Consider the following 72,089-nt stretch of genomic DNA (forward strand, 5'->3'; position numbering starts at 1 on the left):
CCGCCGGTAGTTGTTGTGCACAACTTCTATGGATGAGGCAAACTTTAAAGGATTACGGTGTCATATGTGACAAAGTGCCTCATTGGTATGACAATGAAAGTGCCATCGAGATTTCTCTCAACCCGGTTCAACACTTCAAGACGAAGCATATTGAGATTCGTTATCACTTCATCCGGGATCATATTAGGCGAGGGGAGATCGACCTCAACTATGTCAACACTCATGATAACCTTGTAGATATGTTCACGAAGCCCTTGGATGAAGCAAGATTTCGCGAGTTAAGGCATGAGCTAAATATCATTGATTCAAGCAATGTTGCTTGAACCCTTGCACACCCCGCCATACTCAACTTGTTATCTTGTCTAGGTGTAGGCATGGACATAGGGGGAGTGTTGTTCTCTCAATGAACTCTCCCTCCCCCCATTATGCATAAATTGATCAACTCTTTCACATCAACCATTGTTGATGGTACTTGTGCTTCAAAGACGAGTTTTGGTCATGGGCCCAAGGATAATTTTTCGTGGTGCCATACCAATTGACTCAAACATAGGTGGCTCCGGCCACCACCCTCTCTTTGGAGAGGTTCTGTTGCGTGTTTAGTCCTTGTTGTCTCTTGCCTTCCTTTCTTTGTGTCGAGCTTGCGTGTGTTGTCTCGTGAATTAGCTCTTTGGTGTGTCCGTTCGCTTGAAGGTTTTATTGCAAAGGATGTTTTTATCTTTTCTGAAACTTGCATTTTTCTTGGGTCTGCGGTACTACCGTGGTGTGCCACGGTACTACCGCTGGAGTTGCGCACGGTACTACCGCATTTTTGCATGGCAGTATTTTTTTACTGCCGCTGGACGAGCGGTACTACCGCCCAGTGTGCGGTACTTCCACCCGGGCGGGACTACCGCGGTACTACCGCGCAGATGCGAGCGCGTGGGGGTTAAGAGCGAGCAGGGGGAGTTCCAACTCCCCCATACCCATTCAACTCTTTTTCCCCACGAAGTTCTCTCTCTCTCTTTCCTTCCCAAGACCGGCACTGGAGAACATCGTTGGATCTCCGTCTCCGGCCGCTCTCCTCGCATTCCGTCTGGTGGGATCGTTCCCCACCACGCCCTCTTGCCATGGAACAAGGTTTCTCCCCAAATCCCTCTCTTTTTGGTTCATTCTTTCGTATCTAGGTTTTTGGGGAGATGCATGTTGTTCTTGAGATTTTAGGCCAAATCTTCGCAAGAGTAGGATGTAGGAGAGTACTAGTGTGGAGAGATGATATTTGGTATGTTGCCCCATGGTAGATTTGATCAACCGTAGTACCGCGTTGTCACTGCTGTGCTCAGATCCATTCGTGCTTCGGATCCGACCTCATGCGGTACTACCGCTCCTTAGGAGCGGTACTACCGTGCGAGGTGCGGCAGTAAAATTTTACTTTCGCTCCCACTGCGGTGCTACCGTGACATCCTGGCGCGGTACTACCGTGACTGGAGCAACACTAAAACTTAGTTCCGTGCATCCGTGCGGCACTACCGTTGGTGTCAAATCTTACATGTGGCAACTACCCAATGCTATTTCTACTTGTTTCACTTGTTTTGCTGTGGCCTTTGCATTGATCATTCTCGTTTCTCTTGCGTGTTCGTGTGTTTTGTGTCATAGGTGGTGGCTCTGGTTCCAATGTCCTCCGTTCCAATCCCAGCCGTGACACGGGTTCCAAGTGTCTGTGCAACCAAGGTGAAGCTCCAGAGGGCTCCAATGCCCCCCAACGCAGAACCAAGACCACCGCCACCAAGAACAAGGAGCCCTCCATGGGCATGGATGAGATACCACTTGCTGAGTTTGTCACCCGAAGGAAGATCAACCCCTATGTGAATCCCCGTGCAAACTTCAGAGGGAATGACATGTTCTGGACCAAGCAGCAGAATCTTATCTATCTGGATGTGATCAAGGCCAAGCAGAACATCTACGTGGATGTGCACTGGATTGACATGAATCATATGAGGGATGACAAGCACCGTGACTATTTTGGTGAGGCTTTGGACCTGGTGGAGCAGTTTGGGGTTGAGGACTTGATCATGTTCCACCTGGACTTTGACCCTGAGATTGTGGCTCAGTTATTTGCCTCGGTCCACTTCCACTCTAATGAGGAACGGAGTTTGACATGGATGACAAATGGACAACAGTTGACCGCCAAGTGGAAGGACTTCATGGATATGCTACATGTTCGTTATGAGGGGCTCGACAAGCCCGTTGGTGTTCGCCCTCATGCCAACTCCGAGTCTGCTAACAAAAACAAGCTCCAGCCATACTATGTTGAGAAGAAGCTTCCCAGTGGCAAGAAGACCTGGGCACTGAACCCATTCCTTGACATCATGTATCGGATCTTCCGCAACACCCTCTTCCCACGTATTGGTGACAAGGATAAGGTACATGCCTATCTCGTGGATATGATGCTCATTTGTGAGGAGGCGCGTCGTGTTCAGATGTAACCACTTGATGTCTCACATATCATGTGGTGTGAGCTTAGGTTTGCGGTGTTCAACCATAAGGTACCCATCTATGGTCCTTACCTGTTTCACCTGATCTCGAAGACTTGGGAGAAGCTCTATCCCAATGTTGAGTTTGAGGCCCCCGACTGGACCCGTCACGAGCCCGTCAAGCTCCGCGTCAAGCCTAAGTGGGCTAACACCACTACCCGTGCTGAGGCGGCAGCTGCTCAGATGGATGTTGGTGAGGATGAGCTTGAGGAGGAGGAAGCGGATGAGGATAGCTCTGCTAGGTATGCTCCTCCCTTTACTGAGCCCTCATGGGCTAAGAAGCTGAAGGCCAAGATGAAGACCTTGTTCTGTATGCAAGCCAAGGGGCAGTACAGGACCCATGTTGCTTCCAAGGAGAGTCGCCGGCGCGACAAGAGGATCTTGAGGACGTTTGGCGAGGACGTCTCCAGCGGGTCCGAGAAGCACATCACCCCAGAGGCAGCTTGGATGGCAAAGCAGAGCTATAAGTGGACTGATTCTGAGGAGGAGCGGGAGGAGACCATTCCCACTGCCGAGACCAACGAGGAGCGCGACTAGTGATCGTCTCTGCCTGAGCTACCACCTGTGTAGTAGGTGTCCTCTCTGCCTTTTGGTGTCTCGATGCCAAAGGGGGAGAGAGTGTAGGGATTTGCAAGTCGTGTGTCGTGTTTGCTTTTTGTTGGACCTCATTTTCTTTGGTTTGATTTGTCGTGAGTCGTGTTCCATATCATATGGTGTAAGACATATGCACTCTAGCGTATCCTATTGTCTTTCATGCTTAGTATCCCGTGAGCGTATACTATCTTGTGCCAGTTACTTTATGCTCATAGTTTTATCTTGCCTACTTGCTTAGTGTTAGGTTCATTATTGCAAGATATGCCTTGTCTATAAAATATAGGAGGAGTGTTGATCCTAGCATGTGTGTCATGCAGTCCAAAGCACTTCTCTAATATGCACACATCTAGGGGGAGCCCGTCTATATTTTATAGATGGTGGGATTGCCGTTGTTTCTCTTTATATCCCTTTGTGCAAATCCCGTATTGTCATCAATCCACCAAAAAGGGGGGATTGTAAGGGCATATTTATCCCTGAGTAGTTTTGGTGATTGATGACAATGCCTTTGCGGACTAATTGTGTGCATTGAGCATTTCAGGCATATCATTAAGTCATACTATTAAGAGGGGGTCCGCGTTGGAAAGGTTTGGGTGGAATCAACACGTACACATCTGTTTCCTTTGCACCACCTTTCCTTTGGCTCTTTGGAGCATCCTCCGTTTTTTCCTTGTCTTTGCAAAATGAAGGATTCCTAGTGTTGTTGATCTGGGGCATGCGGTAGTACTGCTCTCCCGAGTGATAGTACCGCAGAGCCTTGCGGTAGTACCGGCCGTAGGGGCGGTAGTACCGCAGGTACTCACAGTAGTACCGCTCCTCAGGAGCGGTACCGTGGCCTCTGGCCAGGCTCAGCCGCTTGAGCGGTTGTAGGGGCGGATGTAATTTTTTACATTCGCGCCCTATGCGGTAGTACCACCCCATGGGCGTGGTAGTACCGTGAGCCCTGGCCTAGCACAGCGACATGAGCGGAAGTAGGGGCGGATGTAATTTTTTACATCCGCGCCCTACGTGGTAGTATCGCTTGCAAGGTGCAGTACTACCGTGTCGGATTTTTGCACCGATCCCAACTCAGCGGATTGCCATGGATGTATTTTTATATTTCCGTGCCTTCCCAAAACTGGCCTATCCCTGCCTTGCGGTAGTACTGCGCCAGCGGTTCTACCGCCCTCTACTTCACCGCATCAAGGCTGCTTTGGATTCTGCTACATGGGCGGTAGTACCGCAGTGCGTTGTGGTAGTACCGTGTGCCCTAGCGGTAGTACCGCGTCTCCGGTGCGGTAGTACCGTGTGTCGCAGGCTGAGTTGGTGGATAACGGTTGGATTTGTTCTCTTACTATAAAAGGGGAGTCTTCTTCTCCGAGTTGACCACCTCTTCCACCCCCAAGCTCCATTGTTGCTCCAAGCTCCATTTTAGCCCGATATCTCTCCCTGGCCGATCAAACTTGTTGATCTCCTAGGGATCGGTTGAGAAGGCCTAGATCTACACATCCACCAAGAGATACTTGATTCCCCCCACTAATCCCTCGCGGATCTTGTTACTCTTGGGTGTTTGAGCACCCTAGACGGTTGAGGTCATCATGGAGCCATACTCCATTATGGTGAAGCTTCGTGGTGTTGTTGGGAGCCTCCAATTAAGTTGTGGAGATTGCCCCAATCTTGTTTGTAAAGGTTCGGCCGCCGCCTTCCAGGGCACCAATAGTGGAATCACGACATCTCGCGTTGTGTGAGGGCGTGAGGAGAATACGGTGGCCCTAGTGGCTTCTTGGGAAGCATTGTGCCTCCACACCGCTCCAACGGAGACGTACTTCCCCTCAAAGGGAAGGAACTTTGGTAACACATCCTCGTCTTCACCGACTCCACTCTTGGTTATCTCATCCATTTACTCGTGCAAGCTTATCTTGTGTTGCATCCCTTGCTTGCTTGTTTACTTATTGTTGTTGCATCATATAGGTTGCTCACCTAGTTGCATATCTAGACAACCTACTTTGATGCAAAGTTTAAATTGGTAAAGAAAAGCTAAAAATTGTTAGTTGCCTATTCACCCCCCCCCCCCCATCTAGTCAACTATATCGATCCTTTGAGATGGTGTGTCCAGGGACATGTTGCCCCGGTCTGATTCTTTCAACGGCTATGGTTTTGCTTCTAGCAAACTACTTTGGAGGTCTATAAAGCTGCTGATCAACGATGGAGCCGTATCGAGCTTGGGTGAAGAGGTGATCTGTCTTTTTATCCTTTGGTGGCCGCTTCGGTGGTGTCGAAGGAAAGGGACAGGTTCTGGTATTCTGCATAGGATTTTCCTATCTTTTCAGTTATGTATGGTCGGTGCTTACGTGCCTTGTAACTTAATCTTTATTCTATATAAATGAGACACATATTACCATGCAAAAAAATGGAAAGCATATGAGGGAAAGCAAGTAGGGAGGATGCATCTGTCAAGATTTATAGGGAGTAGATATTCAACTGAAATTGACTTTGTGCCCCGCTTTCTGTGGCAGATTGTCATGACGCTCACGCTAGATTTGCTCTTGAACGGGATTATTATGCCCCTGCTCCACCTCCCCTTTTCACCCCGGGAAAATATCTAGTACTCCCATCCTTGGAGTACTTCGGATGCCCCAAGTTCAAAAACAAATCTTAAATGTTTTCAATTTTTTTTAAAAAAAAATGAACATTCGCAAGGAATGTGACTACAACCCCTAGAAATTTCAGGTCCAAACTTATTTTTGAGGGTCCAAACTTGAAATGTACATTGACAAACAAAAATGTGAAATCCAGATATGAATAATCTCGATGTTGATTTTGTCTTTTTTTAACACTATTCATGCCAGATTTCACATTTTTGTTTCTTATTGTCATTTCAAGTTTGGACCTGAAATTTTTAGGGGTTGTAGTCACATTCATTGTGAACATTCATACTTTTCCGGAATTTTTTGAAACATTTATGAATAGCTTTTTTAAACTTGGAGCACCGGGAGTACCCCAAGGATAGGAGTACCTGATACTTTCCCTTTCACCCCCTTTTGCTCACCCTGAGCTTCAAGGTTTTAAATCACATTTTTCACAGCTTCACGTGAGGATCGAGCTAGCTACGTTAGGGCGTCTCCAACACTGACCCACAAATGGCTTTGGCCTCTGTCCGAGGACAGGGGATTAGTCTGCAAACACTGATGTCGAAGGCCGCCATCTAATGCTGCTCGCACACATTTCAGCCACTGATCAAACCAAAAGGACAAAACTCATGCAAACATGGCGGATTTTCATATAAACCTGACTGGATTCGATACATTTTGGACATATTTCATAAACCGGATGAAATTCATTATATTTTGGATAATTTTTTACTAAACCGTATTTTTTTGGACATTATATTTTGGAAGAGGCCTGCAAATCACCGGCGGAGGAAGCGTGCAAGTCGCCGGCGGAGGAGATGTAGCCCCTTTCCGTGGGCGGCTATGTCTCACTGGCCGCGGGCGAGCTCACGTCGGCACGATCCAGTGGCAGACGGAGCATCCAGTCGTCCCTGGACGAGGGCATGCCAGAGGCGCGCCATCAGGCCGCTATCGCGGGAGGCTTGGCATGGCTGGGTGTGGTCGCGGTCAAGGGCGCCAGCCTCCTGACTTGAAGACGGAGACGCCGCCTGTGGTGGCTATGGCGATGCTGGAGACATGGGGCATGGCGCAGAGGATGGCGAAGCTCACACACGTGACCCCATGCATGGTGAGAAACTTGCCCAGCACTGGCGGACAATTCTATTTGGTTGTTTGATTCAATTAGAGTTAATGAAAATCGTTAGTGAAAATTTGTTTTTACAAACTTTAGTTTTGTTTGTTTAGATTTCGTTAGGAAATTCAGTTTGTTAATGAAAACTAGTTGAATTACGCTCATTAGATTATGTTAGAATCTCATGCAATTATAGTCCATTAAATTTTGTGGCATTTTCTCATTTTGTTATAAAGTTCAATTCTGTTTAGAAAAATAAAATTGCCAAAGATCATAAAGTGTGTTCATTAGGTTTTTGTTGTTGTAAAGGTTAATTCGGTTATGCAAATTTCATTATTGATCAAGTAGGCGCTTCTAGTCATAAAGACCATGGCGCGGGTGATGAGGGTAACGGAGGTGCGGAAGGTGACCATAATGGTGAGCTCATAATTTCAGTTCTATCCGAGCACTCATTTTTCGTGACATGGCAGCATATTTTGCTCATTTTGTGTGACATGGTAGAGATTATTGTACCTCTGCGACCAACCACCCTTCCTCAAATAACAATAGGATCGCTTATATGGCATACATCAGACTATTTATTCCTTGTTAATTGCATCAGGTTTGTTTTGAGTCACGTCCTACTAATTAATCCTTCTATCTCCCATGTCTGATCCTCGGTTACAGTTGCTCCAAGGCGGGTGGACAGTGCAAATTCTTGCGCAGCTAGCCAACTGTCTGATCATCGGTTCTGTCAACAGCAAAAATATTATAAATGATGATTTTTTATACGAAACAGGAGAATTGCATTCCATGGACATCCGTCCTTGAACACCCTGCGTCATCTATATACATATCAACGTAAATTCCACATGCATGTATACAAGCACACGGTCGCTCTCGATCAAGTCACCAGACTCGATCGGATCTAAGCCTCCGGCAATTATTATTTTTTAACTAAGCCTCCGAGAAAGAAGGCAGTAAGGAGGAGACAAATCTGCTACCTAGTTCTTTCAGCGAGAAAGATATATAAATACATGCACTCCCATGGCTTCAGACACAGAAACACCACTACAACTGTAAGTGCAACGCTACAGTTGCCACGGCATACAATGAGACCGCTCGCAGTGGTAGCAGTGCTAGCCACGGCGGCCATGGTTATCGCATGTGCACGCGCTGTGCAGTGCGGCTCGCAGGCTGGCGGGGCGACATGCCCAAACTGCCTCTGTTGTAGCCACTTCGGCTGGTGCGGCTCCACACCGGAATACTGTGGCGATGGTTGCCAGAGCCATTGCTCTGGCTGCGGCAGCACGCCTGTCACACCCTACCCCTTCGGTGGTGTGTCCTCCATCGTCTCCCGCTCCCTTTTCAACCAAATTCTCCTCCACCGTAATGACCCAGCATGCCAGGCCAAGGGCTTCTACACATATGACGCCTTCATCGCTGCCGCCGCTGCCTTCCCTGGCTTTGGTACCACTGGTGGCATCGCCACCCGGAAGCGCGAGATAGCTGCCTTCCTAGCGCAGACCTCCCATGAGACCACTGGCGGATGGCCCACAGCCCCGAATGGGCCCTACACATGGGGCTACTGCTACAAGCACGAGCGCACCACCTCCAGCTACTGCACCCCAAGCGAGCAGTGGCCATGTGCCCCTCGAAGGCGCTACTATGGCCGCGGGCCCATCCAGCTAACTCACAACTACAACTACGGGCAGGCAGGACGGGCCATTGGGGCTGACCTGTTGGGCAACCCGAACTTGGTGGTCGTGAATCCAACCGTGTCTTTTGAGACGGCGATGTGGTTCTGGATGGCGGAGCAACCGCCCAAGCCATCGAGCCATGCAGTGATCACAGGACAATGGAACCCGTCGGCGACGGACCGTGCTGCGGGGCGGGTGCCTGGGTTCGGCGTGATCACCAACATCATCAATGGCGGGATCGAGTGCTTTCACGGGTATGATGAACGTGTTGAGGATCGAATCGGATTTTACAAACGCTACTGCAACATCTTTGGTATCGGCTACGGTGACAACCTGGACTGCTACAAACAGAGGCCCTTTGCCTAATAATCCGCTCCATATATGTACTTGTGTACTTTTTTAAAAATGTTATTTTTCATTATAAAAATCTCAAAAATCTATAACTACTAATAAAGAGAGGTGCATTTCTCCTTTTTTTTTGTCCGTTTATCTATATTATATTTTGTATCCAAGTTGTCCTTATTTTTTGTGCGCCCGTCGTTGCACCTACGCGTTGCTAGAAAATTGAGCTGCTCACCTGTGCTTGAAGCTTGCCCTAAAAAAGCCTGGCTGCCTAGCCATAAGTATTAGCTTTCGCTTGTGCTCGGTCCGTCCGTCCCCGCCGCCTTTTTTTGGGCCAAAAAATGTGACTGAGTGAGATAATTAATTTCGCCTTGCCTCTTACACAAATTCTCGCCAATTTAAATGCTTCCGTGAGTTGCCTCCAAAAGCAAGGAGCCTCCTCGAGAATCAATAAACAAGGATGTGAATAAATAAATTGGATGAACAAAAGATCGGGCACAGGTAAAAGAAGTAATTTAAATTAAAAGAAGGACTAAATGTGGCTATTACGAACCTGTAGGAAGGAAAGGAATAAATTCCGCTTTAGTAAGCACAGGAAAGAAAAGAATTATATGGCTGCATGGGTCGATGGCAGAGAGAGGAACCTGATTAAATGAATGGGCTCAAATAGAATTGAAATTAAAAGAATGAATAAATGGACGTGGTAATTAATCTAAATGCGCATGTGTCTGCATTATGATTTGAGGGTGCGGCGTGTGGCGTGCATAAACATATTGACGTAAAATTGGTTAGCAATATAACATGCACGGTGGAGGAGCACGGCAACTGACCAAACTCGCCGCTTTGAAATTGTTCTTCGTTTTCTTTTGAATCCCCAGTTATAAATTGTTCTTAGCGATATTTACATTATACTCTGTGCATGCTAGAATGTGACGATAGTACAAAGAGGAAAAGTGCCAAGCTCACCAGGGGTGTGGCATACTTTGTTTCTCCCATGACAACGCACATGCATGTTTGCTAGTATAATCTTAAAACAAGATTTGACAACACATGGAGTCATGGTGCGTCAGTTGCGAGTAGACACGATGAATTTCATGTTGTTGTGTTGTCCAAAACGACGTGCGTCTATGGTGGCCAATGCAAACGATTAGGCCAAGTCTCATCTTCCGATCGCGACGTCGCCACGCTCCACCATGGCGGGCAGCACGCTGAGCCACAATTTTATATATAGTATATTTTATAACATATATATTCATAATATTTCAAAGCATAAACAAAAGTAGAACAAATAAACATGAAGAAGAAACAGAAAAATCAAGGTTGTGGCCTCCCAGGAGCTGGGCCGACCGAGTCCCTCGCTTCTGCCCTACGTCTTACTCCAAGGGAGACATAGGCGCGCCCGTAGGTCTTCCCCCCCCCCCCCCCCCCCTCCACACCCACACACACAAAATAGTGTGGTAGGTGTGAGGAGTGTAACAATAGGTCACCATCCTTTCAAAAAGGAAGTATAGGTCGCCATCCAAATCTATATATATATATATATATATATATATATATATATATATATATATATATATATAGTCGTATCTTGACTGTTGAGAGATTAGGACAACAGCTAATTTACATGATGGTTAGGTGACGGTTGTGTGGATGCTTGTCTAGAAAGAATTGAGAATTCCATACATGACATTTCTTTCCTCAACACTCAGACTCCCATTGCTATGTGTTATGAGAGCAAGCTGGAATCAAGAAGGCTCGGCAAGATTGGATTTTGTGGTCAGAAGATCTTGGAGGCCATGACCACAGACGAATAACCAAAATAAGTGTATATCTACTTCATATCAACATCCTAATCATATATGGAAAAACGCTTGCGTAGTAGTATATCATGTCCTAAGTCATAAGTTGCACGTGAATCCCTCACGCGGATGAATGGCTATCTCATATATATAGAGGGATGGAGGCATATATGGTGGAGACTGCTCGTAGAGAACAAGAAGGGGCAAGAGGCAAGGCCGTGCCGCGGATCAGTGAGGTGGCGCAATCCTCACCTTTCTTTCCCTACGGGTGGGTTTTAAGGAGGAAAAGGATCGGATTTCCAAGAGGTTGATTATCACGGTTTCTCAAGCTTCCCAATAAGAGGTTGATTATCACGGTTTCTCAAGCTTCCCAATAAGAGGTTGATTATCTCGGTTTCTCAAGCTTCCTAAGACCTCTTTCAATGCAAAGGTGCTTAGATGAGGTGCTAAGTGCATTAAATACCTTAGCAACTCATCTCCTCAATGCATAGGTGCTTAACTTGTTGTTGCTAAGCACACTTTATTTAATGAGTTAGCACCTAAAGTATTTCATGCATTGGTCAAGTTGTTTCATTTAAGTGGTTTGCCTAGGTTCTCGCGTTTGGCGTTGGTTCTTTCTAGGGTCCCCAAAGTGCTTTCTCCCCTTATTAAATGTTGTGCCATGTCATTTTTTTGCTTATATGGCATGCTTAGCACCTGTCCACCATAGAACACTAGAAAGGGCCTAATAACTACTGTACCAGTGCGCCCTCCCTCCCCTTTCTTTCCAAAATACTAATCCCTCCGGATGGATTTCAAGGAGGGAGAGGATTCCTAGGAGGTTAATTACCACGGTTACTTAAGCTTTCTGTAATAACTAACTATTGTACTAGTGCGACCTCCCTCCCTCAAATAATGCTGGGTAGCTTACTACTAAGTTACTCGAAAAAATGACATGATATTAGTAGATTGGATAGTAGATTGGATACGTCGGAGTATTTATTTCCTATTAGTCACATCATGTTTGATGTGAATCATGTACGGATTGATGTGAATCCCGTACGCTTCCTACTAAGTTACTCGAAAAAATGGATCAATCGTGCATCCATGCATGCACCAAATAGATTTATACACACACATATATATAGTATTAAAGAGGAGAGCAAGGATCACTTGCATATGACAGATAGATACTAGGTACACAGACCCAACGATGTGCTCCAAATCAGGAATGGAGATGAGCAGAGCAACCTAGCTAGCTTCCATGCAATTATTTCCTTTGTATTTCCATATGTCCTACCAACTCCAAGCACGAGCGCACCACCTCCAGCTACTGCACCCCAAGCGAGCAGTGGCCATGTGCCCCTCGAAGGCGCTACTATGGCCGCGGGCCCATCCAGCTAACTCACAACTACAACTACGGGCAGGCAGGACGGGCCATTGGGGCTGACCTGTTGGGCAACCCGAACTTGGTGGTCGTGAATCCAACCGTGTCTTTTGAGACGGCGATGTGGTTCTGGATGGCGGAGCAACCGCCCAAGCCATCGAGCCATGCAGTGATCACAGGACAATGGAACCCGTCGGCGACGGACCGTGCTGCGGGGCGGGTGCCTGGGTTCGGCGTGATCACCAACATCATCAATGGCGGGATCGAGTGCTTTCACGGGTATGATGAACGTGTTGAGGATCGAATCGGATTTTACAAACGCTACTGCAACATCTTTGGTATCGGCTACGGTGACAACCTGGACTGCTACAAACAGAGGCCCTTTGCCTAATAATCCGCTCCATATATGTACTTGTGTACTTTTTTAAAAATGTTATTTTTCATTATAAAAATCTCAAAAATCTATAACTACTAATAAAGAGAGGTGCATTTCTCCTTTTTTTTTGTCCGTTTATCTATATTATATTTTGTATCCAAGTTGTCCTTATTTTTTGTGCGCCCGTCGTTGCACCTACGCGTTGCTAGAAAATTGAGCTGCTCACCTGTGCTTGAAGCTTGCCCTAAAAAAGCCTGGCTGCCTAGCCATAAGTATTAGCTTTCGCTTGTGCTCGGTCCGTCCGTCCCCGCCGCCTTTTTTTGGGCCAAAAAATGTGACTGAGTGAGATAATTAATTTCGCCTTGCCTCTTACACAAATTCTCGCCAATTTAAATGCTTCCGTGAGTTGCCTCCAAAAGCAAGGAGCCTCCTCGAGAATCAATAAACAAGGATGTGAATAAATAAATTGGATGAACAAAAGATCGGGCACAGGTAAAAGAAGTAATTTAAATTAAAAGAAGGACTAAATGTGGCTATTACGAACCTGTAGGAAGGAAAGGAATAAATTCCGCTTTAGTAAGCACAGGAAAGAAAAGAATTATATGGCTGCATGGGTCGATGGCAGAGAGAGGAACCTGATTAAATGAATGGGCTCAAATAGAATTGAAATTAAAAGAATGAATAAATGGACGTGGTAATTAATCTAAATGCGCATGTGTCTGCATTATGATTTGAGGGTGCGGCGTGTGGCGTGCATAAACATATTGACGTAAAATTGGTTAGCAATATAACATGCACGGTGGAGGAGCACGGCAACTGACCAAACTCGCCGCTTTGAAATTGTTCTTCGTTTTCTTTTGAATCCCCAGTTATAAATTGTTCTTAGCGATATTTACATTATACTCTGTGCATGCTAGAATGTGACGATAGTACAAAGAGGAAAAGTGCCAAGCTCACCAGGGGTGTGGCATACTTTGTTTCTCCCATGACAACGCACATGCATGTTTGCTAGTATAATCTTAAAACAAGATTTGACAACACATGGAGTCATGGTGCGTCAGTTGCGAGTAGACACGATGAATTTCATGTTGTTGTGTTGTCCAAAACGACGTGCGTCTATGGTGGCCAATGCAAACGATTAGGCCAAGTCTCATCTTCCGATCGCGACGTCGCCACGCTCCACCATGGCGGGCAGCACGCTGAGCCACAATTTTATATATAGTATATTTTATAACATATATATTCATAATATTTCAAAGCATAAACAAAAGTAGAACAAATAAACATGAAGAAGAAACAGAAAAATCAAGGTTGTGGCCTCCCAGGAGCTGGGCCGACCGAGTCCCTCGCTTCTGCCCTACGTCTTACTCCAAGGGAGACATAGGCGCGCCCGTAGGTCTTCCCCCCCCCCCCCCCCCCCCCCTCCACACCCACACCCACAAAATAGTGTGGTAGGTGTGAGGAGTGTAACAATAGGTCACCATCCTTTCAAAAAGGAAGTATAGGTCGCCATCCAAATCAATATATATATATATATATATATATATATATATATATATATATATATATATATATATATATATATATATATAGTCGTATCTTGACTGTTGAGAGATTAGGACAACAGCTAATTTACATGATGGTTAGGTGACGGTTGTGTGGATGCTTGTCTAGAAAGAATTGAGAATTCCATACATGACATTTCTTTCCTCAACACTCAGACTCCCATTGCTATGTGTTATGAGAGCAAGCTGGAATCAAGAAGGCTCGGCAAGATTGGATTTTGTGGTCAGAAGATCTTGGAGGCCATGACCACAGACGAATAACCAAAATAAGTGTATATCTACTTCATATCAACATCCTAATCATATATGGAAAAACGCTTGCGTAGTAGTATATCATGTCCTAAGTCATAAGTTGCACGTGAATCCCTCACGCGGATGAATGGCTATCTCATATATATAGAGGGATGGAGGCATATATGGTGGAGACTGCTCGTAGAGAACAAGAAGGGGCAAGAGGCAAGGCCGTGCCGCGGATCAGTGAGGTGGCGCAATCCTCACCTTTCTTTCCCTACGGGTGGGTTTTAAGGAGGAAAAGGATCGGATTTCCAAGAGGTTGATTATCACGGTTTCTCAAGCTTCCCAATAAGAGGTTGATTATCACGGTTTCTCAAGCTTCCCAATAAGAGGTTGATTATCTCGGTTTCTCAAGCTTCCTAAGACCTCTTTCAATGCAAAGGTGCTTAGATGAGGTGCTAAGTGCATTAAATACCTTAGCAACTCATCTCCTCAATGCATAGGTGCTTAACTTGTTGTTGCTAAGCACACTTTATTTAATGAGTTAGCACCTAAAGTATTTCATGCATTGGTCAAGTTGTTTCATTTAAGTGGTTTGCCTAGGTTCTCGCGTTTGGCGTTGGTTCTTTCTAGGGTCCCCAAAGTGCTTTCTCCCCTTATTAAATGTTGTGCCATGTCATTTTTTTGCTTATATGGCATGCTTAGCACCTGTCCACCATAGAACACTAGAAAGGGCCTAATAACTACTGTACCAGTGCGCCCTCCCTCCCCTTTCTTTCCAAAATACTAATCCCTCCGGATGGATTTCAAGGAGGGAGAGGATTCCTAGGAGGTTAATTACCACGGTTACTTAAGCTTTCTGTAATAACTAACTATTGTACTAGTGCGACCTCCCTCCCTCAAATAATGCTGGGTAGCTTACTACTAAGTTACTCGAAAAAATGACATCATATTAGTAGATTGGATAGTAGATTGGATACGTCGGAGTATTTATTTCCTATTAGTCACATCATGTTTGATGTGAATCATGTACGGATTGATGTGAATCCCGTACGCTTCCTACTAAGTTACTCGAAAAAATGGATCAATCGTGCATCCATGCATGCACCAAATAGATTTATACACACACATATATATAGTATTAAAGAGGAGAGCAAGGATCACTTGCATATGACAGATAGATACTAGGTACACAGACCCAACGATGTGCTCCAAATCAGGAATGGAGATGAGCAGAGCAACCTAGCTAGCTTCCATGCAATTATTTCCTTTGTATTTCCATATGTCCTACCAACTCCAAGCACGAGCGCACCACCTCCAGCTACTGCACCCCAAGCGAGCAGTGGCCATGTGCCCCTCGAAGGCGCTACTATGGCCGCGGGCCCATCCAGCTAACTCACAACTACAACTACGGGCAGGCAGGACGGGCCATTGGGGCTGACCTGTTGGGCAACCCGAACTTGGTGGTCGTGAATCCAACCGTGTCTTTTGAGACGGCGATGTGGTTCTGGATGGCGGAGCAACCGCCCAAGCCATCGAGCCATGCAGTGATCACAGGACAATGGAACCCGTCGGCGACGGACCGTGCTGCGGGGCGGGTGCCTGGGTTCGGCGTGATCACCAACATCATCAATGGCGGGATCGAGTGCTTTCACGGGTATGATGAACGTGTTGAGGATCGAATCGGATTTTACAAACGCTACTGCAACATCTTTGGTATCGGCTACGGTGACAACCTGGACTGCTACAAACAGAGGCCCTTTGCCTAATAATCCGCTCCATATATGTACTTGTGTACTTTTTTAAAAATGTTATTTTTCATTATAAAAATCTCAAAAATCTATAACTACTAATAAAGAGAGGTGCATTTCTCCTTTTTTTTTGTCCGTTTATCTATATTATATTTTGTATCCAAGTTGTCCTTATTTTTTGTGCGCCCGTCGTTGCACCTACGCGTTGCTAGAAAATTGAGCTGCTCACCTGTGCTTGAAGCTTGCCCTAAAAAAGCCTGGCTGCCTAGCCATAAGTATTAGCTTTCGCTTGTGCTCGGTCCGTCCGTCCCCGCCGCCTTTTTTTGGGCCAAAAAATGTGACTGAGTGAGATAATTAATTTCGCCTTGCCTCTTACACAAATTCTCGCCAATTTAAATGCTTCCGTGAGTTGCCTCCAAAAGCAAGGAGCCTCCTCGAGAATCAATAAACAAGGATGTGAATAAATAAATTGGATGAACAAAAGATCGGGCACAGGTAAAAGAAGTAATTTAAATTAAAAGAAGGACTAAATGTGGCTATTACGAACCTGTAGGAAGGAAAGGAATAAATTCCGCTTTAGTAAGCACAGGAAAGAAAAGAATTATATGGCTGCATGGGTCGATGGCAGAGAGAGGAACCTGATTAAATGAATGGGCTCAAATAGAATTGAAATTAAAAGAATGAATAAATGGACGTGGTAATTAATCTAAATGCGCATGTGTCTGCATTATGATTTGAGGGTGCGGCGTGTGGCGTGCATAAACATATTGACGTAAAATTGGTTAGCAATATAACATGCACGGTGGAGGAGCACGGCAACTGACCAAACTCGCCGCTTTGAAATTGTTCTTCGTTTTCTTTTGAATCCCCAGTTATAAATTGTTCTTAGCGATATTTACATTATACTCTGTGCATGCTAGAATGTGACGATAGTACAAAGAGGAAAAGTGCCAAGCTCACCAGGGGTGTGGCATACTTTGTTTCTCCCATGACAACGCACATGCATGTTTGCTAGTATAATCTTAAAACAAGATTTGACAACACATGGAGTCATGGTGCGTCAGTTGCGAGTAGACACGATGAATTTCATGTTGTTGTGTTGTCCAAAACGACGTGCGTCTATGGTGGCCAATGCAAACGATTAGGCCAAGTCTCATCTTCCGATCGCGACGTCGCCACGCTCCACCATGGCGGGCAGCACGCTGAGCCACAATTTTATATATAGTATATTTTATAACATATATATTCATAATATTTCAAAGCATAAACAAAAGTAGAACAAATAAACATGAAGAAGAAACAGAAAAATCAAGGTTGTGGCCTCCCAGGAGCTGGGCCGACCGAGTCCCTCGCTTCTGCCCTACGTCTTACTCCAAGGGAGACATAGGCGCGCCCGTAGGTCTTCCCCCCCCCCCCCCCCCCCTCCACACCCACACACACAAAATAGTGTGGTAGGTGTGAGGAGTGTAACAATAGGTCACCATCCTTTCAAAAAGGAAGTATAGGTCGCCATCCAAATCAATATATATATATATATATATATATATATATATATATATATATATATATATATATATATATATAGTCGTATCTTGACTGTTGAGAGATTAGGACAACAGCTAATTTACATGATGGTTAGGTGACGGTTGTGTGGATGCTTGTCTAGAAAGAATTGAGAATTCCATACATGACATTTCTTTCCTCAACACTCAGACTCCCATTGCTATGTGTTATGAGAGCAAGCTGGAATCAAGAAGGCTCGGCAAGATTGGATTTTGTGGTCAGAAGATCTTGGAGGCCATGACCACAGACGAATAACCAAAATAAGTGTATATCTACTTCATATCAACATCCTAATCATATATGGAAAAACGCTTGCGTAGTAGTATATCATGTCCTAAGTCATAAGTTGCACGTGAATCCCTCACGCGGATGAATGGCTATCTCATATATATAGAGGGATGGAGGCATATATGGTGGAGACTGCTCGTAGAGAACAAGAAGGGGCAAGAGGCAAGGCCGTGCCGCGGATCAGTGAGGTGGCGCAATCCTCACCTTTCTTTCCCTACGGGTGGGTTTTAAGGAGGAAAAGGATCGGATTTCCAAGAGGTTGATTATCACGGTTTCTCAAGCTTCCCAATAAGAGGTTGATTATCACGGTTTCTCAAGCTTCCCAATAAGAGGTTGATTATCTCGGTTTCTCAAGCTTCCTAAGACCTCTTTCAATGCAAAGGTGCTTAGATGAGGTGCTAAGTGCATTAAATACCTTAGCAACTCATCTCCTCAATGCATAGGTGCTTAACTTGTTGTTGCTAAGCACACTTTATTTAATGAGTTAGCACCTAAAGTATTTCATGCATTGGTCAAGTTGTTTCATTTAAGTGGTTTGCCTAGGTTCTCGCGTTTGGCGTTGGTTCTTTCTAGGGTCCCCAAAGTGCTTTCTCCCCTTATTAAATGTTGTGCCATGTCATTTTTTTGCTTATATGGCATGCTTAGCACCTGTCCACCATAGAACACTAGAAAGGGCCTAATAACTACTGTACCAGTGCGCCCTCCCTCCCCTTTCTTTCCAAAATACTAATCCCTCCGGATGGATTTCAAGGAGGGAGAGGATTCCTAGGAGGTTAATTACCACGGTTACTTAAGCTTTCTGTAATAACTAACTATTGTACTAGTGCGACCTCCCTCCCTCAAATAATGCTGGGTAGCTTACTACTAAGTTACTCGAAAAAATGACATCATATTAGTAGATTGGATAGTAGATTGGATACGTCGGAGTATTTATTTCCTATTAGTCACATCATGTTTGATGTGAATCATGTACGGATTGATGTGAATCCCGTACGCTTCCTACTAAGTTACTCGAAAAAATGGATCAATCGTGCATCCATGCATGCACCAAATAGATTTATACACACACATATATATAGTATTAAAGAGGAGAGCAAGGATCACTTGCATATGACAGATAGATACTAGGTACACAGACCCAACGATGTGCTCCAAATCAGGAATGGAGATGAGCAGAGCAACCTAGCTAGCTTCCATGCAATTATTTCCTTTGTATTTCCATATGTCCTACCAACTAATGTGCTTTGCCTCTTCCTCCGCCATCGATACCAAGATTTGCATTTCTCCTGCATCCATCCATCCTTTGCATACATAAACAAACAGAGCACGCATGAAATGCATCGGTCATCCAGAGAGAAAGCACAAAAAGGGAGATGATTTTATTTGTTCGTAACCTGAATCAGTCAAACCATCCAGAAATACATCAACGCACACTCCAAATCATACCAATACCCAAGCATATTGTAACAATGGCATTATATATATCACATATTGTTGAAGGTAGAAATACAACAACTTGTGTGCTTTGCCTCGTCCTATACCGCACAACATTACCAGGATTGATGATATCTAAGAGCTCCTACCTACCTACTCCAATGCATCCATCCTACCAACACAACACACCAATTCCCAAAAGAAGTAACTAATCTCAACGGCAACCAAGGGCCCCATCCATCATCATGGCCTCCTCAGGCTTCAGCACCACGCCGTCCGTCCTTCTTCAGTCACACCACAAGCCAAGAGCCAACCAGAAGCACATTCTTCAATACAAACATCACTTCTACAGCTCACAAACAAAACAAATTCTCCTCCATTGCTAGAACAGCCAAGCATAACGCTCAGGATTCCCTAGCTCCCGACCACTTACATAGCTAGTCATTCTTCTACATCTTCGCTTTCTTCCTTCAACTTACCAGAGACTCCTCCAGCAGCGCCAACAAAGCTTTTGGAGCATCATGGCACAAGCACCTGCACAATAGTCCGATAAACATCAGTGCATCTTCCAAGTACAAGTGCCACCCAATTGAATCATAAACAATAGCATGCTATTCTAGAACATCGAATGTTGCTATAGGATGTTTTCCCTTTGTTTTTATTTTATAGCATTTTTCTAAATTTCTTTTTTTCTAATCTGGAGCCTTCTGTACAAGGTATTATATATATGTTGACACATTTTGATTTACTGCGCTCAAAGAAACATAAGTTTACATGGAGCTTAACTAATAGATGGCCATTTGATATCGTCTTATAGGTACTTCATTGTGATCGATGACATATGGAACAATTTCGTATGGAAAGAAAGCAAACATGCTTTGATTGACAACGAATGCGGAAGTAGAATAATTACAACAACTCAAATTTTTTATGTTGCCAAAGAAGTTGGTGGTGTTTATGACCTAAAGCCTCTTTCTCTTGCACAGTCACGAAAGTTATTCTACCAAAGAATATTTGGTGCCGAAGACAAATGTCCTAATCAATTAGCTGAAGTATCTGATAACATTATTAAGAGATGTGGTGGAGTACCATTAGTTATTATTACAACAGCTAGTATGCTAGCCAGTAAAAATAGAAATGATTGGTCCAAGGGCTACCAAGCTATGGGTTCTGGGCTACAAGATAGACCTGGTGTGAAGGACATGAGAAGGATATTATCAGTCAGTTACTATGACCTACCTCCGCAACTAAGAACATTTTTATTGTATATAAGTTTGTATCCAGAGGATTATAATATTGTTTCTAGAGATTTGATATGGCAATGGATTGGTGAAGGTTTTATTCGGGAAGAACATGGAAATAGCTTGTATGAAGTAGGAGAAGACTATTTCAGCGAGCTCATTAACAAAGGTTTGATCCAACCAGCAGATGTCAGTGATGATAAAGAGAGCGCTTGTCGTGTACACGATATGGTGCTTGACCTCATCACTTCCATTTCAAGGGAAGAGAATTTTCTAACATGTATAGGTGGTCAGCAATCTGGATCTGCACCAAGTAAGATCCGTCGGCTATCAGTCCAAAGCCTAAATGAAGACGATATCATGCAGATGGCAACTATGAACTTGTCCCGTTTGAGGTCAATCACTGTGTTTGGGCGAGATATCAATTTGTTACCAGCCCTTTCAAGCTTTTCAGTCTTGCGTGCATTGAACTTAGTTTATTGTTGGGATGTGGATAATCATCATATTAAGGTTACCTACAGCATGTTACACTTGAGGTATTTATGTCTATGCAATACATCTATCACTCAGATACCGGACGATATTAGGAATCTGCGGTTCTTGCAAGTACTAGACATAAGTGCGACGGCAATAAAAATGTTACCAACATCATTTTTTCAGCTAACACAACTAGTGTACCTTCATATTGGTATGGGCACGGCCCTGCCAGAACGATTGGATAATTTAAAATCACTGCAAGAATTGCTAGGTATCAATATCGAGTCTCCATCCATGCTGCACGATTTGAGCAAGCTGACGGAATTGAGGAACCTTCGTGTTAGGGTTTGTGGATGGAACGATGACTATAAGGAACTTTTTCGGCGGTGTCTCTCCAACCTAATCAATCTCAAAAGCATTAAATTAAGTGGTGTACATCGAAACATAGATTACGGAAGTGATAGTTTGTCGCCTGAGCCTCAGCATCTTCAGTGCATCCATCTGGCTGATAGCATAAAGTGCGATGTGCCAAGATGGATATCTTCGCTCTCCAACCTTTCCACCCTTCTAATCCAGCATCTAGAAACACTCAGAGAGGAGCACCTTCGAGTGCTTGGCCCCATGTCATCACTCTGTGATCTTCATATATGGGTGGCGCAAACCGCACGAAGCAAAAGGTTGGTGATTGATGGCAGTTATCTGTTTCGGTGTCTCGCAAGGCTGAAAATCGGGAGTAGCATCATGGAGCTGAAGTTTGCACAAGGAGCCATGCAGAAGCTACACACCCTTGAGGTTATTTTATCAGTGCAGCAGACATGGGATCGATTTGGTGATTTGGACTTTGTCCTGGAGAACCTCTCTTCACTTAAACAGGTCTATGTTGGGAAGTGGTAGGCTGTGTGGTGGTCCAAGCCAGAGCTTGAAGAGGCAGAGGATGCAATTTGTCACGCCATCAACATCAATCCCAACAAGCTGACACTCGAGTTCATCATGGTAGCTATACCGACTCACCCTTCCAGTTAACCCGTATTTAGTTACTTATTTTCCTTGGGATTAGTTGATTCTGTAATTTTGTCTTTCTTTACCGTGCATACATATTGATTTCGTACCACATTCTCTTTTGACAGTTCAAGTTGTGATGATGAGTTGGAATATCATTCTCGAAAAATCTCCTCGTTAATTTGCAGGTGTGTATCATTACACTAGTATTAACTGTTAGTACTCTCTTGGCCATCGTATCATGATTACTAACACCTCTAATGTTTTGACATCTTCATCTACAACGATGTCTTTCTACGGAGCATTGGCGATTCTTCAGGAGCAACACTTATTACATCAAACAAATAATCTGTTGCGCAGAGGATTCCTGCAACCTTCTTATTTGATCCGTACCGTTACATTGATAGTTTCATGCCATGTATATCTATTATGTCCCTGGATCATATTTTCCGCGACAGTGTCCATGACAGGATGAATGAACTGAAACCACATCGTTTCTCTTCCGGAGGTTTGTTCTGAATATACAAAAGCCGAAGGTCTTTGACTTTTTAATAACTATGTTGCCTTCCTATAAATTCTTATAATGATCCTTGGGTGTAGTGGAAAGCATACACCCCACCATCCCCTCAAAAAAGCTATGGTCAGGCACCATGTCATGCTTCTTCATTGGAATGGAGTAGTAGCTCTTAGCAAACTTTGAAATAATCAACCTCTTCTCACGCACAAAAGAAATGTACACATGTATGAAACTAGTCTAAAACAAAACCATTTACACTTCTAATAATATTAAGATTATGAATTATATACAATGAAAACATGTTGTAGTACCAATGGAGTCAAGACGGTAGCTAATATGCTAAGGAGGAAACCTTCACCGGGATTGTGAATAAGGAGTTCAGCAAAATGAGTTAGATAGAAATTTGATATGTTAATACCCCAAGCATAGAAGTTTGGTATGATCCATTGCTTGGTTCGGACAACCATTGTGCATGGTTTCTCCATACCTAAATAACAAATAAAATAGAAAGTTATAAAAATATAATCGCACTGTTTCATTTTTATCTAGGCAACTATAAGGATGAAGATTATATAAGCATGATAGGCAATGCGTACATTGGAATGCTTTAGAAAAATGGACATACCAATGTTTCAATTTCATTAACCGAGAGAAACAAGGTCTGTTTAATTGAGGATTGAATATTTTTACCATTTATATTTGCACATTCATTAGCAATGTCAAGGGCTGAATTTCCATACCCAACAATAGTCACACACTTGTCCTTGATCATCTCCTTAGCTTTCTCGCTACCCATTTTGGAGTAGTCCATGGAGTGGATCACTTTCCCATCAAATGCTTCTGGGCCTCTACCAGGAGGGAATTTGGGTATGTTGGGATAATTGTTAAACCTTCCCGTACAAAGAATCACAAAGTCTACCATGTGTACCTAGAGAAAGGGAATACATGTTTATGAACAATCACATGAGAAAGTTAATTAGTGTAACACCCTGGCCCAATATGAGTTATAACTAGGCCACTTGTAGGGTGGACCCATATATATGTAGCATTCCCCTTACACTTTCATCTTTGCATCATGTAAAAGGGTTAGCACAATGGTGCTATATTAGGAATACAAGGCTGGACCAAAGAAAGGGTCGTCGTTTACTTGGCAAACTATTGTGGCTGGAATTCAGACTTTCAAGAGAGGTTGTGTATGGCGGGTTGGAACGGGCTTGCAAATAAATATTTGGGATGATCCTTGGATTCCTTCTAGTGCATCAAGAAAGGTTATAACACCTAGAGGAGGTAGGTTTTCGATCTGGTTTCCCTGATAGACCGGACCACTCTCTGGCATAATGGCCACTTTGAGTAATATATTCAGGTGGAGGGACTCCTCCCCGGTGATTCTCTCAAAAAAACACCTAGAGGAGGGACAGTGTTATAACACCTAGTGGAGGAAATTATAGACCCTCACACGGGACAGTGGGATCTAGACCTTATTAGGTTTGTCTTTAAACTGGTTGATGTTGCAAGAATAATTCAAATTCCTCTCCAGGCGGAGGCCATGGAAGATATTGTGGCGTGGCGGTATACAAGGTCAGGACCTTCTCAGTTCGGTGGGCGTACCACGCGGACTTTAACCATCAGTTTGGGAGCCAAATAACCAGGTCGGACAGACACGATAGCCTTTAGTTAAACTCCATATGGAAACAACTTTGACAACTACATACTCCAAGGAAAATAAAACACTTCGGGTAGAAGGTGCTCACAGGTGTACTACCATGCAAGGGAGTCTTAGCCGGAAGGCACATTCCAGTCCTTCTACAATGTCCGTTTGCAAGACCGGATTGATGACAGTCAAAATGTTTTCTTCGCCGAAACAGGACGAACGCTTTCTTCTGGGGGGCAGCCGCTTCTCCACCAAAGAAGCCTATGTCATTCTTCTATGAGAGCCGGACAACGACTTAAATGCCCCCCTCATTTGGCGCTCGCAAGTGCCAAACAAGATCAAGATCTTCCCATGGCTCCTCTTCTGGGACAGACTAAATACGCGGGTCAACCTCGTCCACAAGCATATCATCACAGACCCGGTATGCCCGCGATGCCAGGCTCTGCCAGAAGACGCCAGCCACCTCTTCATCTCATGCCCATATGCGGCCCGCATATGACAGTGACTCAGCATCACACCGACCTCCCCTGCCATCGACGACCTTTGGGATGCCCAACTCCCACCGGTCACTAATACGTCTCCATCGTATCTATAATTTTTGATTGTTCCATGCCATTATTCTGCAACTTTCATATACTTTTGGCAACTTTTTATACTATTTTTGGGGAGTAACATATTGATCCAGTGCCCAGTGCCAGTTCCTGTTTGTTGCATGTTTTTTATTTAGGAGTAAATTCATATCAAACGGAGTCCAAAAGGGATAAAAACTAACAGAGACTTTTTTTAAAATATATGTGATTTTTGGAAAGAAAAATCAATGTGAGACGATGCCTGAGGGGGCCGCGAGGCAGGGGGGCGCGCCCCGGGGGTCAGGCGCACCCTGGGCCCTCGTGGACACCCCGTAAGGCGGTTGGTGCCCTTCTTTCGCCGCAAGAAAGCTAATATCCGGATAGAGATCGTGTTAAAATTTCAGCCCAATCGGAGTTACGGATCTCCGGGAATATAAGAAACGGTGAAAGGGTAGAATCTGAGAACGCAGAAACAAAGAGAGACACAGAGACAGATCCAATCTCGGAGGGGCTCTCGCCCCTCCCACGCCATGGAGACCAAGGACCAGAGGGGAAACCCTTATCCCATCTAGGGAGGAGGTCAAGGAAGAAGAAGAAGGAGGGGGGCTCTCTCCCCCTCGCTTCCGGTGGCAACCGGAGTGCCGCCGGTGGCCATCATCATCGCCGCAATCTTCACCAACAACTTCACCGCCATCATCACCAACTCTTCCCCCCTCTATGCAGTGGTGTAACCCCTCTTTTACCCGCTGTAATCTCCACTTAAACATGGTGCTCAACGCTATATATTATTTCCCAATGATGTATGGCTATCCTATGATGTTAGAGTAGATTTATTTTGTCCTATGGGTTATTTGATGATCGTGCTTGGTTTGAGTTGCATGTTTTATTATTGGTGCTGTCCTATGATGCTCTCCGTGTCGCGCAAGCGTGAGGGATTCCCGCTGTAGGGTTTGCAATATGTTCATGATTTGCTTATGGTGGATGGAGTGAGTGACAGAAGCACAGACCTGAGTAAGTAGGTTGTTTGCGTATGGGATAAAGAGGACTTGATACTTTAATGCTATGGTTGGGTTTTACCTTAATGATCTTTAGTAGTTGTGGATGCTTGCTAGAGTTCCAATCATAAGTGCATATGATCCAAGTAGAGAAAGTATGTTAGCTTATGCCTCTCCCTCAAATAAAATTGCAATAATGATTACCTGTCTAGTTATCGATTGCCTAGGGACAAATAACTTTCTTGTAACAAAAAGATCTTTACTAAAACTAACTTAGTTGTGTCTTTATCTAAACAGCCCCTACTTTTTATTTACGTAATCTTTATTATCTTGCAAACCTATCCAACAACACCTACAAAGTACTTCTAGTTTCATACTTGTTCTAGGTAAAGCGAACATCAAGCGTGCGTAGAGTTGTATCGGTGGTCGATAGAACTTGAGGGAATATTTGTTCTGCCTTTAGCTCCTCGTTGGGTTCGACACTCTTACTTATCGAAAACTGTTGCGATCCCCTATACTTGTGGGTTATCAAGACCTTTTTCTGGCGCCGTTGCCGGGGAGCCATAGCGTGGGGTGAATATTCTCGTGTGTGCTTGTTTGCTTTATCACTAAGTAATTTTTATTTGTTGTTTTTAGTTGTTCTTTATCTTTAGTTATGGATATGGAACACTAAATACCAAAAAAATTAGGTGTACTTGCTGCTCATGGAGATGAGGAACCTCCTAAAACCCTCGATGCTCGTTATGTGACAGATATTATGTACTACTTTGATAATCCAGAGAAAACCCCATTCAATTTGGTAATGGGAGACACGTTGGATCAACATGAATACTTTAGGGGTTATCGCTTGACTCAAAAAGGGAAACTATTATGGGATCAAATTTATATGTTGAAATGGTATGCTAGGCAACTATGCTTGAGATATGATTATACTTGTTGCTCTAGGATGAAGGCTCCACACCTTCCCTTTTATGCAAATTTAATGATAATGAAACTTTGGCTTCTTATGCTAGAGGTATATATGACTACTATGATGTGGAACAAATAGAAGAATTTGTTGCTTTTATGGGTGCTTATGAAATTGAATCTAAGTTCAAAGAATATGAAAATCTTTATGATGCTGTCTACAGACCTGAAAATTTAGCTATCCTTAAATACTGTTATGAGAATTATGAATACAATTCCGATATTGATGCGTTTATTGAGAAAGTCTCCGTTGTCCAAGAAGAGACTAATATTTTGCAGGAGTCTATGGAAGAAGAAATTGATAAAACTGTGAGCTCATTGGATGAAAAAGATGATGAGGAGAGCGAAGAACGAAAGGAGGAAGAGCGGATTAGCTACCCCTGCCCACCTTCTAATGAGAGTAACTCTTCAACTCATACATTGTTTAATTTCCCTTCGTGCTTACCGAAGGATGATTGCTATGATGATTGTTATGATCATGTTGATTCTCTTGAAATATCCCTTTTTGATGATGCTTGCTATGCTTATGGCCAAGATGCCAATATAAATTATGCTCATGGAGATGAACTTGCCATAGTTCCTTATGTTAAACATGAAATTGTTGCTATTTCACCCACACATGATAGTCCTATTATCTTTTTGAATTCTCCCGACTACACTATATCAGAGAAGTTTGCACTTATTAAGGATTATATTGATGGGTTGCATTTTACTATTACACATGATGATTTTGATGAATATAATATGCATGTTCTTGCTGCTCCTACTTGCAATTATTATGAGAGAGGAACTATATATCCACCTTTCTATGTTTCCAATGCGATAAAATTGCAAGAAACTGTTTATACTATGCATTGGCCTTTACTTTGTGTGCATGAATTATTCTTTTATGACATGCCGATGCATAGGGAGAGAGTGAGACTTCATTGTTGCATGATATATGTTACTTTATGCTCACTACTAAATTACAAATCATTGTTAATTAAAATTGGCTTTGATATACCTTGGGATCCGGGTGGATTCATTACTTGACCACTATATGCCTAGCTTAATGGCTTTAAAGAAAGCACTGTCAGGGAGACAACCCGGAAGTTTTAGAGAGTCATTTATTTATGTTGAGTGCTTTTATATAGTTTAGAAACAAAAAAAATAAAGAGGGGAACCCTAAACTTTTCAAAAAGAAAAGTGAAAGTGAGATAGACGAGCATTGTGAAAGTGGGGGACGTCCTTGAACTTTGTTCATGCCCATGGAAACTTTGTGAATCTTAATTACAGAAACTTTTCAACAAAAATAATTATCCCCTTGTAGAATTCCATTGTATTATAAAAATAATGTGCCAAGGTTTGCCTTTAGGATGTTTACTTTGCTTGTTGGTTTGTATGGTGCAGGACAGAAACTTTGGCTGTAGTGCGCGATTTTACATTTTTTACTGAAACGTCAAATGGTTCTGATTCTTTTTGAACTGTCTTTCTATACAAATTATTTATTTTTCCTAATTTTGGCAGAATTTTTCAAGTATCAGAAGTATGGTGAATGTTCAGATTATTAAAGACTGTTCTATTTTAGACAGATTCTGTTTTTGATGCATAGTTTGCTTGTTTTGATGAAACTATCGAATTATATCAGTGGATTAAGCCATGAAAAAGTTATACTACAGTAGCTATAATGAAAAAACAAAATATGAATTGGTTTACAACAGTACTTAGAGTAGTGATTTGCTTTATTATACTAACGGATCTTACCGAGCTTTCTGTTGAGTTTTGTGTGGATGAAGTGTTTGAAGAACGAGGAGGTCTCGATGTGAAGAGAAGGAGGAGAGGAAAGAGCTCAAGCTTGGGGATTCCCAAGGCACCCCAAGTAAATATTCAAGGATACTCAAGCATCTAAGCTTGGGGATGCCCCGGAAGGCATCCCATCTTTCTTCAACAAGTATCGGTATGTTTTCGGATTCGTTTCGTTCATGCGATATGTGCAAATCTGGAGCGTCTTTTGCATTTAGTTTGCACTTTTCTTTTATGCACCATGCTGGTATGAGATAGTCCTTGGTTGATTTATAGAATTGCTCTATGCACTTCACTTATATCTTTTGAGTATGGCTTTATAGAATGCTTCATGTGCTTCACTTATATCATTTGAAGTTTGGATTGCCTGTTTCTCTTTACTTAGACAAACGCCATTTGTAGAATGCTCTTTTGCTTCACTTATATTTGTTAGAGCGTGGGCATATATTTTGTAGAAAGAATTAAACTCTCTTGCTTCACTTATATCTATTTAGAGAGATGACAGGAACTGGTCATTCACATGGTTAGTCATAAAATCCTACATAAAACTTGTAGATCACTGAATATGATATGTTTGATTCCTTGCAATAGTTTTGCGATATAAAGATGGTGATATTAGAGTCATGCTAGTGGGTAGTTGTGGATTAGTAGAAATACTTGTGTTGAGGTTGGTGATTCCCGTAGCATGCACGTATGGTGAACCGTTATGTAATGAAGTCGGAGCATGGGGTATTTATTGATTGTCTTCCTTATGAGTGGCGGTCGGGGACGAGAGATGGTATTTTCCTACCAATCTATCCCCCTAGGAGCATGTGTGTAGTACTTTGTTTCGATGACTAATAAATTTTTGCAATAAGTATGTGAGTTCTTTATGACTAATGTTGAGTCCATGGATTATACGCACTCTCATCCTTCCACCATTGCTAGCCTCTCTAGTACCGCGCAACTTTCGCCGGTACCATAAACCCACCATATACCTTCCTTAAAACAGCCACCATACCTACCTATCATGGCGTTTCCATAGCCATTCCGCGATATATTGCCATGCAACTTCCATCATCATCATATACATGACTTGAGCATCATTGTCATGTTGCTTTGCATGATCGTAAGATAGCTAGCATGATATTTTCATGGCTTGTCCGTTTTTTGATGTCATTGCTACGCTAGATCATTGCACATCCCGGTACACCGCCGGAGGCATTCGTATAGAGTCATATCTTTATTCTAGTATCGAGTTGTAAGTAAATAAAAGTGTGATGATCATCATTATTAGAGCATTGTCCCAGTGAGGAAAGGATGATGGAGACTATGATTCCCCCACAAGTCGGGATGAGACTCCGGACGAAAAAATAAAATAAAAAAATAAAAAAGAGAGAAAGGCCATAAAAAGGCCCAAAAATAATGAGAGAAGAAAAGAGAAGGGACAATGCTACTATCCTTTTTCCACACTTGTGCTTCAAAGTAGCACCATGTTCTTCATATAGAGAGTCTCTTGAGTTATCACTTTCATATACTAGTGGGAATTTTCATTATAGAACTTGGCTTGTATATTCCGATGATGGGCTTCCTCAAATGCCCGAGGTCTTCATGAGCAAGCAAGTTGGATGCACACCCACTTAGTTTTCAGTCTGAACTTTCATACACTTATAGCTCTTAGTGCATCCGTTGCATGGCAATCCCTACTCACTCACATTGATATCTATTGATGGGCATCTCCATAGCCCGTTGATACGCCTAGTTAATGTGAGACTATCTTCTCCTTTTTGTCTTCTCCACAACCACCATTCTATTCCATCTATAGTGCTATGTCCATGGGTCACACTCATGTATTGCGTGAAAGTTGAAAAGGTTTGAGAACGTCAAAAGTATGAAAGAATTGCTTGGCTTGTCATCGGGGTTGGCATGACGTGAATATTTTGTATGGTGAAGATGGAGCATAGCCAGACTATATGATTTTGTAGGGATAACTTTCTTTGGCCATGTTATTTTGAAAAGACATGATTGCTTTATTAGTAGGCTCAAAGTATTATTGTTTTTATGTCAAATGATACACTATTGCTTTGAATTACTCGTATCTTAATATTCATGCCATGATTAGATATGTGATCAAGATTATGCTAGGAAGCATTCCACATCAAAAATTATCTTTTTTATCATTTACCTACTCGAGGACGAGTAGAAATTAAGCTTGGGGATGCTGATACGTCTCCGTCGTATCTATAATTTTTGAATGTTCCATGGCAAAACTTTCATATACTTTTGACAACTTTTTATACTATTTTTGGGGACTAACATATTGATCCAGTGCCCAGTGCCAGTTTGTTGCATGTTTTTCGTTTCGCAGTAAATCCATATCAAACGGAGTCCAAACGGGATAAAAACTGACGGAGATTCTTTTTTGGAATATATGTGATTTTTGGAAAGAAAAATCAACGTGAGACGATGCCCGAGGGGGCCACGAGGCAGGGGGCGCCCCAGGGGGTCAGGCGCGCCCTGGGCCCTCATGGCCATCCCGTAAGGCGGTTGGTGCCCTTCTTTCCCCGCAAGAAAGATAATATCCGGATAGAGATCGTGTAAAATTTCAGCCCAATCGGAGTTACGGATCTCCGGGAATATAAGAAACGGTGAAATGGTAGAATCTGAGAACGCGGAAATAGAGAGAGACAGAGACACAGATCCAATCTCGGAGGGGCTCTCGCCCCTCCCACGCCATGGAGACCAAGAACCAGAGGGGAAACCCTTCTCCCATCTAGGGAGGAGGTCAAGGAAGAAGAAGAAGGAGGGGGCTCTCTCCCCCTCGCTTCCGGTGGCACCGGAGTGCCGCCGGGGACCATCATCATCGCCGCAATCTTCACCAACAACTTCACCACCATCATCACCAACTCTTCCCCCTCTATGCAGCAGTGTAACCCCTCTTTTACCTGATGTAATCTCTACTTAAAAATGGTGCTCAACGCTATATATTATTTTCCAATGATGTATGGCTATCCTATGATGCTTGAGTAGATCCGTTTTGTCCTATGGATTATTTGATGATCGTGATTGGTTTGAGTTGCATGTTTTATTATTGGTGCTGTCCTATGGTGCTCTCTGTGTCGCGCAAGCGTGAGGGATTCCCGCTGTAGGGTTTGCAATATGTTCATGATTTGCTTATGGTGGGTGGCGTGAGTGACAGAAGCACAGACCCGAGTAAGTAGGTTGTTTGCGTATGGGATAAAGAGGACTTGATACTTTAATGCTATGGTTGGGTTTTACCTTAATGATCTTTAGTAGTTGCGGATGCTTGCTAGAGTTCCAATCATAAGTGCATATGATCCAAGTAGAGAAAGTATGTTAGCTTATGCTTCTCCCTCAAATAAAATTGCAATAATGATTACCGGTCTAGTTATCAATTGTCTAGGGACAAATAATTTTCTCGTAACAAAAAGTTCTTTACTAAAACTAAGTTAGTTGTGTCTTTATCTAAACAGCCCCTACTTTTTATTTACGTAATCTTTATTATCTTGCAAACCTATCCAACAACACCTACAAAGTATTTTTAGTTTCATACTTGTTCTAGGTAAAGCGAACATCAAGCATGCATAGAGTTGTATCGGTGGTCGATAGAACTTGAGGGAATATTTGTTCTGCCTTTAGCTCATCGTTGGGTTCGACACTCTTACTTATCGAAAACTGTTGCGATCCCCTATACTTGTGGGTTATCAGTCACACAGGGCCCTGTCTGGTCCTTTGTGCTTCTCACGATCCTGTGGAAGATATGGGAGGCGAGGACTGATAAAATATTCAGATCGCTTGATAGACGTTCTATCTCTACATGTAAACTAATCCTTTCAGACATTGACCTTTGGTCTCACCGGCTTGTCAAAACTGGTGACAAGGAGGTCGTCTCCTCGTGGCGGTCTTTCCTCTGTGCACGATGTTTTATGCCTATGTAACTCTGTAACACAGCTTGTTGTGACTCTTTTGAGTAATATATTCAAGGTGGGGGAACTCCCCCCCCCCCCCCCCTCGGTGATTCTCAAAAAAACATTATTTTCTGTTGTCCTTAGGCACGCAAGGTTTGGGTAGAGCTTGGGCTAAATCTGCTATTGATGAGGCAGTAGCATAAGAAATGCTAGATTAACATTTCTTTTTGGTTGACCTCGGGCATGCAAAACTAGGTTTATAACATTTTTTCTATACACATTTAGTATTTTACAAATGCTGTATTAACATTTTTTTCAACAATTTTACGTATAGTGTATTTTGTAATCTACATATTTGGAAGCATATACAAAAGTAAAACAAGAAAATAAAAAGCGAAAAAACCAGAAAAAACAAGGCTGTGGCCTCCCGCCAGCTGGGCCGGCCCAGTCCCTCGCTCCTGCCCTACATCTTCCGGACATAGGCGCGCCCGTAGGTCCTGCTCAAAAAAAGAGGCGCGCCCGCAAGTAGTGAAAGTAACAGGATGGTACTCCCACTCTCCCGCAAAAAACGGTGTGGTAGGTGTGAGGAGGAAAAGAATTCTATGAAACCAGGTCTCACGTGAGACCCATCCTGATAGATGACACGTGGCATTCACAAATCACAAAGCATCCTCCACCCCTCACTTAAAATCAGGGAGAGAGAGAGATTAGATGCTTTATGATTTGTGAATGCCACGTGTCATCCATCAGGACGGGTCTCACCTGCTAACCGTGAGACTTGGTCTCATATAATTTGTTTCCGTGTGAGAAGGGTAACAATAGGTCGCCATCCTTAAAAAGAAAGTATAGGTCGCCATCCAAACCAATATATATATAGTCACCATCTTGACTCTTGAGAGATTAAGACTACAGCCATTCACATAATGGTTAGGTGATGGTCGCGTGGATGCTTATCTAGAAAGAATTGAGAATTCCGTACATGACATTTCTTCCCTCAACACTCGACTCCCATTGCTATATGATTATGAGAGCAAGCTCGAATCAAGAAGGCTCAGCAAGATTGGGTTTTGCGGTCAGAAGATCTTCAAGAGAGTATTTGACAAAAAACTACCATATTAGGGTTGCCGTCCCACAGAACTATCACATTCAAAAAAGTGACTGATAACTATCAAAAATTTCTAATTTTATGACTAAAAACTACCACTTCTGAAAAATGGCCAGTTTAGACAATTTAAACATGTTTATGACATGCGGGACCCACCTATCAGGGCTGACGTGGCGGCAAAGTCAACTCCGTTTATTTTGACCGTTAAGCTGACCGTTATGACAGGTGGGGCCCACACGTTAGTTTTTTAGAAAAAGCAATTGGGTCCCTGCCGACGAGGGTGTGCCAGCTCCTACGTGCAGAGCGGCCAAGCTCCAAGTGTCGCATAGCCCCGTTCTAGAGGTGCTGCACGCGACGCGGTAGGGCAGGAGGGTTGCCGCAACCACGGCGGGCGACGCCATGCCCATCCAGCTCCTTCCCGCTACTGCTTGCCACTACTGGTCCTTCCCTGCTAGTGGCCGCTGCTGCTCCTTCCTGCTGCTTGCCACCGCCGCCGCTGCTCCTTTCCCGATGCTGCTGCTTGCGGCTGCTGCTCCTTGCCGGGTCTGCTGCTCTTTGCCATTGTTGCTTGCCGCTGCTCCTTGCGATGGCTGCTCTGCTCCGGGATGTTGGGCGTCACGGTGGGCAGTGACAACGCGTCGATGGCAGTTTGGGTCCTGGAGGAGGGAGAAAGGTGGAACCTCCGATTCGTCATCGAGGCACAGGGAGTACGGCAGCTTGCCATACCACACTTCGCGCACGGCGCCGGCAGCCAAGGTACTGAGGTCCAGGCGGCAGCAGCAGCACGACGAAATTCTCGCCGGCGTCGCTCATATTGCCATGGTCGACCAACTGCGCATCGGAGCTGACCTGGGCAAGTGCAGGAGTGGGGGAAGGGGAAGACTGAGTCTGGGCGTGGCGGTGACAGGCATGGCCGTGGTGGCTCGATGTAGGCTTGGCGGCGGCGACGCTGGTGAGAGTGGCATGGCCATGGTGGCTCGGGATAGAGAGTTCAGGGAAGAGAGATAGAGAGAGGAAGAAGAATGACATGTGGGCCCCACCTGTCATAACGGTCGGCTCAACGGTCAAAATAAACGGAGTTGACTTTGCCGCCACGTCAGCCCTGACAAGTGGGTCCTGCATGTCATAAACGTGTTTAAATTGTCTAAACTGATCATTTTTCAAAAATTGTCACAAAATTAGAAATTTCTTATAGTTATCAGTCACTTTTTTGAATATGGTAGTCCTGTGGGACGGCAACCCCTAATGTGGTAGTTTTTTGTCAAATACTCTCTTGAAGACCATGACCACAGAGAAACCAAATAAGTTCATATCTACTTGCATACCATCATCCTAAGCATGGAGAAACGTTTGCGCAGTAGTATATCATATCGTTACCTCTACGAGACCTTCGGCGTCGGCCACCGTGAGGCGCCACTCCCCGTGGCCGGAGCTGAACGCCTCGCCGCCACCTCCTCCTCTTCCACGCCTACATACTCCATGCCGGTCACGCGGTGGCCGAGCCTGATGCAGTCCAGCACCCCGAAGCGGCGCGCGTAGGCGCGGAGGTAGTCGGCCACCTGGCGCTGGTTGGGAACATCTCCGTCACGGAGTCCGGCGAAAGGAAGTCGGAGTACCGTTACATGTGTCGCGGCGCCTAGAGCCTGGTCCCCTCCATGGCATTGGGCCACACGCCGCCCACGGTGGCGCCCGCGTCGAAGACCACCGGCCGGCACCCGCGCTCCAGCAGGTGCTTGCATGCCGCGAGCCCGCTCACGCCGGCGCCGATGATGGCCACGCTCTTCTTCTCCAGGCCCATCAGTCGATTTGTATGTGTATGTGCGCCGTTGACTAAGCGGGGTGGACGGTGTTTATGTAGGTGGTGACAGAGAGAAAGCGAAGGACACCTCACCCGCAAAAAAAAACGAAAAAGGCGGGGGATACCTCACAAAACTCTAGTGAAAGTGATGCATGCAGTCCTGGCCGCCCGGTGTTCAATTACCAGAGCCAGCAAGTAATTACAGCGTGTTTGGCAATATTAAGGGAATAGGAAGGGAGTTTAGAGTAGGGAGTTGGGTCGAAATTATACATGGATAAGTCGTTTTATTCCCAATCCTCTGTTTGGTGCGTGATAGGAGTTATGTGTGAATTGAAATTATACTCCCTTGTTTGGTTCGTGGGAATTGACATGAGACTAGACAAGGGAAGTTAGGATAAACGGTTAATATTGACTCAATTAAACAATTCCCTTTCAACTCCCACCCCCTCCCCTGTTAATCAAACAGTGGGAGTTGGAGTCTCAAATCCCATGCCTCTTCTCTTGTGAATTCCCAATTCCTCCAATCAATCAATAGATTTGAAATCTCATACCCCTTCAATTCCCATTCCCTGACTCTAACTACCCCAACCGAAGGTTTGCTCCGTCGAATAGCAAAGAGAAGAAGACTATTGTTTTTGCCAGAAAAACTTCTAATCTATTTATCAACTATGAAGTTAGTACAAAGACGGAAATCCATCTCTGAACCCAAGCTCATCTGCACCCGCGTTGATAACAAAAATCAAAACAAATACTAAAAAAAATCAAAAAAATCAAAAAATATGTGCAGTAGAAAATTTAATGCATGAGGTCCGCTCCAATTTTCAAATCATTTGGACATCTGGGGAGCTCTCAGCAGAAAAGACAAATTTGGGGTCTGTAAAAATGTTTACTGTTCATGTATTGTTTTGGCTTGATTTGTCTTTTTTGCTGAGAGCTTCTCAGGTGTCCAAATGACATGAAATTTGGAGCGGACCTCATGCATCAAATTGTCTACCATACAAAAAATTAGAATTTTTTAAGTCTTTTTTTATATTTTTACAAAAAAAATCTAACCGGGTGCAAATGAGTCTGGGCACCGAAACACCCCTAGAAACAAAATTTACATCCAGGTCTGTAGAACACCTAACGACGACTATAAGCACTGCAGCAAGCCGAAGGCACGCCGCCATCATCGCCCCTCCCTCACCAAATTCAAGCAAACATTGTTGTATTAGACAGTCAGGAAGGCGTCGTGCTAAGGCCCCACAGGACCAGCGCACCAGAACAGCAATCACCACCGATGAAGAGAAATGTAAATTGAAAAAATCCAACCTGCAGACACGCAGATGTAGACGAATGAAGATCGGATCCACCAAAGACAAATGTCAATCGGATCCCACGAGATCCGTTAGAGGCAAACCTCTACACGCCTTCCGACGAGGCTTGAAACATCACCGGAACGGGGGCTAAACAGGAAGGACCTTATTCCATCTTCAAGAAGCCGCCGCCTTGACATAAACCCTAACAAAATTCAGAAAAGCGCCTAAAAACGGATCCCTCCCTCCTGCCTCTCGCTGGCGCCACCGCCAGTCCGCCTCGAACTCATCCGGGGTTCCCTGCCTCTCACTAACGCCGCCGCCAGTCCATCGTCTCAACGGACTGGCGGCGGCGTTAGCGAGAGGCAGGGAACCCTAGATGAGTTCACACAAGGGCACGAGGACGGGTTTCTATTTTGTCCTCCTTTTGTTTCCTATTGATTTTTTTTAAGAGAAGGAAACTATTGGATAAGCCAAGCGTGGTAGCACCATAGCAATACGAGAATTCATATGCGTAGACCACCTAGCGACGACTACAACACTGTAGCGAGCTGAAGGCGCGCCACCGTCATCATCCCTACCTCACTCTAGCCAGGACAAACTTCATGGCTATAGATTGGAAGTTTTCTCGATAGGAAATATATGAGAATTTTGACAACAAAAAAATATAAGTCAGCGAAAAAAATGAAGTAGGGTTAGTCGTTTTTTGAGCCGTTGATTTGTGCTTCAAGATTCGTGATCCTTCTTCTTTTCTCTGTTGCGTGCGTGCGGGTGGCAAAAGTAAAGCCGTGCCTGACATTACTTGAAATCCAAACATATTCATGAACATCCTTTTGGAATGCGTGAATTTAACTTTTAAATGTCATGTACATTCTTCTGAAAATTTCTTCTACTTACACAAACATTTCTATATTATATAACGTGTTTTTAAATGTCACATATATTTTCTGAACATTTTATAAATATTATGAATATTCTTTTGAATAATATCAACACTTAAAAGGAAATACTTTTTAAAAAAAGTCACGTACATTCTTCTGAAGGGTAGGAAACATTTGTTTTACATACGCAAACATTTTTTTATGTTGTATAACATAACTTTACACTAGCTAAGATTTTTCAAATTCGCTGTGAACAGTTTTAGGTTTTTTGAAGTAATTAAAGGTTTTGAAATATATATATATATATATATATATATTTAAACATCTTCGAAAATATCAGAAAAGAAAAAGAAAAAGAAAAGGAAAAAACGAACGAATGAAGAAGCTGAGAAAAACTACATGAGCCGGTCCCATATGTAGAGACTGCATGGCGCCTAGGATGCGTCGGTCCAGCGCGGGGGGAGCGCTGGTTCGTTACCGCGTGTTCTTTTTCTTACCCTAAAAAAGGATCTTTTTTATTACTTTTATATATATATATATGAAATGAAAAAAAATCTAGAAAACGTCTATGATTTTCTGAAAAAGGTTCATGCAGTGTAAAAAAATCGCAGAACTTTTAAAATGTCGATAGCCTTTAACAAAAATCATGATATTTACAAAATGCTCACGTGTTTCCAAAATATGTTCCTGACAATTTCTAAAATCTATACCTACTAATAAAGAAAATAGGTATTCTTGGTCGTCATAATTGTTTGCTGAAAAATTCTGATTTTTTTTAATAATCGACCCGTAGTCCAGTATTAAGTCAAATTTTCAATTTTCTCCCGTTGCATCGCAAGAGTTCTTTGCTATGTTAATATAATGTAAGAAGAAGCTCATAATTTATTCAATATATTAATTGCTATAAAGTAATGATTATGACATTTCAAATATATATATTCATGTGTTTCAAAAATATATTTTTAAACGCTTCATACCATTAAACATGTATTCATGACATTTTAACAAATGTTCACACATTACCAATATATTCATGAGATTTTTGAAAAATGTTAATACAATGTAAAGAAATGTTTGAATAATTTTTAAAAATGTTGCATACCATTCAAAAATGCTCAATAATGTGTTTGGATTTTTTAACATGTATTCGGAAAAATGAATAAATATGTATTCAAAAAATGAATAATTTTTAAAAACTGATCTTCATCCATTCTAAAAAAATTCAAGGTGTATCAAAAAAATTTGCGGGTATATTGAAATTATATAACCTGTGTTATAATAAAGTATACGTGTACTTGAAATAAATGTGAAACAGATGAAAGCCGACGAAACCAATAAAGAAACACCGAAAATTGAAAATTGAAAAAACAGAAAGCCGATAAAGAAACTATAAAAATAGAAGAAAAAATGAAAACACATGGAAGGTTCTACAGACCGGTTTTGTCCAAAACCGTATAATGGGTCAGCCTACTAAGTGGAGAGCACACTCATCGCAAAGAGGCGAGGCCAGACTATATATCGCGGTAAGCGAGATATAGGGGTCCTCTCCTCACGACAACATGGCGAGCAAAAACTCTTCATCATCTAGGGTTAAAGGAAACAGCGAGGTAAAACAGAACGTCACGGAGTGGAGAGCATCAAAGTAGGAGGACGGATCTAGTTTGAACGGAGGAGCAGGCGATCAGAACTAGGGGCTTCACAAAATCGGAGTACCCTACTGGGTCAGCCCACTTAGATCCTTTGTAGGTGATCGCTATGTAAACACAGACCATATACTACTAGGCAGATCATATTTTACGCCCGCGGGCTTCAAATGAAGGCCACGACACCCATGTGTGATGCAAGTTGGGCCAAACCACTTCGGATTTCATGTGCGGGTACTTTTTCATTGCTCGCTTCCTTGTGCGGGTAGCTCACCTCTATTTCGTACACTGGCTGCTGCATTTTTTTCCTTGTTCAACTCTTTTCCTTTCGTTTACTGTTTGGGTTTTTTCTTCCTAGTTTTTATTTAGTGTTTCCTTTTTATTTTTTGTGATATGTTTTCTCTTCCAGTTTTGATTTATCCACTGGTTTCTACTGATTTTTGTATTGGATCATCTCTTTCTCTTTTTTATATTTATTTTTCTTTGGCTTTTCTTTCGGATTTTTTTGCTTTTTCTTTTCACTCTTTCTTGTGTATTATACAAAGAGCTCACCCGTGCATTTACAAAGATGTTCATCTTACACTTAAGAAAATGTGCAATGTATATTAAGAAAATGTTCAATGTATTTTCATAAAATGTTTCACTGTGTATTTAAAAGTTGTTCAACATATATCATAAAAATGTTCAATGTGTATTTAAATATTGTTGAGTATATATCACAAAAATGAAAATGGAAGGAAAAATTATAAGTTGCAAAATACAGAAGAAATATTAAATAATAATAAAAGGTAAAGAAATAAAAACTGGAAGGTAAAACCCATAAGAAAACAAACAAAGGCACACCAGAAGTAGGCTAGCACAGTAGCTCCCGCTATGGGTGTTGCTATTGGGTTTTTTTAGGGGAAGTTGTTCTTTTTTTGTCAAATTTCGGTTGCAAACCACATGTTGCACGTGGTTTGAGGGGAAGTTGTTGTTGGTTTTGTTCGGATGGTTCTAGCGGGTTTTTTATTTTGGGATTTCGTTTTTTACTATTTTCTAGTTTCCTTTTTCCCCTTTTTATTATGTTTTCCTCATGCAGACTTTTCTCCTGTTTTATTTCTGGTTTTATTATGTTTCCTTTTTATATATATTTTTACAAATTTTTATTATTTTTAAATCTTGTGAATATTTTGAATTTATCAAATTTTATATTTATGGAATTCGAAAATATTTTTACAATTTATGAATATTTCCAATTTATGAACATGTTTTTAATCTGTTAAAAAATTTCATAATTTTAGTTTCAGTTCACAATCATTTTATAAATCTGCGTGAAAAAAATAGTTTGAGATTTTTTGTTAAATTTTTTAATATTTACGAAATTTTTTAATATAATAATTAACATTTTTCCGAAGTCATGAGCATTTTTAAGTTTTCAAATATTTTTTTAATTCACGAAAAACATTTTTAATTAAGTTAAAACCAACAGGCATCCAACCGCTGAACAGAGCGTGCTGGGCTCGGGCCTGTTCACTGGCGAAGACGCAACTGCAGCATACGGATCATAAGCGATACCGAGCCGCCAAGAAACTTGTATGAGACTCAACGTCCAGGTTTTCGTTTTTTTTTTTAAACCCAGGTTTTCGTTTAGGCCCGTGTCTACATCTGCCCTTGCCGACGAACATTTTTTCCCGTCAACTTGCACCCAGAGAGACAGCCAGGCAGCCCATGGTATACCTACAGCAATGTATAAGGGCATCTCCAGCCGTTGGCTTCCCAGGGGGCGCCTAAAATCGCCGTCTGGGATGAGCCGGCGCAAAAATTGGGCCTGGGGCCAAGTTGGTCCTCAGCCGCTGGCCCCAAGGCCGCCCCAGGCATGTTTTAAAATAAAAGAAGTTCGGCGAAGTTCGGCTTAAACACGATAAAATTCGGCCAAACACGATAAATTTCGGTACATTTCGGCGAAGTTCGCGGATTTTCATTACATAGCACATACATAAGTTAATCTAAAGGAAAAACTGGCTGAAGTCGCCGCCGTCGCCGCCATCGTCGTCGTCGGCCTTCTCCTCCTTGACGCGGGCGCCCCTACTGGACCCCTGCCCGGCGTCGCCATGGCGGACTGGTGGCGGCGCATCGTCGTCGTCGTCGCTGTCGCAGATGACGACGACTCCGCCTTCGTCGCGGCCGCGTCGACGTTCCGCGAAGCGAAGCAGGGCGGCGCGCTGGCGCTCCTTCGCCTTCTCCAGGCGCTGAGCCTCCACCCCGTCGGCCCGGCGCGCATGTCCGGCGGCGCCGGGATGTTCGCCTGAAACAGGAGTCAGGACTCCTGTTCGCGGAGTGAACGGCGGCCGAAGCCGTTGGCCGCCGCCTCGTCTCCGGGGTAGCGTTCCGCCATGGCGACGGGCTCGGGAGAGGTAGAGAGATAGAGGGAGGGGCTGGGCGGCGGCGCTCGGGAGAGGTAGGGAGAGGGAGGAGCTGGGCGGCGGTGAGGGGCGGGCTGGTGTGGGCACAGGCGAGTGCAGGCCACCGGCTATATAGCCGCGCCGCACCCGTGTGTACGCGTGCGAGGGAGGGGAGGCGTCGGCGCGCCGTCCCGTGACGCGCCGCCCGTGAGGAATCATTGACAAGGCTGACTGGCGGCAGCCTTGGCATCGATTCCCCGTGGGAACCGAGGCCGTTGGGGAAGACGAGGCACCGTGTCGCTGACGCGGCGGGCCCGCGGCTGTTTCGCGCCAAAACAGTTCGCCCCGGCGCCTCCGGGCGCCCCCCAGCACACCGGGTTCGGCCTGGGTCCGCCGGCGCTGTTTTCGGCCCAGGCCGGTGAAAATCGAGCCCCTGGGGTGCGACTGGGCCTTTTTTTGGCGCCGGCACGAAAAAATCGTCTAAAGAGGCTTTTCTGGGGGCGCGGCTGGAGATGCTCTAAGACTGCATGAGTATGTGGACTTATGTCCGGGAATATGATTCCAAAATAGAAAGCATTTGACGGAAAGCAGGTAGTATAATAGAGAGGATGCATCTTCCAAGATTTGGAGGTAGATATGCAAAAATATCCGTTTGACTCCGCGCCAACCTTTCTGATTCAACCCCCCCCCCCCCCCCCCTCTCTCTCTCTCCGCTCTTCTGGGTTTCAAATGTACAAATTGAATACGTGAGTACACTGTATTTGTCCGTTATGAGTGGTGAGGCGACATCTTTAAATTCACTATACTCTCTAAGTGGAGCTCTCTCATTCGATTGAGGTGTAAGTCTTTTGATTTGGTCATGATTTCAACTGGATCAACAGTTTTTTTTCTTTTTAAATTCTCTATGCTCCCTAAGCTTGGAGCTCTCTTAGTTAGTTGAGGTGTCATTTTCTTATTTCGCCGCAATTTTGACTGAATCAATGATTCTCAAATCAACTATAAAAACACATCAGTCTCATGCACCCTCTCACCACCTGGCAAAAAAGAAGCACCAACATGCGACACGGTACCACCAACGCAAAAGAAAATGTTCCCAGAGACATGTGGGTTGATTAGTGGATAATGTAAAATCGCACTGTCAAGGAGGATCCACCAAGACATCTCATTATAAAAAAAACACTCCATCATCTTCCCCACATGCCAAAACAAATAATAATTTCTTGTGAAATGCAAGGTTTTAATTTTATAACAAACAATTTTGGACCTTGCTAAAATATGGGAAAAAATTTATTTTTGTACATTTTGGAAATAACTTTAGGCTTCAAATTTCACTTAATTTTAATGAATTTTAACCTAATTTAAATTTGGATTGAAATTAGTTTGAATCTTGCTCGAAATTTTGAGGTTAAAAAATATCTTGAGCCCGATGAAAATATATGAGATTTCACTAAACTTTTTAACCCTGGTGAAATTCCGACGACATCAATGGTGCAGCGAAAGTTGGATCTCCCAGCATAGCCCGTGTGATCCTCCTTCTAGTGTGTGAATTTTAGGGGATTACATACAATGGTTTTGAGAAGGACATCACTCCAAAGGAAAGTTGGATCTCCCAGCATAGTCGTTGGACTGATGATGGTGATGAGGATGCACTGATCACCATGATCGTACTCCTCTGTTCAGAAGATGTGACACCACCAACGAGGAGGAAGAGTCAAACGACGACAGCGACAAGAATGATGAGGAGGAGGACGACGATTGATACCGTGGGACGAGTAGCATCACTCTTTCCCATTTTGTCATCTTGATGCCAAAGAGGGAGTTCTATTAGTGTGTCTTGGGATTTGCATGGGTGGTGTCACAAGCTTGATCTCAAGTTTATTGTCTTATGCTTGTGAATTCTCTTTAGTTGAGTTATTTGCTTTGTGAACTTGGTTTGTTTGGAGACTTTATTCTAGCTCATGGTGTAAGTATCACAATAGTAATTGTCTCAACAAAGAGCAGAGGAGAGTATTTATGAGTGGCGTTTCGGCCACACACAAATTGTCACCAGTCTCGTGTGAAGTAATTGTTTGAGTACCTTCATAAGCTATTAGTGTTCTTTGGAACAAAATAAATCAGAGTGGTAAAAAGATTGAATTGTAGCTGCAGGAATAATAATAACTTGAAAATAAAGAACATAAATAAAAAGACAAAAAATGAGGTTGGTTTCCTGCAAAGGAGAGATTAGGCACAGAGAAACTTCGGATCATGTCAAGTGTACCAGTGTGACGTAATGCCAGTTAGAGCATCTCTAGCAGATCCTGTAAAAGACCCCCAACCTATAAAATAACCGTCATTATAGATCCGGCAAAAATGGAATCATCTAAAAAAATATACAACTCCCCCTAAAAGCAACACCTCATCCTCAATACATGGAGTTTTTGAGGCAGATTTTACAGCTCCCTCTATACCAGAAAAACGTTGGCGGGAGGGAAGTTTCACATCAACTGCCACCGTTGTCGCCGCCAGCTACTGGTTCCGATTGTCCCCATCGCTACCAACCAGCCGACCAACGTCTCCCGCCCTTCCTCGCCTCATTATCGATGACCATCATGCCACTCGAGCTCTCGGGTGGCCATGGCAGGTCTACCGTGGACGCAGGCTCGAGGTCGTCGCTAGGACCCGACTGCTGGGAATCGTTGCATGGAAAACAAAAAAAATTCTATGCACACGCAATGATCTATCCATGGAGATGCCTAGCAACGAGGGGGGGAGTGTGTCTACGTACCCTCGTAGACCATAAGCGGAAGCGTTTCACAACGCGCTTGATGTAGTCGAACTTCTTCGTGCTTCAACCGATCAAGTACCGAACGCACGACACCTCCGCGTTCTGCACACGTTCAGCTCGGTGACATTCCTCGCCTTCTTGATCCAGCAAGACGTCGAAGTAGTAGATGAGTTCCGTCAGCACGACGGCGTGGTGACGGTGATGGTGAAGTGATCTTCGATTGGCTTCGCCTAAGCACTACGAAAATATGACCGGGGATGTAAACGATGGAGGGGAGCGCCGCACACGGCTAACAATTGATCTGGTATGTGCTAGGGCGCGCCCTACATATATATAGGTGGGAGGGAGAGGGGAGGCTGCCAGGAGGCCCCCCAAGTAGGCCGAATCCTACTTGGGGTCCTCCCAAGTGGTGTCCCCCTGCCATATTTAACCGAGGGAGAAGGGAAGAGGGTGAGAGGGAAGGAAGTGGGAATCCTAATCCACACTTTCCTTTTCCTTCTCCCCTCTCCTTCCCCTCCTTAGGACGGCCCATATGAGGGGCGCACCAGCCCCTTGTGGCTGGTGCGTTTCCCCTCTTGGCCCATAAGGCCCATATTTTTTGTCGTGGGTGCCCAGAACCTCTTCCGGTGACCCAATAAGTACCCGGTACCTGATGTCTACTACACAACCTTCTTCTTGTAGACGTTGTTGGGCCTCCAAGTGCAGAGGTTTGTAGGACAGTAGCAAATTTCCCTCAAGTGGATGACCTAAGGTTTATCAATCTGTAGGAGGCGTAGGATGAAGATGGTCTCTCTCAAGCAACCCTGCAACCAAATAACAAAGAGTCTCTTGTGTCCCCAACACACCCAATACAATGGTAATTTGTATAGGTGCACTAGTTCGGCGAAGAGATGGTGATACAAGTGGTATATGGATAGTAGATAATAGTTTTTGTAATCTGAAATTATAAAAACAGCAAGGTAACAAGTGATAAAAGTGAGGGTAAACGGTATTGCAATGATGGTAAACAAGGCCTAGGGTTCATACTTTCGCTAGTGTAAGTTCCCTCAACAATAATATCATAATTGGATCACATGACTATCCCTCAACATGCAACAAAGAGTCACTCCAAAGTCACTAATAGCGGAGAACAAACGAAGAGATTATGGTAGGGTACGAAACCACCTCAAAGTTATTCTTTCCAATCAATCCATTGGGCTATTCCTATAAGTGTCACAAACAGCCCTAGAGTTCATACTAGAATAACACCTTAAGACACAAATCAACCAAAACCCTAATGTCACCTAGATACTCCAATGTCACCTCAAGTATCCGTGGGTATGATTATACGATATGCATCACACAATCTCAGATTCATCTATTCAACCAACACAAAGGACCTCAAAGAGTGCCCCAAAGTTTCTATCGGAGAATCACGACGAAAACGTGTGCCAACCCCTATGCATAGGTTCCCAATGTCACGAAACCCGCAAGTTGGTCACCAAAACATACATCAAGTGGCACGTGGTATCCCATTGTCACCACAGATATCCACGGCAAGACATACATCAAGTGTTCTCAAGTCTTTAAAGACTCAATCCGATAAGATTACTTCAAAGGGGAAACTCGATTCATTACAAGAGAGAAGAGGGGGAAGAAACATCGTAGGATCCAAATATAATAGCAAAGCTCGCGATACATCAAGATCGTATCATCCCAAGAACACGAGAGAGAGAGAGAGAGATCAAACACATAGCTACTGGTACATACCCTCAGCCCCGGGGGAGAACTACTCCCTCCTCGTCATGGAGAGCGCCGGGATGATGAAGATGGCCACCAGTGAGGGTTCCCCCCTCCGGCAGGGTGCCGGAACAGGGACCCAATTGACTTTTGGTGGCTACGGAGGCTTTTGGCAGCGGAACTCCCGATCTATCTTGCGTTCTGGAAGTTTTAGGTCACATAGGTATATATGGGTGCAGGAGGTACGTCAGGGGAGCCAAGAGGGCCCCACGAGACAGGGGGCGTGCTCTAGGGGGGGCGCGCCCCCCACCCTCATGAGCACCTCGTTCCTTCCTTGACGTGGGGTCCAAGTCCATCAGGTGTGTTTCCTTCCAAAAATAACTTCTCCAGTTGATTTCGTTCCTTTTCGACTCCGTCTGATATTCCTTTTCTTCAAAACACTGAAATAGGCATAAAATAGCAAATCTGGGCTGGGCCTCCGGTTAATAGGTTAGTCCCAAAAGTAATAGAAAAGTGGAAAATAAAGCCCAATATTGCCCAAAACAATAGATAATATAGCATGGAGCAATCAAAAATTATAGATACGTTGGAGACGTATCAAGCATCCCCAAGCTTAATTCCTGCTCGTCCTCGAGTAGGTAAATGATAAAAAGATAATTTTTGATGTGGAATGCTAGTTGGCATAATTTCAATGTAATTCTTCTTACTTGTGATATGAATATTCAGATCCGAAAGATTCAAGACAAAAGTTCATATTGACATAAAAATAATAATACTTCAAGCATACTAACTAAGCAATCATGTCTTCTCAAAATAACATGGCCAAAGAAAGTTATCCCTACAAAATCATATAGTCTGGCTATGCTCTATCTTCACCACACAAAATATTTAAATCATGCACAACCCCGATGACAAGCCAAGCAATTGTTTCATACTTTTAATGTTCTCAAACTTTTTCAATCTTCACGCAATACATGAGCATGAGCCATGGACATAGCACTATAGGTGGAATAGAATGGTAGTTGTGGAGAAGACAAAAAGGGAGAAGATAGTCTCACATCAACTAGGCGTATCAACAGGCTATGGAGATGCCCATCAATAGATATCAATGTGAGTGAGTAGGGATTGCCATGCAACGGATGCACTAGAGCTATAAGTGTATGAAAGCTCAACAAAAGAAACTAGTGGGTGTGCATCCAACTCGCTTGCTCACGAAGACCTAGGGCATTTTGAGGAAGCCCATCATTGGAATATACAAGCCAAGTTCTATAATGAAAGATTCCCACTAGTATATGAAAGTGACAACATAGGAGACTCTCTATCATGAAGATCATGGTGCTACTTTGAAGCACAAGTGTGGTAAAAGGATAGTAGCATTGCCCCTTCTCTCTTTTTATCTCATTTCTTTTTTTATTTTTTTATTTTTTTTATTTGGGCCTTCTCTTTTTTTATGGCCTCTTTTTTTTATTTGGGCTTTGGGCTTCTTTGGCCTCTTTTTTTATTTGGGCTTCTTTGGCCTCTCTTTTTTTCGTCCGGAGTCTCATCCCGACTTGTGGGGGAATCATAGGCTCCATCATCCTTTCCTCATTGGGACAATGCTCTAATAATGATGACATCACACTTTTATTTTTCTTACAACTCAAGAATTGCAACTCGATACTTAGAACAATATATGACACAATATGAATGCCTCCGGCGGTGTACCGGGATGTGCAATGATGCATGAGTGACATGTATGAAAGAATTATGAACGGTGGCTTTGCCACAAATACGATGTCAACTACATGATCATGCAAAGCAATATGACAATGATGGAGTGTGTCATAATAAACGGAATGGTAGAAAGTTGCATGGCAATATATCTCGGAATGGCTATGGAAATGCCATAATAGGTAGGTATGGTGGCTGTTTTGAGGAAGGTGTATGGTGGGTTTATGGTACCGGCGAAAGTTGCACGGTACTAGAGAGGCTAGCAATGGTGGAAGGGTGAGAGTGCGTATAATCCATGGACTCAACATTAGTCATAAAGAACTCATATACTTATTGCAAAAATCTATTAGTTATCGAAACAAAGTACTACGCGCATGCTCCTAGGGGGATAGATTGGTAGGAAAAGATCATCGCTCGTCCCCGACCGCCACTCGTAAGGAAGGCAATCAAAAAAATAAATCATGCTCCGACTTCATCACATAACGGTTCACCATACGTGCATGCTACGGGAATCACAAACTTCAACACAAGTATTTCTCAAATTCACAACTACTCAACTAGCATGACTCTAATATCACCATCTCCATATCTCAAAACAATTATCAAGTATCAAACTTCTCATAATATTCAACACACTCATAAGAGAATTTTATTATTATTGAATACCTAGCATATTAGGATTTTAAGCAAATTACCATGCTATTTAAGACTCTCAAAATAATCTAAGTGAAGCATGAGAGTTCATCTATTTCTTCAAAATAAAACTACCACCATGCTCTAAAAGATATAAGTGAAGCACTAGAGCAAATGACAAACTACTCCGAAAGATTTAAGTGAAGATCAATGAGTAGTCGAATAATTATGCAACAATGTGAAGACTCTCTAACATTTAATAATTTCAGATCTTGGTATTCTATTCAAACAGCAAGCAAAATAAAATAAAATGAGATTCTAATAATGTCAAGCATCATGTGAAGAAGCAAAAACTTAGGATCAACCGAAACTAACCGATAATTGTTGAAGAAGAAAGGTGGGATGCCAACCGGGGCATCCCCAAGCTTAGATGCTTGAGACTTCTTGAAATATTATCTTGGGGTGCCTCGGGCATCCCCAATCTTGAGCTTTTGTGTCTCCTTAATTCCTCTCATATCAAGGTCTCCCTAAATCTCAAAAGCTTCATCCACACAAAACTCAACAAGGACTCGTGAGATAAGTTAGTATAAACCATTGCCAAAACCTTATCATACTCTACTGTAGCAAATCACTAAAATTATTATTCAACATTGCATACTAAATGTCTCTGCATATTTAATAGTCCTATCCTCAAATAGAATCATTAAAGAAGCAAACATATGCAAACAATGCAAACATAACAGCAATCTGCCTAAACAGGATAGTCTGTAAAGAATGCTGCAACATCCATACTTCCCTAGCTCCAAAAATTATGAAATAAAATTCCCACTGTAGTAAATTTATCAGAGCTTAATATTCAAAAGGTTTCAACATTTTATAACATTCTGAATTTTCTAGGGAATTATTGCAAAAGTGGTAAACTTTCTGTTTTCAAACAGCAACATGTATACTTGTAACATAGGCATAGTAAAGGCTATCAATGCCACTTTTATTGAAATAAAAGATGCAAAACATTGTTCTAAATAACAGAAAGCAAATCCTAACAAAATAAATTGATGCTCCAAGCAAAACACATATCATGTGGCGAATAAAAATATAGCTCCAAGTAAAGTTACCGATGAACGAAGACGAAAGAGGGGATGCCTTCCGGGGCATCCCCAAGCTTAGGCTCTTGGTTGTCCTTGAATATTACCTTGGGGTGCCTTGGGAATCCCCAAGCTTAGGCTCTTGCCACTCCTTATTCCATAGTCCATCGAATCCTTACCCAAAACTTGAAAACTTCACAACACAAAACTTAACAGAAAACTCGTAAGCTCCGTTAGCGAAAGAAAACAAAACACCACTTCAAGGTACTGTAATGAACTCATTATTTATTTATATTGGTGTTAAACCTACTGTATTCCAACTTCTCTATGGTTTATAAACTATTTTACTAGCCATAGATTCATCAAAATAAGCAAACAACACACGAAAAACAGAATCTGTCAAAAACAGAACAGTCTGTAGTAATCTGGATCAAACGTATACTTCTGGAACTCATAAAATTCTCAAATAAATTTCTGGACCTGAGGAATTTATCTATTAATCATCTTAAAAAAGATTTAACTAAATAGAACTCTCCAAATAAAAATGGCAGCAATTCTCGTGAGCGCTAAAGTTTCTGTTTTTGACAGCATGATCAACAAGACTTTCCCAAAGTCTTCCCAAAGGTTCTACTTGGCACAAACACTAACTAAAAGCATAAAACCACATCTAAACAGAAGCTAGATGAATTATTTATTACTAAAAAGTAACAAAAAGCAAGGAACAAAAATAAAGTTGGGTTGCCTCCCAACAAGCGCTATTGTTTAACGCCCCTAGCTAGGCATGATAATGACAATGATGCTCACATAAAGGATAGGAATTGAAACATAAAGAGAGCATCATGAAGAATATGACTAGCACATTTAAGTCTAACATACTTCCTATGCATAGGGATTTTGTGAGCAAACAACTTGTGGGAACAAGAATCAACTTGCATAGGAAGGTAAAACAAGCATAACTTCAAAATTTTAAGCACATAGAGAGGAAACTTGATATTATTGCAATTCCTACAAGCATATATTCCTCCCTCATAATAATTTTCAGTAGCATCATGAATGAATTCAACAATATAACCAACACCTAAAGCATTCTTTTCATGATCTGCAAGCATAGAAATTTTACTACTCTCCACATAAGCAAGGTTCTTCTCATGAATAATAGTGGGAGTATCATAAGAGACTCGAATACTATAAATTCATTCCACATTAAAAGAGTAATGTTCAGAGAAGGGGTAATCATAATCATGAAAAGTTTTATAAATATAATCACTACTTTTTATAGCATAAGTATCATCACAATAATTATCATAAGTAGGAGGCATGCTATCATCATTATAAACTTGCATATCAAAACTTGGGAGACTAAAAATATCATCTTCATTAAGCGTAGCATCCCAAAGCTTGGGACAAACATTAATTTCAGCAAATATATTCTCAAATATGTCATCCTCATCAAACATAGCTTCCCCAAGCTTGGGCCTTTTCGTATCATAAGCATAATCAATCTCATCATTAATAGTATAGATAGCACCGATAGTATGGCAATTATTATGTTCTTCCAAGCAAGTGCCAAAAAGATTTTCAAGATCATAAGAAGTATAATCATCTTCCACAATTACATTTTCATGAGGCATAATAGTAATAGGAGCACCATTATTTGGGAGGGATACCTTTTTACCTCTCTTCCTTTTTCTTTTCTTCTTCTTCACCACATCATGTGTGGGTTCAATTCTCCTTTTGGAGCTCCTTATTAATGAGATTGGTTGAATAGGAGGCTCCTCCTCGTTACCTGATTCATCATAAGAAATAATAGGAGGATATTGGGAAGTCTCTTCCCTTTCATTAGTATTCTCTTCATCCTCTATTTGTTTTGTTTTCTTTATGTAATTGGCAATGTAAGGATTTTCAATGCAATTCACCGCACAATACATATAAATATTTTCTAGATCAAAATCAAGAACTCTATCAAGATTAAACTTTGGAATACCCTCAGTTATACGTTTCATTTCTTCATAACCCAAAAGAAGGCTAAGCTCTTTATGATGCTCAAGGGTAATCAAATTATCACAATGTTTGGACACGACTTGATCATGAAACAAATAGCATTGGAGCTTTAAATGACCATGTTCATTGCAAAGTTCACAAGGGGCACGAAAAATATTGAATCTTTTAGCACATTCATCTAGGCTTTCTTGCAATGATTTGGTTTCTAAGTACTTATGCCTCTTGCAATATCTATCTTCCCTATTTGGTGTGTACTTGCAAACCCAGTCTACTCAACAAAAATTGACATGTTTATAGGAGGCATTTTCATCATAACTAGTGCAATCATCATTAGCATCATGGATATTCAAAGAATTCGTACTAACAACATTGCAATCATGCTCATCATTCAAATATTTAGTGCCAAACATTTTATAGATTTCTTCTTCTAGCACTTGAGCACAATTATCATTTCCATCATACTCACGAAAGATATTAAAAAGATGAAGCGCATGAAGCAAACTTAATTCCATTTTTTATAGTTTTCTTTTATAAACTAAACTAGTGATAAAACAAGAAACTAAAAGACTCGATTGCAAGATCTAAAGATATACCCTCAAGCGCTAACCTCCCCGGCAACGGCGCTAGAAAAGAGCTTGATGTCTACTACACCACCTTCTTCTTGTAGACGTTGTTGGGCCTCCAAGTGCAGAGGTTTGTAGGACAGTAGCAAATTTCCCTCAAGTGGATGACCTAAGGTTTATCAATCCGTAGGAGGCGTAGGATCAAGATGGTCTCTCTCAAGCAACCCTGCAACCAAATAACAAAGAGTCTCTTGTGTCCCCAACACACCCAATACAATGGTAATTTGTATAGGTGCACTAGTTCGGCGAAGAGATAGTGATACAAGTGGTATATGGATAGTAGATAATAGTTTTTGTAATCTGAAATTATAAAAACAGCAAGGTAACAAGTGATAAAAGTGAGCGTAAACGGTATTGCAATGATGGTAAACAAGGCCTAGGGTTCATACTTTCGCTAGTGTAAGTTCCCTCAACAATAATATCATAATTGGATCACATAACCATCCCTCAACTTGCAACAAAGAGTCACTCCAAAGTCACTAATAGCGGAGAACAAACGAAGAGATTATGGTAGGGTACGAAACCACCTCAAAGTTATTCTTTCCAATCAATCCATTGGGCTATTCCTATAAGTGTCACAAACAGCCCTAGAGTTCGTACTGGAATAACACCTTAAGACACAAATCAACCAAAACCCTAATGTCACCTAGATACTCCAATGTCACCTCAAGTATCCGTGGGTATGAATATACGATATGCATCACACAATCTCAGATTCTTCTATTCAACCAACACAAAGGACCTCAAAGAGTGCCCCAAAGTTTCTATCGGAGAATCACGATGAAAATATGTGCCAACCCTATGCATAGGTTCCCAATGTCACGAAACCCGCAAGTTGGTCACCAAAACATACATCAAGTGGCACGTGGTATCCCATTGTCACCACAGATATCCACGGCAAGACATACATCAAGTGTTCTCAAGTCTTTAAAGACTCAATCCGATAAGATTACTTCAAAGGGGAAACTCGATTCATTACAAGAGAGAACAGGGGGAAGAAACATCATAGGATCCAAATATAATAGCAAAGATCGCGATACATCAAGATCGTATCATCCCAAGAACACGAGAGAGAGAGAGAGAGATCAAACACATAGCTACTGGTACATACCCTCAGCCCCGGGGGAGAACTACTCCCTCCTCGTCATGGAGAGCACCGAGATGATGAAGATGGCCACCGGTGAGGGTTCCCCCCTCCGACAGGGTGCCGGAACAGGGTCCCGACTGACTTTTGGTGGCTACGAAGGCTTCTGGCGGCGGAACTCCTGATCTATCTTGCGTTCTGGAAGTTTTAGGTCATGTAGGTATATATGGGTGCAGGAGGTACGTCAGGGGGGCCACGAGGGCCCCACGAGACAGGGGGCGCGCCCTAGGGGGGGCGCGCCCCCCACCCTCATGAGCACCTCGTTCCTTCCTTGACGTGGGGTCCAAGTCCATCAGGTGTGTTTCCTTCCAAAAATAACTTCTCCAGTTGATTTCGTTCCTTTTCGACTCCGTCTGATATTCCTTTTCTTCAAAACACTGAAATAGGCATAAAACAACAAATCTGGGCTGGGCCTCCGGTTAATAGGTTAGTCCCAAAAGTAATATAAAAGTGGAAAATAAAGCCCAATATTGCCCAAAACAATAGATAATATAGCATGGAGCAATCAAAAATTATAGATACGTTGGAGACGTATCAGTACCCCCTGAAACACTTCCGGTGTCCGAATACCCTTGTCCTATATATCAATCTTTACCTCTCGGCCATTTCGAGACTCCTCGTCATGTCCTTGATCTCATCCGGGACTCAAAACAACATTCGGTCACCAAATCACATAACTCATACAATATTATATCATCATCGAACATTAAGCGTGAGGACCCTACGGGTTCGAGAACTATGTAGACATGACCGAGACACCTCTTCGGTCAATAACCAATAGCGGAACCTGGATGCCCATATTGGCTCCTACATATTCTACGAAGATCTTTATCGGTCGAACCATTATGACAACATATGTAATTCCCTTTGTCCATCGGTATGTTACTTGCCCGAGATTTGATCGTCGGTATCTTCATACCTAGTTCAATCTTGTTACCGGCAAGTCTCTTTACTCGTTCCGTAATACATCACCTCGTGACTAACTCCTTTGTCTTTTGCTTGCAATTTAGTGAGGGATCATCTTATAATGCTACCGCCATACTAAACAAAATAAGATGCATAAAAGATAAACATCACATGCAATCAAAATAAGTGATATGATATGGCCATCATCATCTTGTGCTTTTGATCTCCATCTCCGAAGCACCATCATGATCACCATCCTCACCGGCTTGACACCTTGATCTCCATCAAAGCATCATTGTCGTCTCGTCAACTATTGCTTCTACGACTATCGCTACCGCTTAGTGATAAAGTAAAGCAATTACATGGCGATTGCATTTCATGCAATAAAGCGACAACCATAAGGCTCCTGCTAGTGCTGATAACTTTTACAAAACATGATCATCTCATACAACAATTTATATCTCATCACGTCTTGACCATATCACATCACAACATGCCCTACAAAAAAAAGTTAGACGTCCTCTACTTTATCGTTGCAAGTTTTACGTGGCTGCTACAGGCTTCTAGCAAGAACCGTTCTTACCTACGCATCAAAACCACAACGATTTTTCGTCAAGTGTGATGTTTTAACCTTCAATAAGGACCGGGCATAGTCAAACTCGATTCAGCTAAAGTTGGAGAAACAGACACCTGCCAGCCACCTGTGTGCAAAGCACGTCGGTAGAACCAATCTCATGAATGCGGTCATGTAATGTCGGTCCGGCCTGCTTCATCCAACAATACCGCCGAATCAAAGTAAGACGTTGCTGGTAAGCAGTATACTATTATCGCCCACAACTCTTTGTGTTCTACTCGTGCATATAACATCTACACATAGACCTGGCTCGGATGCCACTGTTGGGGAACGCAGTATTTCAAAAAAAATCTTAAGATCACGCAAGATCTATCTAGGAGATGCATAGCAACGAGAGGAGAGAGTGTGTCCACGTACCCTCGTAGACCGGAAGTGGAAGCGTTTAGTAACGCGGTTGATGTAGTCGAACGTCTTCGCGATCCAACCGATCCAAGCACCGAATGTACGACACCTCTGTGTTCAGCACACATTCAGCACGATGACGTCCCTCGAGCTCTTGATCCAGTTGAGGACGAGGGAGAGTTCTGTTAGCATGACGGCGTGGCGACGGTGATGGTGATGTTACTGGCGCAGGGCTTCACCTAAGCACTACAACGATATGACTGAGGTGTGTAACTGTGGAGGGGGGCACCGCACACGGCTAAAAGAAGACTTTGTGTGTCTTTGGGGTGTCCCCCTCCCACGTATATAAAGGAGGGGGGAAGAGGAAGTCGGCCCTAGAGGGGGCGCGCCAAGGGGGTGAGTCCTACTTGGACTCCCGGTCCAAGTAGGATTCGCCCCCCCCCCCTTTCCTATTCCAACTAGGAGAAGGAGGGAAGGGGGAAGAGGGGAGAAGGAAGGAGGGGGCGCCTGAGGGAGTCATGGACTAAGGGGTCCTCGGGCGTCCGGCCTGTTGGACATGGGCCGGACTAATGGGTTGTGAAGAAACAAGACCGAAGACTCTCTCATGTGTCCGGATGGGACTCTCCTTGGCGTGGGAGGCAAGCTTGGCGACCAAATATGAATATTCCTTTCTTTGTAACCGACCTTGTGTAACCCTAGATCCCTCATGTGCTTATATAAACCGGAGGGCTAGGTCCATAGATACCCCGGAATAATCATAGCCAGACTAGACTTTTAGGGTTTAGTCATTACGATCTCGTGGTAGATCAACTCTTGTAATACTCATATTCATCAAGATCAATCAAGTAGGACGTAGGGTATTACCTCCACAGAGAGGCTCGAACCTGGTTAAACATTGTGTCCCCTGTCTCCTGTTACCATCGACCTTAGACGCACAGTTCGGGACCCCCTGCCCGAGATCCGCCGGTTTTGACACCGACATTGGTGCTTTCATTGAGAGTTCCACTGTGTCGTCCTCAAAAGGTTTGGTGGCTCCTTCAATCATCTACAACGGCACTGTCCAAGGGGAGGTCTTCCTCCCCAGACAGATCTTCGTGTTCGGCGGCTTTGCACTGCGGGCCAACTTGCTTGGCCATCTGGAGCAGATCGACAGCTACGCCCCTGGCCGACAGGTCAGATTCGGGAGCTTAAACTACGTCACGGATATCCGCAGAGACTTGATCTTCGACAGATTCGATACCACGGCAATCGCTCCCCATCACCTCGATGAACATGACTTAGATATGTCATCGGGCCATACCCAGGAAATTGCACCTGTAACCGCTCTGGCCTTAGACCCGGAGCAGGTCGCGCCATCCGAGGATAGGAAGCTTAACCCCACCACGGAAGCCGCAGACTCCACGACGTTGGAGCCGCACACAGACCTAACCTCTGTTAATGCCTGTGTCACTGGAACCTTGGGCTCGTTTCCGGTTAAAAGTTCCGAACTATGTGCGTCCGCGCACATCGAGCATGATCGGTTATCGATCGTCGAATTCAGCACCGCGGACATCTTTCGGCACTCACCTTTGGGCGATGCGCTGAATTCATTAAAAACCCTATCCTTAGCGGGGGATTCACAGCCGAACTATATCCGGTTCGAACTAGAAGCTGATGACAGGGAATTTCGCTCCCCACCCGCCACCCACTTTATAGCCATTGTCGAAAACTTAACAGACATGCTCGATTACGGCTCCAAATACATCGACAGTATGGACGACGATGCAGATGGGGAGCATGGCAAAAACCCGCCGTTTACTAAACGCTGGACGACTACTTCTTCATACGACGTATATATGGTGGATACGCCTAAAGAATCTAACGACGACGACAAAGAAGATCCAGTCGAGGACAAACCTCCTGGGACACAGCCTAAGCGCCGACGTCAGCAGCACCACTCTAAGTCACGTCATGCCAAAGATAGCAATACCGGCACAGGAGAAGATAATACTCCTGAAGGTGCCGACGATAATGAAGACCCCGTTGAAGCAACTCCTGAACAAGAAGAACGGGAAGATGGGCAAGTTAGCCCCAACGAGCAGGCCATCAACGAAGACTCGGAGGACAGTAATTATCTTCCGCTCTCCAAGGATGAGGTGAGCCTCGGCAACAAAGATTTCATTGTGCCTGAAGAACCTCTCGAGCAGGAGCGCTTCAAGCGCCAGCTAATAGCCACCGCAAGAAGCCTGGAAAGAAGCAATAGCAACTTCAAGCTGATCAAGACATGTTAAGTGATAGATGGACTGATGTCCTGACAGCCGAAGAATACGACCTTAAGCGCCCGGCCAAAAGTTACCCGAAGCGCAAATTGCTACCACAGTTCGATGATGAGGCGCTGGAGCCCATACCATCACCACGCAATGGGGCTGACCGACTACCACGTGGTCGGGATAAAGCGGCAACTCAAGCCGAACACCAGCCCGCCCCGCCTCATTATAAAGGCAAAGATAAAACAGCTCGTGGTCACACATATGACCTCCGGCAGGACCTGAACAACAAAGCAGGGCATACCAGATCGATCTACGGATCGCGGGACCATACCTCGACACCTATCGACGGCTATCTATTCGGACGTGACAAGCCTAGTCATGCACGGGCCGAACACCGCAAACGGACTCCATCGGAGCTATGTCGTGATACGGTCCGATATAGAGGCGCCGCACACCCTCTTTGCTTCACTGACGAAGTAATGGATCACGAATTCCCAGAAGGGTTTAAACCCGTAAATATCGAATCATACAATGGAACAACTGACCCCGTGGTGTGGCTCGAGGACTTTATTCAACACATTCATATGGCTCGTGGAGATGACCTCCACGCCATCAAATACCTCCCTTTAAAACTCAAAGGGCCAGCTCGGCACTGGCTAAATAGCTTGCCCAAAAATTCTATTGGCAGCTGGGAGGACTTGGAAGAGGCCTTCCTTGACAACTTCCAAGGTACATATGTCCGGCCACCAGATGCCGATGACTTAAGTCACATTGTCCAGCAACCCGGAGAGTCATCCAGGAAGCTTTGGACTAGGTTCTTAGTTAAAAAGAACCAAATCGTCGACTGTCCGGACGCCGAAGCCCTAGCGGCCTTCAAACACAGCGTCCGGGACGAGTCGCTCGCTCACCACCTCGGTCAAGAAAAACCAAAATCCATGCTAGCCCTTACCGCTCTGATGACCCGTTTTTGCGCGGGGGAAGACAGCTGGCTCGCTCGTAGAAGCAACAGCGCCAGCGATCCAGGCACTTCTGAAGTCCAGAACAGCAATGGCAAACCATGACGCGGCAAATACAAATGCCGCAATGATAACGAAAGAACGCATGACATAGCGGTTAACACCGGATTTAGCGGTCCCAAATCCGGTCAACAGAAGAAGCCATTTAAGGCAAATAGAGATGGACCATCCAATTTGGACAAGATATTGGAACGGCCCTGCCAGATTCATGGCCACCCCAACAAGCCAGCTAATCATACCAACAGAAGCTGTTGGGTCTTCAAGGAGGCCGGTAAGCTCAATGCCGAACACAAGGGGAGGAGGCCGCCAGGAGATAGCGATGATGAAGAGGCTCACCAACCAAATTCCGGGGGTCAGAAGCAATTTCCCCCCGAAGTGAAAACAGTGAACATGGTATACATGACACACAACTCTACAGGGGAGCTGGAGAGACACTCCCTCCGGACTGAGGATCACAATACGGCAACCTCAGCTGAAGTACAAAGCGGTCTCATTAAACCGCATACCTTGTTGGCCGTTAAGCCACCAGTCTCTATTCAACATGATCGACCAAGTTGGAGCAGGATTAGCAGTTCGGCTTCCGCCGTCCGCCTCATATACCTGTGAAATGTGTACCGCGCACACATAACTATGCACTTCAAATAGCCTAGGCATCGGCGGAAGCACAACACGGACGGGTCTACAAGTACTCCCATAAACTACTTCCTTTTTTACTTTCTTATATTACTCTTTCTTTTTCCATCATCCTTTGCCACAGGTAGCACAAAGGCTGGTCATGTCATGGACTGTATCAGAGTCCGGGTTCATAAATTCACCCAAAGGCTACTCCTGTTAAGGAGCCCCTTCATCGAGGAAAAGCGGCGCAGACGTGCGACAGGAGGTCCAAAACAACTTTTTGTAGACCGCGCTCCCTATTTTTTAAGCCTGTAAAGTGCATGTTTCCTCATGAAAGCACAAGTGCTCCCTGGGTGATTTTGATTATTAATGACAACATATCTCTTATTGGACTAATACTTTTACCTAGTATGTTTCAGACAAGTTCAAAAAATTAAGTGGCATGGACTAAAGGATGTGGAACCCCTTCAAGATGCTAAGGACAAAGGATTAGCTCAAGCTTCAAGATCAAGACTCTACATTTTCTATTTTAGTGATCCAAGATCACATTGAGTCTATAGGAAAAGCCAATACTATCAAGAGGGGATGAGGTGTTGCATAATGGCTTGCTTGCTCAAAGTGCTTAGTGATATGCTCCAAAACCCTCAAATACCTTACCCACATCCACATATGACCTAAACCAAAAGTCAAACTCGGCCCCACCAATTCTTCTATCCGGTGTCACCGAGTTCAGATGTCATAGCCACTGCCACAAACCCTAGGCAAATCGGTTTCACCGATAGGGATCTCGGTCTCACCAAGATGGGATTGTAATTTCTCTATGTATGTCCATTACCAAAATCGGTCCCACCGAGATTGAGCAATAGGTACTACCCAGATTACAATGCAAACTTTCTGGTTAGCTTATTACCAAAATCGGTCCCACCGAGTTTGTGTAATCGGTCTCACCAAGTTTGCCTGACCAACTCTCTGGTTAGCTTATTACCAAAATCAGTCCCACCGAGTTTGTGTAATCGGTCTCACCGAGATTACATTATGACCTAACCCTGACCATATCGGTCCTACCGAGTTGCATCTCAGTCCCACCGAAAATCCTAACGGTCACTAGGTTTGCTAAATCGGTCCGACCGAGTTTCTCAATTCGGTCTCACCGAGATTGGTAAATTGTGTGTAACGGTTAGTTTTTGTGTGGAGGCTATATATACCCCTCCACCCACTCTTCATTCATGGAGAGAGCCATCAGAACATACCTACACTTCCAATACACATTTTCTGAGAGAGAACCACCTACTCATGTGTTGAGGCCAAGATATTCCATTCCCACCATATGAATCTTGATCTCTAGCCTTCCCCAAGTTGCTTTCCACTCAAATCTTCTTTCCACCAAATCCAAATCCTGTGAGAGAGAGTTGAGTGTTGGGGAGACTATCATTTGAAGCACAAGAGCAAGGAGTTCATCATCAACACACCATTTGTTACTTCTTGGAGAGTGGTGTCTCCTAGATTGGCTAGGTGTCACTTGGGAGCCTTCGAAAAGATTGTGGAGTTGAACCAAGGAGTTTGTAAGGGCAAGGAGATCGCCTACTTCGTGAATATCTACCGCTAGTGAGGCAAGTCCTTCGTGGGCGATGGCCATGATGGGATAGACAAGGTTGCTTCTTTATGGACCCTTCATGGGTGGAGCCCTCCGTGGACTCGCGCAACCGTTACCCTTCGTGGGTTGAAGTCTCCATCAACGTGGATGTACGATAGCACTACCTATCGGAACCACGACAAAAACATTCGTGTCTCCAATTGCGTTTGAATTCTCCAAACCCTTCTCCTTACATTCTTACAAGTTGCATGCTTTACTTTCCGCTGCTCATATACTCTTTGCATGCTTGATATGTATTGTGTTTGTTAAACTTGTGCCAAAACTCCACTTCAACTTAAAGAAATTAAAAACTACAACTTTTGGTACTTAGTGTCTAATCACCCCCACTCTAGACACCTCTTCTTGATCCTTTCAATTGGTATCAGAGCCTTGGTCTCCATTGCCTTGGTTTAAACACCTTTGGAGGAAGATGGATGTGTCTACTTTGGGGAGTCTTAGACATAGAGTGCCTATTCTTGATGGAGAATATTTTCATGAGTGGAAAAATGAAATGCTTGAGATTTTCAATGAATATCACTTGAACAAGTACATTGCTAGCCCTTGTGCACCTCATATTGATCCCTTGCATCCCACACCCAAAGAGGATCTTGACATGATTCGCAATCTTAGAACCATCAATCTTATCATAAGAGGATTGCCCAAAAATTTGATTGCTAGTTTGCATACTCTTGATTGTGCCTATACTATATGGAAATTTCTTGAGGAACGATTTCCATATTATTCCTTGAAAAATTTAGACGAAATTCTCCATAAGTCTATTGCTTTGAGTAAGATGAATTCTAGTGATCCTAGCTTTGGTGATTGTCTATTTGAGCTTACCAATCTCATGCGTGCCATAGGAAATGTTGGGATCATTAGCGATATCATATCCGAAGCTATTAGAATTCATAAAGGTGACCATTGTGATGATCATTTGTCTAATGAATTACCCTCTCTAGGAATTGATCAATCACAAAATGATGTTGAACATGGATACTATGATGTGGATGATGATAGTGACTATGATCTCGATGATGCGATGAGACACCTTGGTCTTATGGAAAATCTTCGCGGCTACATGGCTGGAGGAAAGGAATGGGTCCTTGATAGTGGATGTACTGATCATATGACCGGAGATAAAGACATGTTCCGTGAGCTTGCTGGAAACGACGGCCCTCGAAAGTATGTCACTTTTGGTGATAATTCAAAGGGTAAGGTGGTTGGCCTTGGTAAGGTGGCCATCTCACATGATAGCTCCATACAAAATGTCATGCTCGTTGAATCTCTTGGCTACAACTTACTTTCAGTATCTAGACTTGCTGATTTTGGTTTCAATGTCCTATTTACTGAAGTAGACTGCCAAGTGTTTCATAGAGATAATCATAAAATGGTCTTTACCGGTATACATAGAGGAGATCTTTACATTGTTGATTTCACTAAAAAGGCTCAACCTAGAACTTGCTTAATTGCTAAATCTTCTAAAGGCTGGTTGTGGCATAGAAGGCTAGGCCATGTGGGCATGCGAAACCTTGACAAACTCATTAAAGGAAATCATATCCTTGGCGTTAACGATGTCATATTTGACAAGGATAGACTTTGTAGTGCTTGTCAAGCAGGGAAACAAGTTGGAGGAAGTCATCGCGCTAAGAACATCATGACCACAAGAAGACCACTCGAGCTACTTCACATGGATCTCTTTGGTCCAAATGCCTACAAGAGTCTCGGTGGTAACTCATTTGGTCTAGTCATAGTTGATGATTTTTCAAGATTTACGTGGGTGTTATTTCTTGATGACAAATCGCAGGTCCAAAAGATCTTCAAAAACTTTGCTAGGAAGGCCCAAAATCAATTTGACGTGAAGATCAAGAAGGTTCGGAGCGACAACGGAACGGAGTTCAAGAACGCAAATGTAGACACCTTTCTTGACGAAGAAGGGATTGCACATGAGTTCTTGGCTACGTACACACCTCAACAAAATGGAGTCGTTGAGAGGAAGAACCGGACTCTTATCGAGATGGCAAGAATGATGCTTGATGAGTACAAGACGCCAAAACACTTTTGGGAGGAAGCGGTTGAGACAGCTTGTCATGCAACAAATCGCTTGTATCTTCACAAGCTACTCGGCAAGACGGCATACGAGCTCCTCACCGGTAACAAACTCCAAGTTGGATACTTTCGAGTATTCGGCTCAAAGTGCTACATTCTTGATAAGCATCGTCGTTCTAAATTTGCTCCTAAGTCTCATGAAGGTTTTCTACTTGGTTATGGTTCAAACTCTCACACATACCGTGTCTACAACAATTTCACCCGAAAGGTTGAAGAAACGGTAGATGTGAAGTTTGATGAATCTAACGGCTCACAAGTAGAGCAATTGCCAATTGATGTAGGAGACAAAGATCCCTCGGAAGCAATCCAAGACTTGTCTATTGGCAAGATTCGTCCAACGGAGATGAAGGAGAGTACCTCGTCCATCCAAGTGGAAGCTTCTACCTCACGACAAGGTGAACCAAGAGTTGATACGGAAGCATCCACGAGTGGGACACACCAAGATGAAGAAAACGAGGAAGTGCACCAAGACGAACGTCAACAACCTCCTTCTCCACCACGACAAGAGAACGACAACGCTAACAATGAAGAAGTCCAAGAAGAAGAACAAGATGAAGAAGATGTTCAACCAAGACCCAAGCAAAAGCTTTCACGAGTTCGAGCAAGAATTGCTAAAGATCATCCCGTGGAGTAAATCTACAATGATATCCAAACCGGGAGAATCACTCGCTCTAAAACTCGTTTGGCTAACTTTTGTGAACATTACTCATTCATATCTAGCATTGAACCTATGAAGGTTGAAGAAGCATTGGAGGATCCGGACTGGATAAATGCTATGCATGAAGAGCTACACAACTTTGAGAGAAATCAAGTGTGGACATTGGTCGAGAAGCCCGACAACAACCACAACATCATCGGTACCAAATGGGTGTTTCGCAACAAGCAAGATGAAGATGGAAAAGTGGTTCGCAACAAAGCATGTCTCGTCGCCCAAGGCTACACACAAGTCGAAGGTATGGACTATGGTGAGACATATGCTCCCGTTGCTAGACTTGAGTCCATTCGCATCTTACTTGCTTATGCTAATCACCATGATATCACTTTGTACCAAATGGACATTAAAAGTGCTTTTCTAAATGGTGAAATTGAGGAGGAAGTTTATGTTAAGCAACCTCCCGGCTTTGTCAATCCTAAGGAACCTAATCATGTCTACAAACTTCACAAAGCCCTTTATGGTCTTAAACAAGCTCCTAGATCATGGTATAAATGCTTGACCAAGTTCCTTATTGAAAAAGGCTTTGAAATTGGAAAAATAGATTCTACTCTTTTTACTAAAAGGGTTAATGGAGAACTAGTTGTAGGCCAAATTTATGTCGATGATATTATATTTGGATCAACTAATCCTCATTTTAGTGAAAAGTTTGGGAAGCTAATGTCGGAGAAGTTTGAGATGTCTATGATGAGTGAACTCAAATTCTTTCTTGGTTTGCAAATCAAGCAAACTAAGGAAGGCACCTTTGTCTCTCAAACAAAGTACACCAAGGACTTATTCAAGAAGTTCAATATGCAAGAATGCAAAGGTATGAATACACCCATGCCTACTAGTGGACATCTTGATTTGACCAAAGATGGTGAACTAGTTGATCAAAAAGTTTACCGCTCTATGATTGGTTCATTGTTATATCTATGTGCTTCACATCCCGATATCATGCTAAGTGTGTGCATGTGTGCACGATATCAAGCTGCTCCTAAGGAATGTCATCTTAAGGCCGTGAAGAGGATAGTGAGATACTTAATACATACACCAAATTTTGGCATTTGGTATCCAAAGAGGGCTTCCGTTGATCTTGTTGGCTACTCCGACTCGGACTATGTTGGTGACAAGGTTGATAGAAAGTCCACTTCGGGTACTTGTCAATTCCTTGGTAGATCTCTTGTGTCTTGGTCTTCCAAGAAACAAAACTCGGTATCCTTATCCACCGCCGAAGCGGAATACATTGCCGCTGGTTCATGTTGTGCTCAATTACTTTGGATGACCCAAACTCTTAAAGATTATGGGATATATGTGAAACATGTTCCATTACTTTGTGACAATGAAAGTGCTATCAAGATTGCTCACAATCCCGTGAAAGACTCTCGAACTAAGCATATTGAAGTTCGTCATCATTTCATTCGAGATCACGTTGCTAAGGGTGACATAAACCTTAAGCATGTTCGCACCAATAAGCAATTAGCGGATATATTCACTAAACCACTTGATGAGAAAGTTTTTTGCAGGTTAAGAGGTGAATTGAACATCATTTATGCTTCAAACTTGGAGTAGGAACTCCATTGGATACATGCAAGACTTGAGCTTATGACTAATCACTTGATATTTCTCCTATGATGATTATCTTATGTCTTGAAAATTTGCATCTTGCATGTTATCTAACCCTTGTAGGTACTTGGATGAATCTAATTCTATGATATTGCAACTCACTCACATCTTGAGCAATCTCTACATCACCAAGTCTCTACACAATGGTGGTTGATGACAAGGAAGCACGAAACCTTTCAAACATATCCTTTAACAAATTCTATGTTGAGTTTCATGATTGTCATGTTGGATACACAAGTGCTCTTCCTTGCGAAAACTAACCCATGTAGGTAGATGAACTCAAAATCCAAAGGGTGCTCCCAATTCTTGATGGGCTACATCAACCTTGAGCAACCCACACAAGTTTAACTACATGATCAAGATCAACACCGCCACCCAAGGTATGTTATTCCATCTTAGAGTAGCTTTACTCCAAGTCATGAGTCAAAGCAACTCAACAAGATGCGAATACATCAAGATACTTAAATGAAAAATGGTAACCCCATTTTGAGCTTAAACGATGAGTACGACCTATGATCAAGTGATCTCACTTGACTCCTAAGTCAATATACTCTAATATAGGTGACTTTGTCACCGCCCAACTATAGATGAAGTTCTCTTGTGTTCTTTTCTGTGTTCTTGCATTTGTCTCATGCATATATGTTTCCCCTTTCAAAAAAACTTCATCTAGATCTTTTAGTTTCTTTTCTTTGCTTTTTGTTCTGCATTTTCTGCATCCAATTCATTGCAAATCTTTGTGAGATCTTATTTGTCCAGTGAGCTAAGGTGACAAGTGTTTTTCTCTGTGATGAACTCGGTTCCACCGGTTTCATGTCTCTGGTCTAGCCGAAGATTTTTGGAGCAACCGAAGCATACAACTCGGTGACACCGATTTCACTACAGGAAAAACATTTTGCCATTTATTCCTGCTTTATTCTTGATCCAGCTCCACTCAATGAATCTTGTCCTCTGCAAGCATCACATTTACCTTAATCCTTTGTACTGTGATTCAAGGACCGAACCCATTCACAACAAATTCCAGAAGACCCTTCTTGGAAATTGATGTCAAAGGGGGAGAGAGAGATCACATCAAAGCTTAATCATATCTCTAGGGGGGGAGATCTCTAGGGGGAGGGAATACTCTAGGAAAGAGTAATCTTCAAGGATCCCAGATGCTTGATGTTCAAGAGGAGAGATGCCACATGTCTTCTTGGGGGAAATACATGTTCATATGTGCTTATTTGCATTAGCTCTGTTCATTTGTTTCTTTGAGCTCTGTTTTTCTATTCCCTATCTTCTCCCAGTATCCCATGCTAGATTCAGGGGGAGCAAGACATCCAAGGGAAAGAAATTTATTAAATTCATTGCATATCTATCTCTTTGGGGACATGTCAATATCTATCGTGGTACTCTGTACTCACTCTACATGTCATCCCAGTCTTGGTACTCTTGTGGTTTCTTTTGTTTGCTCTAGCTAGTGGGTGCATCTGTGTTATCTAACCTTGTTTACGCAGGCTCATCCCATCCTAGCCAACTCAAGACCACAAGGTAAGTATATGCATCATAGTCATGTGTATGAGAAATTCTTGCTGATGTACATACTGTTTGCAAGAAGGACTCATGGGCATGAAGGTACATTTCCCATATTCATATCTTTTGCCCTGATGCATATAGCCAAGATACATGTAACACATTGCTACACTGTCATGGTTATGCTCTCACATGCTTCTATATTCCATATTCACATGATTGCATACATGTAGGGGGAGCCTATGCTTGTTACATGTCTTTCCAAAGCTTTACTTGCTATTCTCTATATCGTTATCTAAAGCTTTGATGTATGTTGCCATCAATTACCAAAAAGGGGGAGATTGAAAGCACAAGTGCTCCCTGCGTGATTTTGATAATTAATGACAACATATCTCTTGTTGGACTAATACTTTTACCTAGTATGTTTCAGACAAGTTCAACAAATTAAGTGGCATGGACTAAAGGATGTGGAACCCCTTCAAGATGCTAAGGACAAAGGATTAGCTCAAGATTCAAGATCAAGACTCTACATTTTCTATTTTAGTGATCCAAGATCACATTGAGTCTATAGGAAAAGCCAATACTATCAAGAGGGGATGAGGTGTTGCGTAATGGCTTTCTTGCTCAAAGTGCTTAGTGATATGCTCCAAAACCCTCAACTACCTTACCCACATCCACATATGACCTAAACCAAAAGTCAAACTCGGCCCCACCGGTTCTTCTATCCGGCGCCACCGAGTTCAGATGTCATAGCCACTGCCACAAACCCTAGGCAAATCAGTTTCACCGATAGGGATCTCGGTCTCACCGAGATGGGATTGTAATCTCTCTGTGTATGTCCATTACCAAAATCGGTCCTACCGAGATTACAATGCAAACTTTCTGGTTAGCTTATTACCAAAATCGGTCCCATCGAGTTTGTGTAATCGGTCTCACCAAGTTTGCCTGACCAACTCTCTGGTTAGCTTATTACCAAAATCGGTCCCACCGAGTTTGTGTAATCGGTCTCACCGAGATTACGTTATGCCCTAACCCTAACCATATCGGTCCTACCGAGTTGCATCTCAGTCCCACCGAAAATCCTAACGGTCACTAGGTTTGCTAAATCGGTCCGACCGAGTTTCTCAATTCGGTCTCACCGAGATTGGTAAATTGTGTGTAACGGTTAGTTTTTGTGTGGAGGCTATATATACCCCTCCACCCACTCTTCATTCATGGAGAGAGCCATCAGAACATACCTACACTTCCAATACACATTTTCTGAGAGAGAACCACCTACTCATGTGTTGAGGCCAAGATATTCCATTCCCACCATATGAATCTTGATCTCTAGCCTTCCCCAAGTTGCTTTCCACTCAAATCTTCTTTCCACCAAATCCAAATCCTGTGAGAGAGAGTTGAGTGTTGGGGAGACTATCATTTGAAGCACAAGAGCAAGGAGTTCATCATCAACACACCATTTGTTACTTCTTGGAGAGTGGTGTCTCCTAGATTGGCTAGGTGTCACTTGGGAGCCTCCGACAAGATTGTGGAGTTGAACCAAGGAGTTTGTAAGGGCAAGGAGATCACCTACCTCGTGAAGATCTACCGCTAGTGAGGCAAGTCCTTCGTGGGCGATGGCCATGATGGGATAGACAAGGTTGCTTCTTCGTGGACCCTTCGTGGGTGGAGCCCTCCGTGGACTCGCGCAACCGTTACCCTTCGTGGGTTGAAGTCTCCATCAACGTGAATGTACGATAGCACCACCTATCGGAACCACGACAAAAACATCCGTGTCTCCAATTGCGTTTGAATTCTCCAAACCCTTCCCCTTACATTCTTGCAAGTTGCACGCTTTACTTTCTGCTGCTCATATACTCTTTGCATGCTTGCTTGATATGTATTGTGTTTGTTAAACTTGTGCCAAAACTCCACTTCAACTTAAAGAAATTAAAAACTGCAACTTTTGGTACTTAGTGTCTAATCACCCCCCCCCTCTAGACACCTCTTCTCGATCCTTTCACCTCAGTCGCCGACCCCTGGCATGTCAAATAGCCGTGGTTGTGGCGTTATTATCTATAAAAATGACAATTGGCATGTCAGTTAGGTTCTAGTGAACATACTCCGTATCCGGTATTCACTTTTCTATAAAGAATCGAATTTTGCTCCTTTTTGTTGTTTCACACACCCAACCCAGCATACCTTGCCAGGGGCTTGACATTGGAACAAAATGAGTTGCCAACAAAGTCCGAACAACTTCATAGCATACTTCGGCGTCGTGAGTTCGGCCTTATATGCATCAGCTCCGAATCATGTCTTGGGTCAATAGTTGGGTTGCCCGGCTCCTGTGCTTGCTACCTACGTTCCGCTCTATCGGCTAGGGTAGTAAAGGGAGAACTACTGCGATTGTGTTTCTGATTCACCTGGTCAAACACCTCAGTAGAGAAAGCCGAAAACTGACTGTCATGATGCGGCGAGAGCTGGTCAACCGCTTGACGACTTAATGGGATCTTTTGAGATTCCCCCGTACTATACGAAGGACCTTCTTTCGGGTCATACATGTAATGCACCACATTGGGATAACTGCGTACATAACAGGATCTATATCATAGATCCACCATAAAACTCCTATGGCTAAGTGAAAGTGTTAACACCCTATAGTTCGATTGCCTAGTTCACCGCATTGACACCTCCTTTTTGGACCAAGACATTGGGTTAAGAGTGATCAACTGCTATTCCGAACACCCCCGTATTTCTTACAAGGGGGTTGAAGCCGACGACTGGAAATCTTTCAGATTATATAAAAACGGCCGCATAGGAGGATTCAAAGCTTGTAAGCAGCTCTAAAATAAACTTTATTATTTGATAATATTGTCTTTCACAATGTCAATACATCTCACTCGAATATCATATCTTTCGAGCACTGACCCTCTATCAACCGGGCAGCCGCTAAGACATCTTCGAAATAATGCTCTGGTGCGTACTGGTCCTTTCCCTTGGGTGGACTCTTCGCTGCAACATCGATGGCCTTCATCTTCGTCCAGTATGTTTTCACATGGGCAAGGGCCATCCGTGCACCTTAAATGCACATGGATCGCTTAACAGCGTCGATGCACGGCGCCGCGGCAGCAAGTCGCCGCACCAAACCAAAATAACTATCCAGAATTGGCTCGGCCGGCCACAGTCGGACCACGGCGTCTTTCATGGCAGCGCCAGATATCCGGTATAGTTCTGCCCATTGGGTCATCTGTTCGTTCAACAACAGTGGGCGCTTTGACGCACCAAATTGCGACCAGAAAAGCTTCTCCGTTGCATACCCTTCTTGTGCTTGGTAAAACTGCGCCGCATCGGAAGCACTCTTCGGCAAATCCAATAAAGCATCTGGAGAACTCCACACTTGATTAAGCGGGGCATAATTCGGATCGCCGAACTTAGTTTGCAGTAAAAAGGGTTTACCAGCCGCGATCTCCCCAGCTTACCGGATCTCCTCCCAGGCCGCTCTAGATTCGGACAGGGCCTCTCTTGCCTCTTGTAAGGCCTTGTCAAGATCACCCGTTTTGGCTTTATTATCCCTCTCGAGAAATCCGCAGCGGCTAACGGCCTCCTTTAGTTCAACCGTCATCGAGGATATTTTCTCCTCGCATCGGTGCCGAGCAGCCTGTTCGGCCTTTGGCTCGGCAGATGCCTTTTCGGCAGCCGCATTACTAATCTGGGCCTGCTCCTTGGCCCGGGCTAGCTCAGCCCGAAGGACTTCGTCGGCGGTAGCACCATCCGCAGATATGTACATCTTATTGCACAATTCTTTGCAACATGCTTATATTATAAACACGTGCATAGTATGGCTGCCCCAAAAAACATACCTTGCGCCTTGTCAAGTCGCCTGTTGATAAGCGCGATATCCTTATCTGCCTCATCAATCTTGTGTTGCAAATCCGCAACTTCTGTAGTCCGGGCAGTTACCGGAGAGGTCACAGCTTGTGTTCCAATTAATCAGATTATTTTCTGGGCATATATTTTGATCCTCTGATCGCCTCCATCGGGAAGCCGATCAAAGTCTCAGGGGCTATTATCTATCCACAAGTGTATTTTGTGAATAAAACACAATCGAACATATTATAGTACAAACCTCGAAGCCTCTTAGCAGGCTCACGAAGGCCTCATTCAATCCACTTTTCGCGGACAGGACCTTTTCAACCATTGTGCCCATCAAGGTACGATGTTCCTCTAAGAGGGATGCCTGTCGCAACATGTTCGTCAATGTATCCGACGCCTCTAGGTTCCCGGAGGATGCTGAAGAGTACGGCCTCCCTTTGAAGGAATCCATTTATTCGTATTCGGCTGTAGCCCGGACTGCTCGGGACCTTCATTGTTGGCCCCCGGGCCCTGGGCCTCCGAAGTATCACCTTCGAATGGTGTCTTCATCCCTTGCACCACTTGTTGATCGGGGAGACCCTCTGCGACGATACCTCGAAGTCGTCCGCCCTATTGGGCGAGGAGACCGGTGGAGGCGTCTCGCTTTCCATCATCCCCGGGAGAAGGTCCCCCGAGGAAGAGGACTGTTGAAGAAGACTGCGTGCCGAACTGCAAAAAACATATATTCTAGATGTTACAAGAAAGGAACAGGACATGTTTAAAACACCCTTGTTCACTTACGATTTGGCCTGAGGCTCGTCCTCGTCGTGGGACTGCACGATGACATCGTCCTCCAAGCCCGGGCCACCTGTCAGAGGCATCTTGCCTCGCTTAGGAGCCTTTTCCTCGCAATCTTCGGAGGCGGCCCTTTTCTTTCCGTGGGGGGAAGAGATGTTGACCTCCCCTTCATGTTTATCTTTGGGTGATGGAATCTTGATTCCCTCGGACACAATGTCTGATATACCTTCGGGATGGAGGCCATCTTTGGTCCTCCCACTCTCCGCTTTGCTCTCCTTCACAGGCATCTGGTATGGAGCCGGGGCCAGCATCCTTGTTAATATGGGATCCGCCGAGCCTTCGGGAAGGGGGGCCGAACACCTAATTAGTTCTGCTTTCTTTATCCAGCCCTGGAAGAAGATAGTTTGCTCAGTAATGTATTACGGCATACTTAAATACAAAGTGTTCAGAAGTCGAGTGCTTAACGGGGTATCTGGATGGTTGCAGTTGAGGCCGGCGTCCTCAGTGGTGTCCAGCCAATGTTTTCATTTCCCGAAAAACAACTTCCACATCCCTTTGTGCGTAATGCCGAAGAAGTGTTGGAGGGTTCGTGGTCCTTCTGGATTAAACTCCCACATGCGGAGAGGCCTACGCTGGCATGGCAGAGCTCGGCGGACTAGCATTTCTTGAATCACATCGACAAGATCTATGTCCTTCTCAAGGAGGGTTCGGATGCGGCTCTGTAGAGTCTGCACTTCATCAACTGATCCCTAGTCCAACCCCTTATTGATCCATGATGCAAGCTGTAACGGAGGGCCGGAACGGAACGCAGAGCAGCCCACTTAGTACTACGGGGTTCCGTGATGTAAAACCACTCTCGCTGCCATTGGTTGGAAGTTTCGGTGAAAGAGCCTTTTGGCCAGAGAGTGTTGGTAAGCTTGCTTACTATAGCACCGCCACACTCCGCTTGTTCCCGGTCGACTACCTTCGGCTTCACACTAAAGGTCTTGATCCATAGGCCGAAGTGTGGGGGGATTCGGAGGAAG

The 72,089-nt window shown here is 43.7% G+C and overlaps 2 protein-coding genes and 3 pseudogenes across 5 annotated transcripts; 4 read left to right on the forward strand and 1 right to left on the reverse strand.

The window, feature by feature from the left end:
- Nucleotides 1–7,912: 7,912 nt before the first annotated feature.
- Nucleotides 7,913–8,866, forward strand: LOC147962490 (26 kDa endochitinase 2-like). 3 transcript variants are annotated; one of them, XM_087538131.1, is made up of 2 exons: nucleotides 7,913–7,974; nucleotides 8,134–8,866. In XM_087538131.1, exons 1-2 carry the CDS (start codon nucleotides 7,913–7,915, stop codon nucleotides 8,864–8,866), a joined length of 795 nt encoding a protein of 264 aa, XP_087394257.1. The 3 variants fall into 3 exon arrangements, with proteins under 3 accessions (XP_087394257.1, XP_087394256.1, XP_087394258.1); XM_087538130.1 differs by having other exon boundaries at nucleotides 7,913–7,958; nucleotides 8,115–8,866; XM_087538132.1 differs by having other exon boundaries at nucleotides 7,940–8,866.
- A 1,933-nt stretch (nucleotides 8,867–10,799) lies between these two features.
- LOC147962491 (26 kDa endochitinase 1 pseudogene) lies at nucleotides 10,800–12,398 on the forward strand (annotated as a pseudogene).
- A 1,954-nt stretch (nucleotides 12,399–14,352) lies between these two features.
- LOC147962492 (26 kDa endochitinase 1 pseudogene) lies at nucleotides 14,353–15,951 on the forward strand (annotated as a pseudogene).
- Nucleotides 15,952–17,894: 1,943 nt separating this feature from the next.
- Nucleotides 17,895–21,830, forward strand: LOC147962493 (disease resistance protein RGA5-like). The gene is made up of 3 exons (XM_087534204.1): nucleotides 17,895–18,004; nucleotides 20,036–21,163; nucleotides 21,449–21,830. Exons 1-3 carry the CDS (start codon nucleotides 17,895–17,897, stop codon nucleotides 21,828–21,830), a joined length of 1,620 nt encoding a protein of 539 aa, XP_087390330.1.
- Nucleotides 21,831–22,362: 532 nt separating this feature from the next.
- On the reverse strand, nucleotides 22,363–35,303 carry LOC125530358 (putative flavin-containing monooxygenase 1; annotated as a pseudogene). Its single transcript, XR_015610178.1, has 4 exons — nucleotides 34,806–35,303; nucleotides 23,143–23,380; nucleotides 22,764–22,939; nucleotides 22,363–22,647 (listed from the first exon to the last, which is right to left on the reverse strand). The product of XR_015610178.1 is annotated as a putative flavin-containing monooxygenase 1 (transcript).
- Nucleotides 35,304–72,089: the final 36,786 nt, after the last annotated feature.

This window comes from Triticum urartu, chromosome 7A, assembly GCF_056163025.1.
Source record: "Triticum urartu cultivar PI428250 chromosome 7A, HENAU_Tu73, whole genome shotgun sequence".
Taxonomy (NCBI): Eukaryota; Viridiplantae; Streptophyta; class Magnoliopsida; order Poales; family Poaceae; genus Triticum; species Triticum urartu.

What these genes read in the sequence shown, in the direction of transcription:
- LOC147962490 (XM_087538132.1), top strand. Translation starts at nt 7,955, where the DNA reads ATGGTTATCGCATGTGCACGCGCTGTGCAGTGCGGCTCGCAGGCTGGC.
- LOC147962493 (XM_087534204.1), top strand. Translation starts at nt 17,895, where the DNA reads ATGGAGGCATATATGGTGGAGACTGCTCGTAGAGAACAAGAAGGGGCA. An exon ending in TCACCTTTCTTTCCCTACGG is followed by an intron (nt 18,005 to 20,035) that starts GTGGGTTTTAAG and finishes ATCGTCTTATAG; the next exon opens with GTACTTCATTGTGATCGATG. An exon ending in ATTGGTATGGGCACGGCCCT is followed by an intron (nt 21,164 to 21,448) that starts GCCAGAACGATT and finishes TCTGGCTGATAG; the next exon opens with CATAAAGTGCGATGTGCCAA.